The 72089-nt window shown below is 40.4% G+C and overlaps 4 protein-coding genes and 1 pseudogene across 4 annotated transcripts; 4 read left to right on the top strand and 1 right to left on the bottom strand.

The window, feature by feature from the left end:
- The first annotated feature begins 12203 nt into the window (after positions 1-12203).
- On the top strand, positions 12204-17301 carry LOC102419141 (olfactory receptor 7E24-like). The gene is given in 3 exon segments (XM_014467788.2): positions 12204-12314; positions 16342-16427; positions 16430-17301. Coding segments are annotated over 2 exon segments (927 nt in total). The 5' UTR covers positions 12204-12314; positions 16342-16357; the 3' UTR covers positions 17287-17301.
- Positions 17302-25341: 8040 nt separating this feature from the next.
- On the top strand, positions 25342-26355 carry LOC106699476 (olfactory receptor 18-like; the record flags this gene model as incomplete). The annotated part of the gene is made up of 1 exon (XM_023743807.1): positions 25342-26355. A coding segment is annotated over one exon (1014 nt), but the record flags the coding sequence as incomplete, so codon positions are not given.
- An 11484-nt stretch (positions 26356-37839) lies between these two features.
- Positions 37840-45959, top strand: LOC102418506 (olfactory receptor 7E24-like). The gene is made up of 3 exons (XM_023743818.1): positions 37840-37973; positions 41098-41223; positions 45014-45959. Exon 3 carries the CDS (start codon positions 45030-45032, stop codon positions 45957-45959), a length of 930 nt encoding a protein of 309 aa, XP_023599586.1. The 5' UTR covers positions 37840-37973; positions 41098-41223; positions 45014-45029.
- A 9873-nt stretch (positions 45960-55832) lies between these two features.
- Positions 55833-56846, top strand: LOC111822999 (olfactory receptor 18-like; the record flags this gene model as incomplete). The annotated part of the gene is made up of 1 exon (XM_023743806.1): positions 55833-56846. A coding segment is annotated over one exon (1014 nt), but the record flags the coding sequence as incomplete, so codon positions are not given.
- A 9330-nt stretch (positions 56847-66176) lies between these two features.
- On the bottom strand, positions 66177-67138 carry LOC102418192 (annotated as a pseudogene).
- Positions 67139-72089: the final 4951 nt, after the last annotated feature.

The following is a 72089-nucleotide window of genomic DNA, read 5'->3' as shown; positions in this document are numbered from 1 at the left end:
CTGCAAGACTGTTTTGACTTAAGACACCAGCCACAAGTTCCGAAGTCCCCAAGCCACCCTCACTTCATACCAGTAAGCCACAAACTCAGGGTCTCCCTCACATTCAATAATTTGCTCAAGTGACTCAGAATGAGGGCATTTCCTCAGGTTGAAGAATCACCAGCATGAGCCACAGAACTTAGGACAGTGTTGTATGTATGGTTACAGTTTGATTACAATAGAGAAAGATAAATATCACATGAGTTCCCTCATTTGTGGAATATAATGAACAACATAAACTGATGAACAAAAACAGATTAGGAGACAGTGAAGCATTGATCAGACCGTCAAACCTCAGAGGGAAGGTAGGGGAGGGCATGAGTAAGGAGGAGAGATCAACCAAAGGACTTGTATGCATGCATATAAGCCTAACCAATGGACACAGACAGCAGCGGGGTGAGGGCATGAGTGGGGGGCGAGCAATAGGGGGATAAGGACACATATGTAATACTTTAATCAATAAAGAAAAAAATTTATTAAACAAAACAAAAAAAACAAACAAAAATGGAATACAAATTAGGACTAGTGAAAAGAAGATAGACATAGGGAATACTGAAGCATCCCATATGTAAAGCTTCTTGTCCTCTCCCCATGAAGTCTGACACAATGTGACACAATACTCTGAGTCTTGCCAACCAGGTAGCACACCTGAACTCCAGTATCCAGGGTTTAATGAGGCTTTGTTACATAGATGTGATAAATTGAATTAATGCCCATTTGGTTGAACACAGTTTCCAGCTTTCCTCCCCACCGGGCTGACATCATTTGGCCCAAAGCCCCACCTCTTGATTTCCCTGGTTAGTCTTTTTGGCATGACCAATCTCCATCTTGAATCATCTCATTAGTATAAATTATCAGGTATTATTAATGGGGCCCACCACAAATAACAAATCAATCCTATCACTAGAGAAATTTAAAGGGCTTCATCTTTCTTCATTATTTTGTTCTATTTGATATTTTCATTGTGGTTAAACTTATATATCATAAAATATACTGTTACCAGTTTAAAAGTGAATGTGCCCAAGATTTCAAAAGGCCAATATTCAAAATGTCAGTTTGGAGTAAGGAAAGGTTTATTGATCAAATGGTGCCCAATTGGGAAGGTGGGGGCCTTAGAGGTTCCTCAAATCCATCTTCCCCCAGCCCCAAGGTAAGGCTTCTTTTAAATCAGGGAAGGGAAAATGGGAGGGACAAGAGGTGATTAATGGCAGCAGACATCTCCGGGCACCCCCAGGGATCTGAGGAAGAGCAATAAATCTCTAAATCTCTCTGTTGAGTCCTGCTGATGTTTGATAAAAACTCACTATTTTGCACCAACTTCCCCATCTTTTGGGAGAGGCACCTTCTGGCAAGGGGCTATTCTTCCAAAAACTCAAGTCTCAAAGGGAATTCCTTTAATGAGTTAGCATATCAACATCAGGAGCTTGAAGACCATGGAGGTAATGCAGGCTGGAAGGAAGACAGCCTCAGAAACCAAGAACTTTTCCGTTTTCCCAAATGGAAACTCTGAATACATTGTGTTACAGAAGATGGGAGAAAACCCAAGCTCACTTAGAGAAAGGGAGTTACATTTTATTATTAAATTCTGCGCAGGCCCAGAGAAAATTGTGTCTTTCAAATTCTGTGATGTGCCCGCAACCCAGGTACATGCCCTTGACCAGAATCAAACCTGGGACCCTTCAGTCTGCAGACTGACGCTCCATCCACTGAGCCAAAACGGTTTCGGCTCTTACAGTAGCATTTTAACAATTTTTAAGTGTACAGTTTATACCCTTGGCATTAAGTACATTGGCAGTGTTATGTAACCATGACCACCATGTGTGTCAAGAACTTTTCCATCTTCTCAAATGGAAACTTCAAATACATTGTGTTACAGAAGATGGGATGAAAAACCAAGCCTCGCTTAGAGAAAGGGAGTTACATTTTATTATTAAATTCTGCGCAGGCTGAGGGAAAAATTGTGCCTTAAAAATTCGGGCCCCCCCCCCCAACATGGAGGAAACTCTCTCTATTTATACATTTTCCAGTTCTTTGTCTCCCAAATTTGGAATGAGCCTTCCGGGCCTTCTGAGAAAGAAGGCCTGCGTGCTGGGTAGGGGCCATGAGACCATATCTCAAGGCCTGGCCTGGCGCCAGCACTGACAACTCTGTCTGGGGCATAGTTTATGGCCTCTCTGGTATGGGAGTAGTCTTACTTTCCTTATTATTTAAGCAGGCAAGCGTTTACAGAAGCCAAAGTAGCAGGGTTAAAGTTTCAAACAGCAGTTTTTATATAAGATAGATGATTCAATGAACACTAAGTTCCCATTCCTCCACTCTTTCAGAACCCTGGCACACTCCAGTCTTCTTTCTGTGTATGAATTTTACTACTCCTGGTAAAGTATGTAAGTAAAATAATATTGTATTTATCCATTCAGAATGTCTCCATTTGGACATTTCAAAATGTCAACTTCTACTGTTCTCTTTCCTTCCCAATTTGTTCCACTCACAGACCTCCCTGTCTCAGTGGGTGCAATTCCATTCTTCCAGTTGATCAAACCCCACACCCTGGAGACATTCTCGGCTTTTCCCCTCTCTCACACCCTGACTGACAACAAATTCTGGTGGCTCCTCCTTCAAAATGTAGCACAAGTGATCACTTCCAACCCTTACACTACTATCCCTACCCTGGTCCTAACAACCAATATCACACCTGCATAGCATAAGCAGTCTGCCTCACCCTACCATCCATGCTCAACCCTCAGCCATAATGATTTTTTAAAATCCTAAGTCAGACCATGTTACGTGTCTGCTCAAACCCCTGCAGTGACTCCCCAGTCACTCAGAGTAATGAAGGCAAAGCCCTTCAGTGGCAGGGAAAGCCTCACAGGATGACCCCTGATGCCTATCTTCCTGTGAGCTGCTCTGCTCCCCTCACTGGCTCTGCTGCAGCCACATTGCCTCCAGGCAACCTCCCACCTCAGGGTCTTGGTATTAACCTCACCCTCTGCCTGGGGCACTGTTTCCCCAGATGTGCACTCACCTAAGTCACTCACCATCTTCACAAATGTAACTTTCTCAGTGAGGTTTATGAAGACCACTGGTTTGAATATGACAGCCTGCTCCTTCCCATACCCCTGATTCTCTTAATCCTGTGGCAGTTGAGCCTAAAATAATGACTGACACATAGTAAATAGTCAGTAAAAATAGGTTTGATAAGTTGAATAAACAAATGTAGTTCTGAAGGGTCTGCCAGTCACATTGTCTCCTCACCACAGTAGATCACTCAATGTGGAAAGAAGACATGCCTGTGCCAATTAGAATAGTTTTCTAAGTATTTTTTTTTAACACAAAGGAGCTTACATACATCTTGTTTCTACTAAGTAGTGAAGTTACCAGAGGTGAGTAGTGAGAGTGGCTGTTTCCCAGTCTCTTTTTATGTGGAGGTAACCAGTCTGAGAAAATAAAGCTGATAATCTGAAAGGAAACCCTCACGATGGTTGAGCCCCTACGTGCAGTTGTGCCAGTGCACAGCTGAGCCTCTGCTCCGCTAGGTTCAGATGAATCAGGAGGTTCTCTATCTGTCACTTGCCACCAAAGCTCACCTGTCCAGTGCGGCCTCATCTCCATGTGAGCCAGTATCAGGAGATGGTCATGCTCAAAGAGAATCAGCAAGAGAGCTTTTCCACCTTCTCAGCTCAAGACTTATGGGTCAATTGTTGGCAAATTGTAAATCACACAATATCCTGTCATAGGTCGGATAACCTCCTGAAGATTTTCATGTATTAAACTCTAGAACCGCCGTGGGCAAACTCCGGTCCGAGGGCCGGATCCGGCCCGTTTGAAATGAATAAAACTAAAAAAAAAAAAAAGACCGTACCCTTTTATGTAATGATGTTTACTTTGAATTTATATTAGTTCACACAAACACTCCATCCATGCTTTTGTTCTGGCCCTCTGGTCCAGTTTAAGAACCCATTGTGGCCCTCGAGTCAAAAAGTTTGCCCACCCCTGCTCTAGAACCTGTGAGTATGTTACCTTGGATGGCAATAGGCACTTTGAAAATGTGATTTAGTTAAGGATCTTCAGATGGGGAGGGTACCCTGAATTATCTGGGTGATTACAAGGGTCCTTATTAGAGGAAGTCAGGAGGGCTAGAGAGAGATTTGATGATGTTCTATTGTTGAGTTGAAAGATGGAAGAAGGCATCACAAGCTAATGAATGCAGGAGATTTGTAGAATTTGGAAAAGGCAAAGTAAGATTCTTCTCCAGAGTTCCTAGAGGGAAAGCAGCCCTGATGATACATGTCAAACTTCTGCTCTCTAAGGTTGTAAGTCCCTTTAAGCCAGTAGACTAATGGCAATTTGTTATAGCAGCAAGAGGAAACTAATACACCTCCTTAAAAAATGTACGCATCTCATTGCCACTGGCTTTAATCAGGTCCCCATCATCTCTTCCCAGGACTATTTTAATAGCCTCTTAAATGTTTCCTGTACCTCAGATTTCTCCCATGTGGGGAAATTCTAAAGTCCTCACATTATACCTATGATGATGACATGGCCCTGGTGCTAAGTTGCTTATAAAATCCTCAGTAAGTCAAATTATACTATTAAGTAGAGGCCCAGTGCATGAATTCATGCATGGGTGGGGTCCCTTGTGGTGGCCTGCGGGGATCAAGCCAAAACTGGTAGTCCATCGCTGCTTGCCTCTCCTGCCTGCTGTTTCTGCTCATCCAGGCCCCACTGTGCCTTCCAAGGGCTCATGCCCAGTCATTCCTGGTTGGTAGCAGCAGTGCTCGCCAGCTGTGAGCCTGTGAACCCTGCATCTGGCGCCTTTCACAAGGGCGGTGGTGGAGGGGGCGGGGAGCAAAATGGACAAATTCCTAGACACATACAATTTTTCAAAACTCAACCAGGAAGAATCAGAAAACCTGAATAGGCCAATAACAACTAATGAAATAGAAAGTTATTGAAAAAAAAAAAACCCTCCCAGCAAACAAAAGTCCTAGACTGGATGACTTCACAGGAAAATTATAAACATTCAAAGAAGAACTAATACCTATCCTTTCGAAACTATTGCAAAAAATTCAAGAGGAAGGAAGACTTCCAAGCTGTTTCTACAAGGCCAGCATTATCCTAATTGCAAATCCAGATAAAGCCACTACACAGAAAGAAAACTATAGGTCAATATCCCTGGTGAACATAGATGTTAATCCTCAGCAAAATATTAGGAACTAGGATCCAGCAATACATTAAAAAGATCATACACCATGATCAAGTGGAATTTATTACATGGATGCAAGGTTGGTAAAATATTTGCAAATAAATAAATGTGATACATCATTTAAATAAAATGAAGGAAAAAAAGATCTTATCAATAGATGCAGAAAAAGCATTTGACAAAATCCAAAACCCATTTATGATAAAAACTCTCAGCAAAGTGGGAATACAGGGACCATACCTCAAAATAATAAAGACCACATAAGAAAAACCTAGAGCCAACATCATACTCAATGGGCAAAAACGAACAGTGCTTCACTTAAGATCACGAGCAAGACAGGGCTGTGTGCTCTCACCACTCTTATTTAACATAGTACTGGTAGTACTAGCCACAGCAATCACACAAGAAGAAAAAATAAAAGGAAGAAGTAAAATTGTCATTATTCGTAGGTGACATGATACTGTACATAGAAAACACTAAGGACTCCACCAAGAACTACTGTATTAGATTTAAGAAATGAATTTGGCAAAGTAGCAGGATACAATACTAATATGTAGAAATCAATGGCATTTTTATACACAATAATGAACTGTCAGAAACTAAAAAGAAAAATCCCATTTTTCAATGCAACAATAAAAAAATAAAGTACCAAGGAATAAACTTAACCAAGGTGGTAAAAGTCCTGTACTCAGAAAACTATATGATGTTGAAAAAAGAAATAGGGGAAGATACAAACAAGTGGAAGCATATACTGTATTCATGGATTGGAAGAATTAACATTATTAAAATGTCCATACTACCCAAAGCAATCGATAGATTCAATACCTAGTAAAATACCGATGGTATATTTCATGGATATAGAACAAATATTCCAAAAAATGTATATGGAACCACAATACCCCAAATAGCTGCAGGAATCTTGAGAAAGAAGAACAAAGTTGAGATGATCACAATACCAGCTATCAAACTATATTACAAAGCCATTATAATCAAAATAGCTTTGTACTGGTACAAGAACAAACATGTAGATTAATGGAACAGAACAGAGAGCCCAGAAATCAACCCACATCTCTATGGTTAATTTATATTTGACAAGGGAGGCAAGAGCGTACCACAGAGTAAAGACTTGTCTCTTCAATGAAAGGTATTGGGAAATTGGACTGGTACATGCAAAAAAAAAAAAAAAAAAAAAGGGAGAAACCAGACCACCAGTTTATACCATACACAAGATTAAACCCGAATAAAAGATTTAAATGTAAGTCATAAACCCATAAAAATCCCAGATGAAAACAGGCAGTAAAATCTCAGGCATCTCATAGAGTCATATTTTCTTTTATAGATCTCCTAGGCCGAGAGAAGCAAAGGAAAAAAATAAATCAATGGTATTACATCAAACTAAAAAGCTTCTGCACAGCAGAAAGAAAACATCAGCAAATTAAAAGGGAACCCACTGTATGGGAGAACATATTCACCAATGATACATCTAATAAGGGATTCATTTCCAAAATATAGAAAGAATCTATACAACTCAACACCAGGAATACAAATGGGAGCTGGAGCAGGGTGTAGGGGGTCAAATGGGGGTAAGAGGACATCTGTAATACTTTTAACAATAAAGATAAATTAAAAAAATAGATAGAGACCTGAAGAGACACTTCTCCAAAGAGGACATACAGATGGCCAATAGGCCAATGAAAAGATGCTCAATGTCACTAATCCTCAGATTGATGAAAATTAAAACTGCAATGAAGTATCACCTCACACCTTTCAGAATGGCTACCATCAATAAATCAATAAACAGAAGTGCTGATGAAGATGTGGAGGAAAGGGAACCCTAGTACACTCCTGGTGGGACTGCAGACTGGTACAGCCACTGTGGAAAACAGTATGGAGTTTCTTCAAAAAATTAAAAATGAAACTGCTGTTTGATCCAGCAATCACACTGCTGGGAATATATCCTAAGGATTCTGGAACAACAATCAGGAAGAATATATGCACCCTCATGTCCATAGTAGCATTATTTACAACTAGAGGCCTGGTGCATGGATTCGTGCACATCGAAAGGAAATTAATTAGAAGGTGGCTGGTGAGGCAGGACTGGGCAAGACAGGCTGGACACACCCTGGAGCCAACCTCCTGTGGTTCCTCCCCGGCCGGCTGCACCAGGGGTAGTGCCAGGGCTCAAAGTGGGTCTGTGGAGTGAGTGAGGTCCCTCCAGCAGGTTGGTCCCTTGGCCTGGCTTGCAGGGATCAGGCTGAAATCAGAAGTCTGACATTCACCAAAGGGTCCCGGAGTGCAAGAAGGCACTCTGCAAAATTGCTGTTGCTCAGAAGTTTCTACGTGGAGCATCTGCCGCCTGGTGGTCAGTGCGCATCATAGCTACCGGCTGGTCAGGCAATCGCTTAGCCTTTTATATATATAGATAGCTAAGATCTTGAAACAGCCCAAATGCCCATCACTAGATGAGTGGATAAAAAACCTGTGGTACATTTACACAGAGGAATAATATGTGGCTGTATAAAAGAAGGAGCTCTCTTGCAAGAGCATGGATCGGCCTGGAGATTATTATGCTAAGTGAAATAAGCCTGTCCAAAAAAAAAAGAGAGAGACAAATATCACATGATCTCACTTATATATATATAATCTAATTAACCAAATAAACTGATGAACAAAATAGGACTAGAGGCATGGATACATGGAATAGAATGACAGATCTCAGAGGGGAGGCTGGGGAACTGGACTAGATTAACCAAAGAACATATATGTGTATAAGCATAGCCTGTGAACACAGACAAAAATGTGGTGAAGGCCTGGGGTAGGATGGGGCCGGTTGGAGGAAGCAAAGTGGTGGAAAATGGGGGACATCTGTGATACTGTCAACAATAAAACAAAAAGAAGAGTGCTAGATAATGGAAAGATACAATTTAATTGTGTTCTAATATGCCAATATAAATCAGTTAACAATAAATGAAACCAATGATGTTACTTAAATTAGCAACAAAAAATTACCAAGGAATGAACTCCATAAGAAATGAGAACTCATATTAAGAAAAGCATGAAGCTTTGCTTGCTGACATAAACATGTTCAAATATGGAAATATTTTCATATTTCAAAAAATCAAAATTGCAAGTGAGATTAAAAAATATATAAATTTATTTTTAGAGAGGGAGGAAGAGAGAGGGGGCTAGAAAAACATTGATGTGAGAGCCAAACATCAATACATAAACTGCCTCTTGCACGCCCCCTATTGGGGACTGAGCCCACAATCCAGGTATGTGCCCTTGAATCAAGTCAGCAACCTTTCAGTGCATGGCAAGACATACAACCAAGTGAGCCACACCCGCTAGGGCAGCAAGTGAGTTTTTAAGTGGAAATAATAAATCTAATCTTTATAAGGAGAGTCTTCCTTTTGGATGGGTGACTAGAAGCAGGCAAGTGAACTTCCCCGTGGGATGGCATAGGGCTCAGAAGTAATTGAGCTGGACCAAGGACACTGACTTTTTCCTCCTGTGGTTTCCTAAGATTGTGAAGTCTGCAGGGAATAGAGCTCGTGGACCAATTTGGTTAATTAAGAAGACTGTGCATTGAGTGCTCAAGGTCAAACTACCATAAATAATTAGTCTGTGTCTCCAGCCTTTCAGGTTTCCAGTCCCTGTCCCGCTGGCTTTACACCTGTGCCTCTTCCTTTCAGAACAGTAATCTCCATGAGGAGGTCTGGCCCGAGTCTGTCTTTCTGCCAGTCCTGGGGACAGAGCCTCAGCCATCATTGCTCACCAGGCAGAAGAGGACTGGCCCTCCTTGGTCATGCACCAGCAGAATGGCAGCCCAGCCCAGTGAGTGCCATGGGAGTCAGTGGAGGGAGGAGGGCCTGGGGAGCATTGTTTGCTTATGGTCAGGACAAGCAGGACATTTGGGGTAGACAGGTGGTAGGGCACCAAAATGCAGTTTCTATTCCAAGCACTATGAAGTTTATGTGCTTGGTTCTGGTGGGAGTCCAAGAACTTTCATTCAGAGTTCTGCTTTCCTCTTACAATAGTTTTAATTCCCATAGAAATTACCCCCGTGATGGCAGGAAACAGGCCTCTCTAAACTGTCCCCTAAGCCCTAGCCAGTTTGTCTCAGTGGATAAAACGTTGGCCTGCAGACTAAAGGGTCCTGGGTTTGATTCCAGTCAAGGGCATGTATCTTGGTTGCAGGTTCCTTGGCCCTGATTGGGGTGTGTGCAGGAGGCAACCAATCGATGTGTCTCTCTCACATCAATTTGTTTCTCTGTCTCTCTTTCATCTCTCTAAAAATCAATGGAAAAATATCCTTGAGTTAGCATTAACCAAAAATAAATAAACAAAATAATAAATAACAACAATTGTCCCCTAAGTACTCCAAAATCTTGAGGTGTTGATTGATGATGATGAGGAGGAGGAGGAGGATGAAGACAGTAAGCCAGATATCATGGATGGTCACTGAGGACTTCCTAAGAGCCAGGCTCTGAGCTGAGTGTTGTACAGCTTGTTCCATTTCATCTGCATAATCACTCCCCAACAAAGAGGAATGAATATTATCATCATTTTACAAATGAACAAAGAAGCACAGCATTTAAATATAACTTGTACGAGGTTATGTGGTAAAATAGGAGTGAATTCAGGTTTGAATCCAGGCATCAGACTGTAGACACAGAACATATAACCATTATTCTCTCTTCCAACCCAGCCTTTCATTTAACTTGTCAGGTCACTCCAGGCAGAGACCCCCCTGTTCACTGTTCTCTTTCCTTTGGGGGTTCCTAGTGGACCCCAGCAGAGAGTAATGGATGCCCCTTGCTGCACTGATGAAAAGGAGGATAGCTGAGCTCAAAGTGGGCATCATAGAAAAATTAGCAGATTATAATTTAGGGCAGATCTTGCTCCTGCCCCCACTCCTTAAACTGTCTTCTTCCTCCTTCATTTCTGTACCTTAGCCCTCTCAATTTCCAGAAGAGACATAAATTGAGGGTCTTGAGTTTTATTTAGGAAACTAAAACCAGTGAAAAGATGTATCTTAGCTCTACTTTTGGTAAAGACCCCTGAACTTCTGTGTTCATCTTTCTGAAGTGTCAGAAAACAGAGTAAAGAAATTTATCACATGGACAATTGGAGACCAGCAATTTAGTTTAATTTTGTCTGCTCTGTTTATTATCTTGTGCAATATGGGGCAAGTTCTGAGTATCTCTGAACCTCAACATTGTCATCTGAGTTGATCCCTAGTTGTCACAACTGCACTGCTGCAGGATAAAACAATATAGTGAAAGTACATATGCGATTATGTATATGATAAATGTATAGAGAAAGGAAAAATACATTTCAAATATCATTAATATCAACAGTGCTTTATGCACTTTGATTAAAATATCCTGTGATTTGAAGGCATGAGCTTAACTGGACCTCTGAGAGGACAATTAAAAAATATTTTTATTGATTTCAGAGAGGAAAGAAGAGGGAGAGAGAGTTAGAAACATCAATGATGAGAGAGATTCATTTGGCTGCCTCCTGTACATTCCCTACTGGGGATCGAGCCCACAACCCTGGCATGTGCCCTTGACTGGAATCAAACCCGGGATCCTTCAGTCCACAGGCTGACAATCTATCTACTGAGCCAAACCAGCTAGAGCTCTGACAGGATATTTTATTTAATCCTTGTACAAGTAGATACTGAGTGAATGAAGGGAAGTGACTGAATCTCATTAATTTGTGATTCCTCAGAGCCTATCCTGTCTTTGGCACAGAGTAACCAAAAAAAACAAAAAAGATCCCTGTTAAACATTAACTAGATCCTTAGTTTACACCAGCACAGAGTAGGCTAAAAGGCTTCCACCCACTGGGTGCTGTTCTGCCTGTCCTTTCATTCCGTTTAGCAATATTCCATAGGACTAGAGACACGATGCAATAGGGATTATGTACATCTATGACATGAACTTCCTATGAACCTAATATTTTCCTTTTATAAGACATACATCGTTCAACTGCCAAAAATTTCTGGCGATTTTAAATACTGAATGATTTTAAAGGATGGGAAAGGGGAGGATCAATCTTACTCGTGGACTGAGACACTTTTAGGATTTCACATTTAGGATACCGTGTTCAGGTTCCTTGGGATAAAAAAGGCTTTGGCCTCTCTGCCATGTAATTAAATAAATGTCATTAAATATTTCTTGAGATTAAATTTAACAATAACCTGCTACTGCAAGAATAATTGAATTCTGATTAAAATGCAATAGCTGAATATATTAATTGCCAAACTTCTGGGGGTATTAGTCTCCCCATTTGTAGGTAAAAAATGCCATCAGAGAGAGGTTGAGATATCTGCACACACTCTAACTTTACTGTGTGAGAGATGTGGGACTCAAACTTTCATCTCCTGACTCTTGTCCCAGGACTCTCCCATCCACTAGACCTGAACAAATATATTTTTTCTCATGTTTGTTTTGTCTAAGACAGTGGTTCTCAACCTTCCTAATGCCACGACCCTTTAATACAGTTCCTCATATTGTGGTGACCCCCAACCATAAAATTATTTTCATTGCTACTTCATAACTGTAATTTTGCTACTGTTATGAATCATAATGTAAATATCTGATATGCAGGATGTATTTTCATTGTTACAAATTGAACATAATTAAAGCATAGTGATTAATCACAAAAACAATATGTAATTACATATATGTTTTCTGATGGTCTTAGGCGACCCCTGTGAAAGGGTCGTTCGACCCCCCAAGGGGTATCGACCCACCGGTTGAGAACCGCTGGTCTAAGATGAGGAAACCGAGGCAAAATAATTGATTTCTCCTATTGGGACTCAGTGAGGTCATCTACGAATCAGGGGATGGACAAAATGATTCATAGGGGTCCTTCTGGAATATATATTGTGGCCTATAGGATATTTTATAAATAGTAATGTTTTTTCCATCTCACTTAGGAAGTTTAAGATATGCAAGCATTATTTCCTCTACAAGTTGAGAATTTCATGGGATCTATCATGAGATGACTATTACTAGACAGACTTTGGGGACATCCTGGATCTATATCTCGACAATAAGAGCAGGTAATTGATTGTATTCGATTTTTTTTAATTGGAGAAAAAATTAGGCAACTAATAGTAAAATTCAATGTGCACTGATTTTTACAAAGCAGACAATTATACTTCACACATATCTATCTTATAGATATTCTCACTTGTGTGATTTGGACAGGTAAAACAATTTGCATAGGATTGTCATTATAATGAATTAAAAATAAAATGGAGTCTATTCCTCTGGCAATAATATTCATTAGCTAAAAGGTTTAAACTAGATGCATGTACTTCACAGAAAGATTTAAAATATGAAGTTGTTTTTTTTTTTTTTTTAAAAAAAAACACCATGAAGTTTTAATGAGAACATTTCAGGGATAACATGTGTAGTATGATACTTTACAACTAAATTTTCAGGAAGACTGTTTATGAGTACAAAATCAATCCTAATGCTATGGAAGCATTGGCAAGAAAATATACCCACCAAATTCACTGACAATGGTTGACTAGTGGGACAGGTATGCAGGGGAATGGGATAGAAACAAAACTGAAATGTTACTGGTAATATTTCAAATCTCTATAAAATATAAGTTCTGAAGCAAATATTACTCAGTGGTCACTTTTTAAATATGGTGAGTGGGTACAATGATAATAATAGATAACATGAATGAAACATTTGTTAAGTGCCTGGTAATATTCTATCGCAATGATTCTCAATTTTGGCTGTACATTCGAATCATATTGCTACCTGCCAAAGGAAAGGGAGTTACAAGTTGTCTTCAGGGAGCTGGTTTAAAGAGAACTGTAATTCCTGTTAGTAGGAAGGATTGACATAAACAATTCTCAACTAGACTTAAAAAGACTCGCCGAAACCGGTTTGGCTCAGTGGATAGAGCATCGGCCTGTGGACTGAAAGGTCCCGGGTTCGATTCCAGTCAAGGGCATGTACCTGGGTTGCGGGCACATCCCCAGTAGGGAGTGTGCAGGAGGCAGCTGATCGATGTTTCTCTCTCATCGATGTTTCTAACTCTCTATCTCTCTCCCTTCCTCTCTGTAAAAAATCAATAAAATATATTTTAAAAAAAAAAGACTGAGTTTTAGACATAGCTTTGGGACTCCCTTTGGGTGTGAAACCCCAACTGTAAATAAGATGGTTGATTTGATGAGAAAAGAATGCTTCAAAAATTTTAAAATTAGAAGCATGTTTAAACACTTTAACCTAGCCACTACATTATGAAGATAAGCAAAGCAAAGAGCAGTTTCAAACACAAAGATTCCCTGAGATTATATAATGTGATATAAATAACCTGCCTGAAAAGCCTAGGGGTAGAATTAATATTTGAAAATACTTTGTTGCATCTTTTAAAAAAATATTTATTTATTAAAATCATTGGGGTGACATTGGTCAACATGAACATATAGGTTTCAGGTGTGGGTTTCTATGTTATAAGATCTGTATATTGCATTGTGTGCCCACCACCCAAAGTAAAACCTTCTCCTGTTACCACATATTAGAACTCCCTTCTTCCCCTAACCCCTTCTCTCTGGCAATCACCATACTGCTGTTTGTGTTCACAAGTTTCATTTTTATATCTTACATATGAGTGAAATCATATAGCTCTTAGCTTTTTCTTACTTATTTTACTTAGCATGATGTTCTCAAGGTCCTTCCATGTTGTTGCAGATGGCATTCTTTCATTCTCTCTTATGGCTGAGTAGTGTTGTATTGTGTATATATACCACATCTTCTATTTATCCAGTCCTCTATCATAGATACTGGTTGTTTCCATGTTTTGGCCATGGTGAATAATGCTGCAAGGAACATAGAGGTGCATATATCTTTGCGAATACATGATTTTGAGTTTTTAGTTATATACTCAGGAGAGGGATTGCTGGTCGTATGGTAGCTCTATTCTTAATTTTTTGAGGACTGGCCATACTGGATTCCATAGTGGATATATCAGTATATATATGGACAGATAATTTTTTAAAAAAATATATTTTATTGATTTTTCACAGAGAGGAAGGGAGAGGGATAGAGAGTTAGAAACATCGATGAGAGAGAAGCACCAATCAGCTGCCTCCTGCACCCCCCCTACCAGGGATGTGCCTGCAACCAAGGTACGTGCCCTTGACCGGAATCGAACCTGGGACTCTTCAGTCCCCAGGCTGACGCTCTATCCAGTGAGCCAAACCGGCCAGGGCTGGACAGATAATTTTTGACAAAGGAGCTGGAAACACATGATGCAATAAAGATAGTTTCTTCAATAAATATTGCTGGGAAAACTGAAAAGCCACATGAAAATGAATGAAACTGGATTACAGTTTGTCCCCATGTACAAAAATGAATTTAAAATGGAGCAAAGACTTAATATAAGACCCTAAACAATAATCACATAGAAGATAAAATAGGTACCAAACCTATGGGCCTTGGCCATAGAGGACATTTTATAAACTTGACCCCAAAGGCAGGGAAGTAAAGGCAAAAATAAATGAATGGGACTATATCAAACTAAAAAGCTTCTGCACAGCAAAAGAAACTGACAACAAAACAAATAGCCAGCCAGATGGGAGATGATATTTGCAAAAAGTAGCTCCAACAAAGGTTTAATTTCCAAAATGTATAAAAAATTCATGAAGCTCAACGCCAAATAAACAACCCAATCAAAAAGTGGGCAGAGGGCCTGAAAATTCGCCTCTCCCAAGAAGGCATACAAACAGCCAATAGATATATGAAAAGATGTTCAACCCCACTAGCAGTTAAGGAAATACACATTAAAACTACAGTGGGGCCTTGACTTACGAGTGTCCTGACTAAGAGTTTTTTGAGATACCAGCTGTCTCTGGGCCGATTTTTTGCATTGAGTTGACAGAGTAATTTTAGTTAACGAGCTCCTTAACGAGTTCGGTCTCGGGAACGAATTAAACTCATAAGTCAAGCTACCACTGTACAATGAGATACCACCTTACACCTGTTAGAGTGCCCATTGTCAGCAGGACAAGTAATCACAAGTCTTGGAGAGGTTGTGGAAAAAAGGAAACCCTCATGCACTGCTGGTGGGAATGTAGACTGGTATAATAACTATGAAAAGACTTTTAAAAGAAAACACAGCCCTAGCCGGTATGGCTCAGTGGATAGAGCATCAGCCTGCGGACTAAAGGGTCCCAGGTTTGATTCTGACCAAGGGCACATGCCTGGGTTGTGCGCTCAATCCACCTCCATCCCCAGTATGGGGTGTGCAGGAGGCAGCCAATCAATGATTCTCTGTCATCATTGATGTTTCTATCTCTCTCTCTCTCCCTTCCTCTCTTGCAGTCAATAAAAATATATTGAAAAGAAAACACATATTTGAGACAGCACTTATTTCCATTGAGGATGGATATTGGGGAAAACCAAATGATAATCAAAATCCAGGATGATAACTGTCATATAAAAATTCTAACTGATTAATTACATTTGACTTTAATTTAGAATACCGGTAATGATATAAACATGTATAAATATTCCAAATTAAAGACTTTTTTGGCATAGTATTTGGGTAAATTAAAGTATATTTGCTTCCCAGTGTCTTTGAACTAGAGTGATTTAAATAAAATGTTATTGATTGATTTTAGAGAGAGAAGAAGGGAGAGAGCAAAACATCAATTTGTTGTTCTAGTTATTTATGCATTCATTGGTTGACTCTTGTATATGTCCTGACTAGGGATTGAACCTACAACCATGGTGTATCATAACTGAACTACCGCCCAGGGCTGGAGTGATTTCTTTTAAGGGAGAAAGATATTTCTTATTCCATATATTTCCTTCAGGAGGAAATTAATATTTACTGTGTTCATGACTTTATTAACTCTATTAACATTAGTGTCTCTAAAGTAGGTATATATAGAAACAGGTAAATACCCAAGAAATCAATGAGGAAAAATTCCTCTGAGGTACTGATTTTGCCACCTCTCCTTAAGTTTAAATGCTTTACTTTGATTTGACTGAATTGAAAATATAGACTCAGCCCTGGTTGCCTGTGTAGTTGTTTCATTACTCTAAGCATCTTTCCTTTTTCAGGAGGTGTCTCAGCCCCATGGAACTAAAGAATCTAACACGTGTCTCAGAATTCTTCCTCCTGGGTCTCTCAGATGACCTGGAACTGCAGCTCTGGTCTTGGGGCTCTTCCTGTCCATGTACCTGGTTGCCGTGTTGGGGAACATGCTCCTCATCCTGACTGTCAGCTCTGACTCCCACCTCCACACCCCCATGTACTTCTTCCTCTGCAACCTGTCCTTGGCGGACATCGGGTTCATTTCTACCACTGTTCCAAAGATGGCTGTGGGCATCCTGACTCACAGCAGAGTCATCTCCTATGGGGGCTGCCTGATACAACTGTCTTTTTTTATCCTTTTTGCATGTATGGATGACATGCTTCTGACTGTGATGGCCTATGACCGGTTTGTGGCCATCTGTCACCCTCTGCACTACTCAGCCACCATGAACCCACGCCTCTGCTGCTTCTTAGTTTTGATGTCATTTTTCATCAGCCTTTTGGACTCCCAGCTGCACAATTTGGTTGTATTACAGTTTACCTGCTTCAAGGATGTAAACATTTCTAATTTCTTCTGTGATCCTTCTCAGCTCCTTCATCTTGCCTGTTCTGACACCATCACCAATAACATAGTCATGTATTTTGTTGGCGCCATCTTTGGTGGTGTTCCACTCGCAGGGATCGTTGGCTCTTACTATAAGATTGTTTCCTCCATTCTGAGAGTTCCATCGATAGGTGGGAAGTATAAAGCCTTATCCACCTGTGTTTCTCACCTGTCAGTTGTTTGCTTATTTTATGGAACAGCTATTGGAGGTTACCTGGGATCAGCACTGTTGCCTTCCCCCAGGAAGGACGTGGTGGCCTCAGTCATGTACACTGTAGTTACCCCCATGCTGAACCCTTTCATTTACAGTCTGAGGAACAGGGACATTAAGAGTGCCCTATGGAGGCTCTACAGCAGAACAATCTAATGTGAATATCTCTGCAATCCCTTTTGGAATATGATTGGTAAAACCAACAAAACCAAACAGGTAGACCATGTACTCTTTCCTTGGTCACATTCTTTATTTGTCTCATAGTTTTCATTCCTCTCCATGCATCACATATGAACTTTACATCTTTTGATTTGTCTTTAATTGAATTGGCAGAGTATCCTGGGATCCTTTATACATCATAATAATTGAATGAGAGGGTCTCCTCATTGATTCTGATATCCAGGTGAAATGGACAATTTTCTTAGTATATACTTAAACTTTACTTCTTTCCCCATAGTTTTAGAGTATTTTCCATACAAAATTTGCATCTGTCAAATATATTTACTGAGGTAATTTCTGATGATGAAGTTCACTGGTTTTCAGGTGTGGATTTTATTGGAATCCCCTTGGCGATATATGAACACTGGTGACCGGGTCTGTTGGAGGAGTTCGTCAAGACGATGTAACTGCCAGTGGACCCAAGAGCTGGATTGTGGAATCAGAAACCCTAACCCTCTCCCTTGTCCTTGGATTGTTCATATCACTTGCCTACCCTGAGCTAGCAGCTAGCCTTAGGAGACTATCTGGATGTATACATGACTGAGTGCAGTTGGATTGTCAAGCCTCAGAGAGAAGGCAGGGGAGAGTGAATGGGGGTGGCATGGAAAAGCAGGGGAAGATGTCAACGAATGAACTCATACGCATCTATGCATAACCCATAGACACAGACAATAGGGTGGTGAAGGCTTGGGGGCGCGGGAGTGTGCAATGAGGGAAAAAGGGACATATGCAATACTTTCAACAATAAAGATTTATTTTTTATATAGGCCTTTACTGCATATAAATGTTTAAAAATTTTTTAAATGTCTTTATTGATTAAGGTATTACATATATGTACTTATCCTCCCATTACTCCCTAACCCCCCAACTCAAGCTGTCACCCCCCTGTTGTCTGTGTCCATTGGTTAGGCTTATATGCATGCATACAAGTCCTTTGGTTGATCTATCCCCTATACCTCCACCCTCCCCTACCTTCCCTTTGAGGTTTGATGGTCTGATCAGTGCTTCTCTGTCTCTGGATCTGGTTTTGTTCATCAGTTTATGTTGTTCATTATATTCAATAAATGAGTGAGATCATGTGATATTTATCTTTCTCTGACTGGCTTATTTAACCTAGCATAATGCTCTCCAGTTCCATCCTTGCTGTTGCAAATGGTAAGAAAAAATTTGGTGCATTCCTAGAAACGTACAATCTTCCAAATGAAATCAGGAAAAGAAATCTGAATAGACAGAATACAACTAATGAAATGGAAGCAGTAACAAAAAAACTCCAAACAAACAAAAGATGTCTCAATAAATTTAAGAAGTTTGATATCATATCAAGCATCTTCTCTGACCATAATGGTATAAAACTAGAAATTAATCACAAGGGAAAAAAACACACCAAAGAAAGACATGGATGCTAAATAGTATGTTACTAAGCAATGAATGGTTTAATGGGGAGATCAGGGAGGAAATAAAAAGACACCTGGAAACAAACAGCAAAAGCAGTCTCAAGACATAATTCATAGCATTACAGACCTATCTTAAGAAACAAAATATCTGAAATAAACAATCTAAATGTACACTTACTGGAACTAGAAAAAGAACAAAAAGCAAAGCCCAAAGTGAGTAAAAGAAAGGAAACAATATAGATTAGAGCAGAAATACATACAATAGAGTCTAAAAAAATACAAAAGATCAATGACACCAAGAGCTGTTTTCTTTTTGTAAAGATAAACAAGGTTGACAAACTTTTAATCAGACTTATCAAGAAATAAAGAGAGGACCCAAATACAGAAAATCAGAAATTAAAGAGGAGCCATAACAACTTACTCCACATAAATACAAGGGATACTAAGAAAACAGTAGGGACTACTATATCCCAACAAATAAAACAATCTGGATGACATGAACACATTCCTAGAAATGTACAATTTTCCAAAACTGAATCAGGAAAAAATTTGAATAGATAGATTGCAACTAATAATATTGAAGCAGTAACCAAAAACTCCCAACAAACAAAGTCCTGGACCGGATTATGTCACAGGTGAATTTTACCAACTATTTAAAGAAGAACTAAAACCTATTCTCAAACGATTCCAAAAAATTCAAGAAAAGAGAAGACTCCCTAGCTCTTTTAAAGAGGCCAGCAGTATCCTGACTGCAAATCCAGATAAAGACTGTAAAATGAATGAAAATTATAGCCAATATCCCTGATGAACATGGATGTTAAATTACTCACCAAAATATTAGCAAATGGAACCCAGAGACGCATTAAAAGGTTATGTACTCTAATTAAGTGGAATTTATTCCAGGGATGCAAGGTTAGTACAACAGTCACAAGTCAATAAACCTGGGACATCACATTAACAAAATGAAGGATAAAAACCACATGATCATGTCAATAGGTGCAGAAAAAAGCATTTGATATAATGCAGCACCCTTTTATGATAAAAACTCAGTAAAGTGGGAATAGAGGGAACACAACTCAGCATAATAAAGGCCATAAAAACAGAAGGAAATTTGCTGTAGCTGTGTGATTGAGTTAGTTGGAGCATTGTCCTATACACCAAAAGGTTGCAAGTTCGATTCCCAGCCAGGGTACATACCTAGGGTATGGGTTCAATCCCTGGTCAGGGTGCGTGCAGGAGGCAACCAATTGATGTGTCTCACATCAAGGTCTCTCTTACTCTTTCCTGTCCTCTCTCTCTCAAGTTAATAAAAACATACCGTTGGTGAGAATTTAAGAAAAAAAGTAAGTTTTTCCTCTTATGACAGAATGGATGAACCTGGAGAGTATTTTTTTTTAAGTTTTTTTCTCTTATCTTGTTTTATTATATATTTTTTAGCCTGGAGAGTATTATGCTATGTGAAATAGGCCAGTCAGAGAAAGAAAACTACCATATTATTACACTTATATGTGGAATCTAATGAACAAAATTAAGTAACAAAATGGAAATAGACTCATAGATTCAGACGACAGACTGACAACTGTCAGAGGGAAGGGTTTGGGGGGCTGGATGAAAAAGGTGAAGGGATTAAGCATAAAACCCCCCTCATAGACACAGACAATAGAATGGTGATTACCAGAAGGAAAAGGGTTTGGGGTGCAGTAGATGAGGGCAAAGGGTTTCAGGATAAAAGTTGATGGAAGGAGACTTGACTTGGGGTTGTGAGAACACAATAAAATATACATATAATGTATTATAGAATAGTACACTGAGCTCTAGCTGCTTTGGCTCAGTGGATAGAGCGTCAGCCTGCGGACTGAAAGGTCCCAGGTTGGATTCTGGTCAAGGTCACATGCCTGGGTTGTGAGCTCAATCCCCAGAAGAAGGCGTGCAGGAGGCAGCCGACCAATAATTCTCATCATTGATGTTTCTTTCTCTCCCTCTCCCTTCCTCTCTGAAGCAATAAAAATATATTTTAGAAAAGAATTGTACACTGAAACCTATATAGTTTTTGTTAATCAATATCACCCCAATAAATTAAATTTAAAAAATAGAGAAAGAAAAGATGAGATGACTGTAGCCCTACATGCAGAACACAGACATCTGTGAAAACCCCCATAGGATTTAAGAAAATTGTCAATGTGGTATATCAAAATAGATGGTTGTCTAATGTAACAATATGCATAATTCCACAGAAAAAGTTGAACTTTGATTGTCTTTCTAAATATCAAAAGAAAAACCACATCTCAACACATAAAATCCAAAACCCCACAGCTGGACTATAGAAAAAAAGAGGAAGTTTCTCTTTAAGGCATAAATGTTAAATGAGAAAATAGAAATGATATCATATTCTTGGTATAGAAAACATAATTATCCCTCCATAGAATGTTCAATTCAATGAATGTGCAGACATACAAGTCACACATTGCTGCTTTTCAATTGAAAAAAATTATTTAAATTTATAAAATTCCTGGAACTTGGAAGTGAGAAGTACAGGGGAGCTTTCTCCTGAGAAGAGGAAGGCGCCAAACCTTAAAAAATACATTCCCTTTTCATCTTCTATTAACAACAGCAAGTCCTCAGAGATTGGGATAATGCCGAACCATTTGACTAATTATGAGCTCTGTGCATTGAGCTCCCAGGGCCATGCAGCAATAGATAACCAGCTGTGCCTCCAGCCCTTCAGGTTCCCGTCTCAGTCCAGGGGCTTCACATCTGAGTCTTCTCCTCTCGCATCCACTGCATCAGGAGCCCATGACTAACTCTGACGTCCTGCCAGTCTTGATGGAACCTGAACCTTCATTGCTTGCCAGGCTGGACAGGGGCAGTGGATTCCCTCTCCTTAGTCAGACTCCAGCAGGGACAGAACTGCCCAGTGAGTACTGTGGAGGCGATGGATGGAGAAGGGACTGTCAGGAGCATTTTTTTTTCATCATTAGGACAGACAGGAGAGTTGGGACAAACAGCTGGAGGGCACCAGTATGGAACGTTTCAGGTATTTTTGTCCTTAAAAGGGTAGAATCTGAATAGCTGGAGGGAAACATCTGAGTGACATTCATTTCTGATCCCCCAGGGCCTATACTCCGCTTGGCAGAGACAACAACAGTCTCTGCTAAATACTGAAGAGACTCTTCCTTGGGTCTCAGAGACAGAGTGTGGGTGACACGGTTCCACAGGCCCAGTGCTTTCTTTTCAGTAATTTCCCTCCTTTTAGCAATGACTCCTGGGGTCCGCAGAAATAAAACAGTATTTGTATGTATTTATGTCATGGATTTTCTAAGAAACCTATCCATTTCCATATAATAGTATTTACTATATATATTTTTATTCATTTCAGAGAGGAAGGGACAGGAAGAGTGAGATAGAAACCTCAATGATTAGAGAGAATCATTGATCAGCTGCCTCCTGCATGCCCCCTACTTGGGATCGAACCCGCAGCCTGGGCATGTACCCTTGACTGCAGGCTGAAGCTCTATATACTACAACAAACCAGTTAGGCATTTTGTTTTTGTTTTTGTTTTGTTAATCCTCATCTGGGGACATTTTTCCATTGACCTTTTAGAGAGAGTGGAAGAGAGTGGGAAAGACAGAGGGAAACATTTGTGTGAGAGAAACACATTGATTGGCTGCCTCCTGCAAGCACCCTGACCAGGCCTCAGGCCTGGGGAGGAGCCTGCAACCACAATACATGCCCCTGACCAGAATCGAATCTGAAACCCTTTGGTCAGCAGGCCAATGCTCTATCAACTGAGCCAAATGGGATAGGGCTACAACATTTAAATATAAAGAGAAATTGTGAGATTTTTTAAAAAGTACAAAATATTTAAAAGAGAAGAAAAGAGAAGTAAATGTTTTTGTGTGGACTGAGACACATTTCAGGATTTCCACTCATTCCATGAACAAATTACCTGGGACATGAAAGGCTTCTACCTTTCTCTGCCGGATAATAGAATAAAATGTCCTTCAGCCGTTCCTGGGATTGACTTTCATCAATAAGCTCACTATTCCAATCTGATTTAAAGACAATTGGGGGTCACACATTTGCCAGAGATGGGTGTTATTCTCCCATCTAGTGGGTGACAGCTGTGGGACTCAGACACAGGCCTCCTGATTCCCAGTCCAGGGCGCTGTCCCCTCCACTCAGCACAATGATTGTTTCTTTGCAAACAAGGGCACCACCACCAATTCCTTTTGTTGGGATTTGGTGAGTTCATCTGTGTTTTGCAGGGCTCTTTACTGCATGGATGTTGTGGATCATAGGGTTTCCCAAGGATAGCAATGCATTTCTCAGCATATTTGTAAAACCGAGATATGAAAACATAATTTCCCTGTACAAGATGTGCATTTTCCTGGGGCTCTATCATGAAGACTATTGCTAGTCAGACTGCAAGGAACTTTGTAATTTTATACCTTGGCAATCAGAGCATGTAGTTGATTTTGTCTGATTTTTCTATTGGGAAAGCAAGTGTCTCGGTTAGTAATAGTAAAACTGCACACATATTAATTTTACAACTCAATCAATTATCTTTTTTGAATATATCTTTAGAAAATTCTCACTTGTATGATATAGAGAGGGGCATAAGAATTTTTTTAGCCCAGTCTTAATTAAAAATTGAAAAATAAAATGAAGTTTACCCCACAGATAATACTGAGCATCATTCAAAGTGCTGAAATTGATGCATGTATTTCACAGGGTACTTGAAACGCAATGCTGTGGTTAAATGAGAACTCAGGGAACAATATGTGTAACATGAGAACATTTAGATAAGTTTTCAGGAAAACTGCTTATGAGTACAAAGCTCAATGCTAACATTATAAAAATATTGAAAGGAAAATGAATTCATCAAATTCATGACAATCTGGTTTAAATAGTGTTTGCCTTTGGACAACTGAAGTGCAGAGAAAGATTAGGCAGGGATCACAAAATACCCTTAAGTTTTATCAATAATAAATATGAGTTCTATAGCACATATGATGAAATATTCATATTTTAATATGGGTAGTGGGAAAAACTATTGATAATAATTGATAACATTAATACAACATTTATTAATAGCCTGGCAATGATGCCCTACCCTAGCTACGTGTTAATATGCCCAAAGCATTTATGTGTAGAAATTCTAATTTAACTGGCTCTAGGTTATGGCCAGCCAATCATCAAGTTTTAAAAGATGGATAAGTAAGTATAATGATCAACTAGCATTGATAACAAATGTTTAAGTATTTTATATTTATAATTTAATGTTATTTCTTACAGCAATCCTATTAGATCAGTTTAATTAATATACCCCTGTTACAGATGAGCAAGCTAACCAGGTGTTTGTAATAGCTACCTTTATTCTTTTCCCATTTGATTTTCCCCAAAGCACATAACTTTTTTTGATGCAAAAATGATTTTTTATGATATAGTGAATCTAAAGTTTAGGTAGTATTACAAAATGGAAATGATTAGCTATATACATAAGAATCTAGCATGTCACACAAAGGAATAACCATTTTGACAAAGTAATACTTCTGTTTTGACTTGATTTGCCTTCAGGGACTGATTTAGGAGAAATGCAGTCCGCCTATCAGGAAGAACTGACTTGGAAAGCTCTTAAGCTGCATAAGAAAGCCAACCTAAGGTTTTAGGCCTGGTTTGGTCCTAAATTTTTCAACTGTTCATTGGAGGGTTGGTTCTGATGAGAAATCAACCCTTTACAAATGTTTCTGATTAGAGACATATTTAAGAAGTACCATCCACCACAAACCAAAACAGTAAAGTGCAAAGTCAATCTCAGATGTTTCTCTCGGATCATGTATCACTGATAGAAAATAACCTCTCAAAAAGTAAAGTAAGTACAGAGTATTCGTGAAAGTTAGTTATTACTTAATCATTGGTGCATTGTAAAATACTATCATCTTCAGGATCAGTGATGCTGTATGATTTTGTTGCATTTAACAAAAACTTATTTTTCAAAATGTGTAGTCTACCAAGACCAAATATTTATAAATGAGTTTTATTTGAGGGGATTTTGATCAGAAAATCCACACATTTGAGTGAGCACTTATCTTCAAGGAAGACAGATGACATAAAACAAACAAACAAAGAAACAAAAAATGAAAACCCTTAAAGATATTTGCCATGTAAAAATGCTATCTGATTATCAACATTTTATGGTAGGTTAGAATAGAGTTAATTTGGTTTTAGCTCTTCTAGACGATATTCCAAATTAAGGAAATTTCTTACACTGCATTTGGATGAGATAAAGTATTTTCAACTGCTTCTTAGTGTCTTTCAAATATAATAATGTTTGTCGTATAAAAGAATATTTTTCATTCCATATTTTTCCTTCAAAAGTAGAAGGCTGACATTTTGTTCTGTTCATGGATTTGTTATTTCCAAATGTCCATTCTTCTCTAATATTCTTGACCCAGTGATTCTAAAGTGTATATAGAAACAGATGAGTAGCCCAGACATCAATAAGCAAAGACTTCTAAAAAGAGTCAATAACTCAGACATGTTGCTGAAGGTAATGAGTGAGGTAGTTATATGGTCCTCAAATGCAACTATTTGTGAATTGCTGAATCCAAAATATGGACGCCTCTACACTTTTTTCATTTATTTAGCGCTCTCTTCTTTTTCAAAATGTGTCCTATATGCATAGAACCACAGAATCAAACAGGTGGCTCAGAATTCCTCCTCCTGGGACTCTCAGATGATCCAGAAGTGCAGCCTCTTCTGTTTGGGCTCTTCCTGTCCATGTACCTGGTGACCATGCTCGGGAACCTACTCATGATCCTGGCTGTCATCTCTGACTCCCACCTCCACACACCGATGTACTTCTTCCTTTCCAATTTGTCCTTGGCTGACATCAGTTTCAGCACCACCACAGTTCCCAAGATGCTGCTGAACCTCCAGACACACAGCAAATCCATCACCTATGCAGGCTGCCTAACTCAGGTTACCTTTTTTTCTCTTCTTGCATGTTTGGAAAGTCTGCTCCTGGCTGTGCTGGCCTATGACCGGTTGGTGGCCATTATTCAACCCCTACACTACCTGGTCATCATGAGCCCCCACCTCTGTGGCTTGTTGGTCCTGTTGTCATATTTCTTCAGCCTTTTGGACTCCCAATTGCACTACTTGATGGTGTCACAACTTAGCTTCTGTGCAGATGTGGAAATCCCTCATTTCTTTTGTGACCCTTCTCAACTCTTCAACCTTGCCTGTTCTGAGACCTTCACCAATGACATATTGATCTACTTTACTGGAGCCATCTTTGGTGGTGTCCCACTCTCAGGGATCCTTTTCTCTTACTATAGAATTGTGTCTTCCATTCTGAGAATCCCATCAGCAGGTTCAAAATATAAAGCTTTCTCCACCTGCAGCTCTCACTTGTCAGTTGTTTGCTTATTTTATGGAACAGGCCTTGGTGTGTACCTCAGTTCAGCTGTGTCATCTTCCCCAAGGAAGGATGCGGTGGCCTCAGTTATGTACGCTGTGGTCACCCCCATGCTGAACCCCTTCATCTACAGCCTGAGGAACAGAGACATCAAGAGGGCCCTATGGAAGATGATCAGAAGAATAGTCTGATCTATATACCTGTGCTATCATTTTTGGTTCATAAGACTGGAAAAAGCAGCAAAATCAAACATGTGCAACCAGATATTCTGCATCTGCAGTCACACAATTCATAGGTATCTATATGGCTTTCTGCTTTCTACTCACACAATTTTCCCTCTTAGAACAGCTATAATGGAATTGGGAGATTATTTTGGACTCCCAAATTATGTCATAACCCCTTCAGGATTATACATCATATTTCAGTTTACCCCTCTTACTTTTCTTATGCATTACCCAGGATTCTTGGTCATGAGCAGTCTTGTTTCTATTCTTAAAAAACAATGATAGCTCTCTCTTTATTGTTATTTATTATTTTTGTACTTTCCCCATGATTCTTCTCTATTTATCCATATATTTCCTGATTCCTGACCTTGGCCATATTTTTGAGAAAATAGGTTACCATTCAATGTTGAATGCATGCAAGGGTATTTTGAAATTTTAATGGGATGGTATTGATACTGAGTTTGAATAAGTAGTTACCAACTGGGACTCTCTTAGGATAACTGGATGTATGATTCCCAATTATCCAGATAATTTTTTTCATTCTATGTAACATCTCCTCCATCAATTACATAGTCCAAGATGAAAGGACAAATACTGTATAATTCCACTTATATGAGGCACCTAAAGTAGTCATATTCATAGACACATAAAGTAGAATTTTGATTGCCAAAGGCTGGGGGAAGAGGGAATAGAGAGTTAGTGTTTAATTGGGAAATAAAAGTGTTTTATTTTACACAGTGAAAAAAAAAAGTTCTGGAATTGCATGTTGATGATGGTTTCTCAGCACTGTGAATGTACTTAACTATTGAACTCAACACTTAAAATGGTTAAAATGGGCAGTAGCTGGGTTGGCTCAGTGGATAGAACATTGGCCTGCAGACCAAAGGTTCTAGTTCGATTCTGGTCACCAAATTGTAGCTTGGTTGCAGGCCCCTCCCTGGCCTGGGGCCCTGGTCAGGGCTCATGCAGTAGGCAACTGTGGACGAAAGGGGCCACATGCTGACCTGACAAGCTCAGGAGAGGCCTGCATGGCAGTTTTGCAGACTCGGAGACCTAAAGTAACCACAAAGGATGGTCTGAAATTAAACCTTAACTAAAAGCAGTTATGGTGGGCAGTTACGTCCTAAGCTGATATCTTCACTGATAAGGTCCACCTTTACAGTAACTGAGCCTTTCTGTCTTTTTGCATCTATGATAACATACCCTAATGTCTGGGTAACGTGATTTCCTGTATCTGGAGCCCCTAGGGCACAGCCAGGTGTGCTGGGCCCAGGACAGATGCAGCAGATTCTTTCATTTATCATGTTAATTGTTCCTGCACCCACCTAAGTATGTGTCCATCATTTTACTTTCTATCCTATCACAGAGGTTTCCCCGATTCGCTTAATCCCACCTCCTTAAATCTGTCACCAATGAATTTCATGTATAAATATGGATGTAACCCTGACATTCTCCGGAACACTATCTCAATTCGCTGAGGTTCTGCTTCCCGGCATATGTCGACAGTTTGGCTCAAATAAACTCACTAAAATTCTTTACAGGTTTCAATGTTTTTTTTACGTTAACACAACTAATTGATGTGTTTCTCTCACATCGATGTTTCTCTCTGTCTTTCCCTCTCTCTTCCATTAAAAGATCAATGGAAAAATATCCTCTGGTGAGGATTAACAACAACAAAAATGCTTAAGATGGTAAATTTATGTTATGTTATTTTACCACAATAAAAAGAAAAGTTATCCTTTTAGTTATGAAGGACATGTTGTTTCAAGTGTTTGGGGTACCACTTAGCCCTCAGATCAGCCCCCATAAGGCTCTGCCTCAGCTGCAGAGAGCCAAGGTAACCAAGGTCATGCCTCCTTCTGAAGCATCTCACATGCAATGACATTTGACATCTGGTCACCAATAACAGCCAACTCTAAAGGATCATCCTCAACCCAGACCTTCCTGGTGATTTTAGGAGGCCTTCGATGGGCTTCAACTTGGCTTGACTTCATCCACTGCCCTTCCTTGTTACAAAGAGTTTGCATAACCACAGAGTGTGAGGGAACAGTCCCTGCAAGACTGTTTTGACTTAAGACACCAGCCACAAGTTCCAAAGTCCCCGAGGCCACCCTCACTTCAGACCAGTAAACCACAAACTCAGGGTCTCCCTCATATTCAATAATTTGCTCAAGTGACTCAGAATGAGAGCATTTCCTCAGGTTGAAGAATCACCAGCATGAGTCACAGAACTTAGGACAGTGTTGTATGTGTGGTTACACTTTGATTACAGTAGAGAAAGATAAATATCACATGAGTTCCCTCATTTGTGGAATATAATGAACAACATAAACTGATGAACAAAAACAGATCCAGAGACAGTGAAGCATTGATCAGAATGTCAAACCTCAGAGGGAAGGTGGGGAGGGCACGAGTAAGGAGGAGAGATCAACCAAAGGACTTGTATGTATGCATATAAGCCTAACCAATGGACACAGACACCAGGGGGGTGAGGGCATGAGTGGCGGGGGGCAATAGGGGGATAAGGACACATATATAATACCTTAATCAATAAAGAAAAAAAATTATAAAACAAAACAAAACAAAAATGAATACAAATTGGGACTAGAGTAAATACGATAGATACAGGGAATACTGATGTATCCCATAAGTAAAGCTTCCTGTCCTTTCCTCATGAAGTTCGACACAATACTCAGAGTCTTGCCAACCAGGTAGCACACCTGATCTCCGGTATCCAGGGTTTAATGAGGCTTTGTTACCTAGATGTGATCAATTGAATTATTGCCCATTTGGTTGAACACAGTTTCCAGCTTTCCTCTCCACTGGGCTGACATCATTTGGCCTAAAGCCCCACCTCTTGATTTCCCTGGTTAGTCTTTTTGGCATGACCAATCTCCATCTTGAATCATCTCATTAGTATAAATTAACAGGTATCGTTGATCGGACCCACCACAAATAACAAATCAATTCTATCACTAGAGAAATTTAAAGGGTTTCATCTTTCTTCATTATTATGTTCTATTTGATATTTTTATTGTGTTTAAACTTATATATCATAAAATGTACTGTTACTGTTATGCCCAGATTTCAAGATTCCCAAGAGCCCACCAGGGAGCCAGCCAGTACGATGCAAAAGCAAAGAGTCCTTTATTTCAAGCTAGCTTGAGCTCCCCTACCCTCCTTACTGACGCAGTAGCAAGTGGCAGAGAGAGAGAACTCTGTGTGGAGAGGGGTTTTATAGGGGGTTGGAGTAAGGGGAGGAGAAAGGGCTGTGGGCCTTGCCAATTGGCCAGGCGCAAGTCGGTGTCTTGTTCCTGGGTGTGGCTAGCAGAGGCTTAGACTTCCGGGAAGAAGCTCCTTGCCAAGCACATGGCCAAGGTAAGATGGAGGGCATAGCACTTACCCTGGGGCAAGATGGAGGGCGTAGCCCTTACCATGGGGCAAGATGGAGGGCCTAGCCCTTACCCTGGGGCAAGATGGAGGGCCTAGCCCTAGCCCTTTCAGTTACCAGTTTAAAAGTGAATGTGCCCAACATTTCAAAAGGCCAATATTCAAAATGTCAGTTTGGAGGAAGGAAAGGTTTATTGATCAAGATGGTGCCTAATTGGGAAGGTGGGGGCCTTAGAGGTGCCTCAAGTCCATCTTCCCCCAGCCCCAAGGTAAGGCTTCTTTTAAATCAGGGAAGGGAAAATGGGAGGGACAAGAGGTGATTAATGGCAGCAGACATCTCCGGGCACCCCCAGGGATCTGAGGAAGAGCAATAAATCTCTAAATCTCTCTGTTGAGTCCTGCTGATGTTTGATAAAAACTCACTATTTTGCACCAACTTCCCCATCTTTTGGGAGAGGCACCTTCTGGCAAGGGGCTATTCTTCCAAAAACTCAAGTCTCAAAGGGAATTCCTTTAATGAGTTAGCATATCAACATCAGGAGCTTGAAGACCATGGAGGTAATGCAGGCTGAAAGGAAGACAGTCTCAGAAACCAAGTATTTTACTTTCTTACAGTAGCATTTTTTTAAAAAATATATTTTATTGATTTTTTACAGAGAGGAAGGGAGAGAGATAGATTGTTAGAAACATCGATGAGAGAGAAACATCGATCAGCTGCCTCCTGCACATCTCCCACTGGGGATGTGCCCGCAACCCAGGTACATGCCCTTGACCAGAATCAAACCTGGGACCCTTCAGTCTGCAGGCTGACGCTCCATCCACTGAGCCAAAACGGTTTCGGCTCTTACAGTAGCATTTTAACAATTTTTAAGTGTACAGTTTATACCCTTGGCATTAAGTACATTGGCAGTGTTATGTAACCATGACCACCATGTGTGTCAAGAACTTTTCCATCTTCTCAAATGGAAACTTCAAATACATTGTGTTACAGAAGATGGGATGAAAAACCAAGCCTCGCTTAGAGAAAGGGAGTTACATTTTATTATTAAATTCTGCGCAGGCTGAGGGAAAAATTGTGCCTTAAAAATTCGGGGGCCCCCCCCCCCCAACATGGAGGAAACTCTCTCTATTTATACATTTTCCAGTTCTTTGTCTCCCAAATTTGGAATGAGACTTCCGGGCCTTCTGAGAAAGAAGGCCTGCATGCTGGGTAGGGGCCATGAGACCATATCTCAAGGCCTGGCCTGGCGCCAGCACTGACAACTCTGTCTGGGGCATAGTTTATGGCCTCTCTGGTATGGGAGTAGTCTTACTTTCCTTATTATTTAAGCAGGCAAGCGTTTACAGAAGCCAAAGTAGCAGGGTTAAAGTTTCAAACAGCAGTTTTTATATAAGATAGATGATTCAATGAACACTAAGTTCCCATTCCTCCACTCTTTCAGAACCCTGGCACACTCCAGTCTTCTTTCTGTGTATGAATTTTACTACTCCTGGTAAAGTATGTAAGTAAAATAATATTGTATTTATCCATTCAGAATGTCTCCATTTGGACATTTCAAAATGTCAACTTCTAATGTTCTCTTTCCTTCCCAATTTGCTCCACTCACAGACCTCCCTGTCTCAGTGGGTGCAATTCCATTCTTCCAGTTGATCAAACCCCACTCCCTGGAGACATTCTCTGCTTTTCCCCTCTCTCACACCCTGACTGACAACAAATTCTGGTGGCTCCTCCTTCAAAATGTAGCACAAGTGATCACTTCCAACCCTTACACTACTATCCCTACCCTGGTCCTAACAACCAATATCACACCTGCATAGCATAAGCTGGCCCAAGCAGTCTGCCTCACCCTACCATCCATGCTCAACCCTCAGCCATAATGATTTTTTAAAATCCTAAGTCAGACCATGTTATGTGTCTGCTCAAACCCCTGCAGTGACTCCCCAGTCACTCAGAGTAATGAAGGCAAAGCCCTTCAGTGGCAGGGAAAGCCTCACAGGATGACCCCTGATGCCTATCTTCCTGTGAGCTGCTCTGCTCCCCTCACTGGCTCTGCTGCAGCCACATTGCCTCCAGGCAACCTCCCACCTCAGGGTCTTGGTATTAACCTCACCCTCTGCCTGGGGCACTGTTTCCCCAGATGTGCACTCACCTAAGTCACTCACCATCTTCACAAATGTAACTTTCTCAGTGAGGTTTATGAAGACCACTGGTTTGAATATGACAGCCTGCTCCTTCCCATACCCCTGATTCTCTTAATCCTGTGGCAGTTGAGCCTAAAATAATGACTGACACATAGTAAATAGTCAGTAAAAATAGGTTTGATAAGTTGAATAAACAAATGTAGTTCTGAAGGGTCTGCCAGTAACATTGTCTCCTGACTGCAGTAGATTGGCCAACGTGGAAAGAAGAAATGCCTGTGCCAAATAGAATCTTTTTCTAAGTATTTTTTTTAACACAAAGGAGCTTAAATACATCTAGTTTCTATTAAGTAGTGAAGTTACCAGAGGTGAGTAGTGAGAGCACCTGTTTCTCATGTCTCTTTTTATGTAGCGGTAACCAGTCTGAGAAAATAAAGCTGATAATCTGAAAGGAAACCCTCACGATGGTTGAGCCCCTACGTGCAGTTGTGCCAGTGCACAGCCAAGCCTCTGCTCTGCTAATTTCAGATGAATCAGGAGATTCTCTACCTGTCACTTGCCACCAAAGCTCACCTGTCCAGTGCGGCTTCATCGCTATGTGAGCCAGGATCAGGAGATGGTCATGCTCAAAGAATCAGCAAGAGAAGTTTTCCACCTTCTCAGCTCAAGACTGATGGGTCAATTATTGGCAAATTGTAAATCACACAATATCCTGTCATAGGCCGGATAACCTCCTGAAGATTTTCATGTACTAAGCTCTAGAACCTGTGAGTATGTTACCTTGGATGGCAATAGGCACTTTGAAAATGTGATTTAGTTAAGGATCTTCAGATGGAGAGGGTACCCTGAATTATATGGGTGATTATAAGGATCCTAATTAGAGGAAGTCAGGAGGGCTAGAGAGAGATTTGATGATGTTCTACTGTTGAGTTGAAAGATGGAAGAAGGCATCACAAGATAATGAATGCAGGAGATTTGTAGAATTTGGAAAAGGCAAAGTAAGATTCTCCTCCAGAGTTCCTAGGTGGAAAGCAGCCCTGATGATACATGTCAAACTTCTGCTCTCTAAGGTTGTAAGTCCCTTTAAGCCAGTAGACTTATGGCAATTTGTTATAGCAGCAAGAGGAAACTAATACACCTCCTTAAAAAATGTACCCATCTCCTTGCCACTGGCTTAAATCAGGTCCCCATCATCTCTCCCCAGGACTATTTTAATAGCCTCTTAAATGTTTCCTGTACCTCAGATTTCCCCCATGTGGGAAAATTCTGAAGTCCTCACATTATACCTATGAAGATGACATGGCCCTGGTACTAAGTTGCTTATAAAATCCTCAGTAAGTCAAATTATACTAATAAGTAGAGGCCCAGTGCATGAATTCGTGCACAGGTGGGGTCCCTTGGGGTGGCCTGCGGGGATCAGGAAAAAACTGGTAGTCCATCGCTGCCTGCCTCTCTTGCCTGCTGTTTCTGCTCATCCAGGCCCCGCTGTGCCTTCCAAGGACTCATGCCCAGTCATTCCTGGTTGGTAGCAGCAGTGCTCGCCAGCTGTGAGCCTGTGACCCTGCATCTCGTGCCTTTCACAAGGGCGGTGGTGGAGGGGGCGGAGAGCAAAATCGACAAATTCCTAGACACATACAATTTTTCAAAACTCAACCAGGAAGAATCAGAAAACCTGAATAGGCCAATAACAACTCATGAAATTGAAACAGTTATTTAAAAAAAAAAAACTACCAGCAAACAAAAGTCCTAGACCCGATGACTTCACAGGCAAATTATAAACATTCCGAGAACTAATACCTATTCTTTTGAACCTATTGCAAAAAATTCAATAGGAAGGAAGACTTCCACGCTGTTTCTACAAGGCCAGCATTATCCTAATTGCAAATCCAGACAAAGCCACTACACAGAAAGAAAACTATAGGTCAATATCCCTGGTGAACATAGATGTTAGTCCTCAGCAAAATATTAGGAACTAGGATCCAGCAATACATTAAAAAGATCATACACCATGATCAAGTGGAATTTATTACATGGATGCAAGGTTGGTAAAATATTTGCAAATAAATAAATGTGATACATCATTTAAATAAAATGAAGGAAAAAAAGATCTTATCAATAGATGCAGAAAAAGCATTTGACAAAATCCAAAACCCATTTATGATAAAAACTCTCAGCAAAGTGGGAATACAGGGACCATACCTCAAAATAATAAAGACCACATAAGAAAAACCTAGAGCCAACATCATACTCAATGGGCAAAAACGAACAGTGCTTCACTTAAGATCACGAGCAAGACAGGGCTGTGTGCTCTCACCACTCTTATTTAACATAGTACTGGTAGTACTAGCCACAGCAATCACACAAGAAGAAAAAATAAAAGGAAGAAGTAAAATTGTCATTATTCGTAGGTGACATGATACTGTACATAGAAAACACTAAGGACTCCACCAAGAACTACTGTATTAGATTTAAGAAATGAATTTGGCAAAGTAGCAGGATACAATACTAATATGTAGAAATCAATGGCATTTTTATACACAATAATGAACTGTCAGAAACTAAAAAGAAAAATCCCATTTTTCAATGCAACAATAAAAAAATAAAGTACCAAGGAATAAACTTAACCAAGGTGGTAAAAGTCCTGTACTCAGAAAACTATATGATGTTGAAAAAAGAAATAGGGGAAGATACAAACAAGTGGAAGCATATACTGTATTCATGGATTGGAAGAATTAACATTATTAAAATGTCCATACTACCCAAAGCAATCGATAGATTCAATACCTAGTAAAATACCGATGGTATATTTCATGGATATAGAACAAATATTCCAAAAAATGTATATGGAACCACAATACCCCAAATAGCTGCAGGAATCTTGAGAAAGAAGAACAAAGTTGAGATGATCACAATACCAGCTATCAAACTATATTACAAAGCCATTATAATCAAAATAGCTTTGTACTGGTACAAGAACAAACATGTAGATTAATGGAACAGAACAGAGAGCCCAGAAATCAACCCACATCTCTATGGTTAATTTATATTTGACAAGGGAGGCAAGAGCGTACCACAGAGTAAAGACTTGTCTCTTCAATGAAAGGTATTGGGAAATTGGACTGGTACATGCAAAAAAAAAAAAAAAAAAAAGGGAGAAACCAGACCACCAGTTTATACCATACACAAGATTAAACCCGAATAAAAGATTTAAATGTAAGTCATAAACCCATAAAAATCCCAGATGAAAACAGGCAGTAAAATCTCAGGCATCTCATAGAGTCATATTTTCTTTTATAGATCTCCTAGGCCGAGAGAAGCAAAGGAAAAAAATAAATCAATGGTATTACATCAAACTAAAAAGCTTCCGCACAGCAGAAAGAAAACATCAGCAAATTAAAAGGGAACCCACTGTATGGGAGAACATATTCACCAATGATACATCTAATAAGGGATTCATTTCCAAAATATAGAAAGAATCTATACAACTCAACACCAGGAATACAAATGGGAGCTGGAGCAGGGTGTAGGGGGTCAAATGGGGGTAAGAGGACATCTGTAATACTTTTAACAATAAAGATAAATTAAAAAAATAGATAGAGACCTGAAGAGACACTTCTCCAAAGAGGACATACAGATGGCCAATAGGCCAATGAAAAGATGCTCAATGTCACTAATCCTCAGATTGATGAAAATTAAAACTGCAATGAAGTATCACCTCACACCTTTCAGAATGGCTACCATCAATAAATCAATAAACAGAAGTGCTGATGAAGATGTGGAGGAAAGGGAACCCTAGTACACTCCTGGTGGGACTGCAGACTGGTACAGCCACTGTGGAAAACAGTATGGAGTTTCTTCAAAAAATTAAAAATGAAACTGCTGTTTGATCCAGCAATCACACTGCTGGGAATATATCCTAAGGATTCTGGAACAACAATCAGGAAGAATATATGCACCCTCATGTCCATAGTAGCATTATTTACAACTAGAGGCCTGGTGCATGGATTCGTGCACATCGAAAGGAAATTAATTAGAAGGTGGCTGGTGAGGCAGGACTGGGCAAGACAGGCTGGACACACCCTGGAGCCAACCTCCTGTGGTTCCTCCCCGGCCGGCTGCACCAGGGGTAGTGCCAGGGCTCAAAGTGGGTCTGTGGAGTGAGTGAGGTCCCTCCAGCAGGTTGGTCCCTTGGCCTGGCTTGCAGGGATCAGGCTGAAATCAGAAGTCTGACATTCACCAAAGGGTCCCGGAGTGCAAGAAGGCACTCTGCAAAATTGCTGTTGCTCAGAAGTTTCTACGTGGAGCATCTGCCGCCTGGTGGTCAGTGCGCATCATAGCTACCGGCTGGTCAGGCAATCGCTTAGCCTTTTATATATATAGATAGCTAAGATCTTGAAACAGCCCAAATGCCCATCACTAGATGAGTGGATAAAAAACCTGTGGTACATTTACACAGAGGAATAATATGTGGCTGTATAAAAGAAGGAGCTCTCTTGCAAGAGCATGGATCCGCCTGGAGATTATTATGCTAAGTGAAATAAGCCTGTCCAAAAAAAAAAGAGAGAGACAAATATCACATGATCTCACTTATATATATAATCTAATTAACCAAATAAACTGATGAACAAAATAGGACTAGAGGCATGGATACATGGAATAGAATGACAGATCTCAGAGGGGAGGCTGGGGAACTGGACTAGATTAACCAAAGAACATATATGTGTATAAGCATAGCCTGTGAACACAGACAAAAATGTGGTGAAGGCCTGGGGTAGGATGGGGCGGGTTGGAGGAAGGCAAAGTGGTGGAAAATGGGGGACATCTTTGATACTGTCAACAATAAAACAAAAAGAAGAATGCTAGATAATGGGAATATACAATTTAATTGGGCTCTAATATGCCAATATAAATCAATTAACAATAAATGAAACCAATGATGTTACTTAAATTAGCAATAAAAAAATTACCAAGTAATGAACTCCATAAGAAATAAGAATTCATATTAAGAAAAGCATGAAGCTTTCTTGCAGACATAAACATGTTCAAATATGGAAATATTTTCATATTCTAGCATAGAAAATGCATTTCAGAACATCAAAATTGCAAGTGAGATTAAAAAAATTTTTAATTGATTTTTAAAGAGGAAGGAAGAGAGAGGGGGCAAGAAAAACATTGATGTGAGCCGAAACCGGTTTGGCTCAGTGAATAGAGTGTTGGCCTGCGGACTGAAAGGTCCAGGGTTCAATTCCGGTTAAGGGCATGTACCTTGGTTGGGGGCACATCCCCAGTAGGAGATGTGCAGGAGGCAGCTGATCGATGTTTCTCTCTCATCAATGTTTCTGACTCTCTATCTCTCTCCTTTCCTCTCTGTAAAAAATCAATAATATATATATTAAAAAAACAACAACAACAACAAAAAACATTGATGTGAGAGCCAAACATCAATATGTAAACTGCCTCTTGCACGCCCCCTACTGGGAACTGAGCCCACAATGCAGGTATGTGCCCTTGACCAGGGATCAAACCAGCAACCTTTCAGTGAATGGGAAGACATGAAAACAACTGAGCTACAACAGCCAGGGCAGAAAGTGACTTTTAAAGTGGAAATAATAATTCTAAGGAGAGTCTTCCTTTTGGATAGGTGACTAGAGGCAGGCAAGTGAACTTCCCCTGGGATGGGATAGGGCTCAGAAGTAATTGAGCTGGACCAAGGACACTGACTTTTTCCTCCCGTGGTTCTCTAAGATTGTGAAGTCTGCAGGGAATAGAGTTCATGGACCAATTTGGTTAATTAAGAAGACTGTGCATTGAGTGCTCAAGGTCATACTACCATAAATAATTAGTCTGTGTCTCCAGCCTTTCAGGATTCCAGTCCCTATCCCTCTGGCTTCACACCTGTTCCTCTTCCTTTCAGAACAGTAATCTCCATGAGGAGGTCTGGCCCGAGTCTGTCTTTCTGCCAGTCCTGGGGACAGAGCCTCAGCCATCATTGCTCACCAGGCAGAAGAGGACTGGCCCTCCTTGGTCATGCACCAGCAGAATGGCAGCCCAGCCCAGTGAGTGCCATGGGAGTCAGTGGAGGGAGGAGGGCCTGGGGAGCACTGTTTGCTTATGGTCAGGACAAGCAGGACATTTGGGGTAGGCAGGTGGTAGGGCACCACCATGCAGTTTCTATTCCAAGCACTATGAAGTTTATGTGCTTGGTTCTGGTGGGAGTCCAAGAACTTTCATTCAGAATTCTGCTTTCCTCTTACAATAGTTTTAATTCCCATAGAAATTACCCCCGTGATGGCAGGAAACAGGCCTCTCTAAACTGTTCCCTAAGCCCTAGCCGGTATGGCTCAGTGGCTAGAGCGTTGGCCTGCAGACTGAAGGGTTCTGGGTTCAATTCCGCTCAAGGGCATGTACCTTGGTTGCAGGTTCCTTGGCCCTGATTGGGGTGTGTGCAGTAGGCAACCAATCAATGTGTCTCTCTGTCTCCTCCTTCCCTTTCATCTCTCTAAAAATCAATGGAAAAATATCCTTGAGTTAGCATTAACCAAAAACAAATAAATAAACAAATAAATAAATAACAACAACTGTCCCCTAAGTATTCCAAAATCATGAGGCATTGATGATGATGATGAGGAGGAGGAGGATGAAGACAGTAAGCCAGATATCATGGATGGTCACTGAGGACTTCCTAAGAGCCAGGCTCTGAGCTGAGTGTTGTACAGCTTGTTTCATTTCCTCTGCATAATCACTTCCCAACAAAGAGGAATGCACATTATCATCATTTTACAAATGAACAAAGGAGCACAGCTTTTAAATATAACTTGTACGAGGTTATGTGGTAAAATAGGAGTGAATTTAGGTTTGGATCCAGGCATCCAGACTGTAGACACAGCACACATAACCATTATTCTCTCCTTCCAACCCAGCCATTCATTTAACTTGTCAGGTCACTCCAGGCAGAGGCCCGCCCCCCCCCCGCCCGTTCACTGTTCTCTTTCCTTTGGGGGTTCCTAGTGGACCCCAGCAGAGAGTAATGGATGCCCTTGCTGCACTGATGAAAAGGAGGATAGCTGAGCTCAAAGTGGGGATCATAGAAAAATTAGCAGATTATAATTTAGGGCAGATCTTGCTCCTGCCCCCACTCCTTAAACTGTCTTCTTCCTCCTTCATTTCTGTACCTTAGCCCTCTCAATCTCCAGAAGAGACATAAATTGAGGGTCTTGAGTTCTATTATTAGGAAACTTAAACCAGTTAAAAGATGTATCTTAGCTGTACTTTTGGTAAAGACCCCTGAACTTCTGTGTTCATCTTTCTGAAGTGTCAGGAAACAGAGTGAAGAAATTTATCACATTGGCAATTGGAGACTGGCAATTTAGTTTAATTTTGTCTGCTCTGTTTATTATCTTGTGCACTATGGGGCAAGTTCTGGGTATCTCTGAACCTCAACATTGTCATCTGAGTTGATCCCTAGTTGTCACAACTGCACTGCTGCAGGATGAAACAATATAGTGAAAGTACATATGCGATTATGTACGTGATGAATGTATAGAGAAAGGAAAAATACATTTAAAATATCATTATTAATAACAACAGGCTAGCTTGATGCACTTTGATTAAAATATCCTGTGATTTGAAGGTATGAGCTTACCTGGATCTCTGACAGGACATTAAAAAAAATATTTTTACTGATTCCAGAGAAGAAAGAAGAGGGAGAGAGCCTTAGAAACATCAATGATGAGAGAGATTCATTTGGCTGCCTCCTGTACATTCCCTACTGGGGATCGAGCCCACAACCCTGGCATGTGCCCTTGACTGGAATCAAACCCGGGATCCTTCAGTCCACAGGCTGACAATCTATCTACTGAGCCAAACCAGCTAGAGCTCTGACAGGATATTTTATTTAATCCTTGTACAAGTAGATACTGAGTGAATGAAGGGAAGTGACTGAATCTCATTAATTTGTGATTCCTCAGAGCCTATCCTGTCTTTGGCACAGAGTAACCAAAAAAAACAAAAAAGATCCCTGTTAAACATTAACTAGATCCTTAGTTTACACCAGCACAGAGTAGGCTAAAAGGCTTCCACCCACTGGGTGCTGTTCTGCCTGTCCTTTCATTCCGTTTAGCAATATTCCATAGGACTAGAGACACGATGCAATAGGGATTATGTACATCTATGACATGAACTTCCTATGAACCTAATATTTTCCTTTTATAAGACATACATCGTTCAACTGCCAAAAATTTCTGGCGATTTTAAATACTGAATGATTTTAAAGGATGGGAAAGGGGAGGATCAATCTTACTCGTGGACTGAGACACTTTTAGGATTTCACATTTAGGATACCGTGTTCAGGTTCCTTGGGATAAAAAAGGCTTTGGCCTCTCTGCCATGTAATTAAATAAATGTCATTAAATATTTCTTGAGATTAAATTTAACAATAACCTGCTACTGCAAGAATAATTGAATTCTGATTAAAATGCAATAGCTGAATATATTAATTGCCAAACTTCTGGGGGTATTAGTCTCCCCATTTGTAGGTAAAAAATGCCATCAGAGAGAGGTTGAGATATCTGCACACACTCTAACTTTACTGTGTGAGAGATGTGGGACTCAAACTTTCATCTCCTGACTCTTGTCCCAGGACTCTCCCATCCACTAGACCTGAACAAATATATTTTTTCTCATGTTTGTTTTGTCTAAGACAGTGGTTCTCAACCTTCCTAATGCCACGACCCTTTAATACAGTTCCTCATATTGTGGTGACCCCCAACCATAAAATTATTTTCGTTGCTACTTCATAACTGTAATTTTGCTACTGTTATGAATCATAATGTAAATATCTGATATGCAGGATGTATTTTCATTGTTACAAATTGAACATAATTAAAGCATAGTGATTAATCACAAAAACAATATGTAATTACATATATGTTTTCTGATGGTCTTAGGCGACCCCTGTGAAAGGGTCGTTCGACCCCCCAAGGGGTATCGACCCACCGGTTGAGAACCGCTGGTCTAAGATGAGGAAACCGAGGCAAAATAATTGATTTCTCCTATTGGGACTCAGTGAGGTCATCTACGAATCAGGGGATGGACAAAGTGATTCATAGGGGTCCTTCTGGAATATATATTGTGGCCTATAGGATATTTTATTAATAGTAATGTTTTTTCCATCTCACTTAGGAAGTCTAAGATATGCAAGCATTATTTCCTCTACAAGTTGAGAATTTCATGGGATCTATCATGAGATGACTATTACTAGACAGACTTTGGGGACATCCTGGATCTATATCTCGACAATAAGAGCAGGTAATTGATTGTATTTGATTTTTTTTATTGGAGAAAAATTTAGGCAACTAATAGTAAAATTCAATGTGCACTGATTTTTACAAAGCAGACAATTATACTTCACACATATCTATCTTATAGACATTCTCACTTGTGTGATTTGGACAGGTAAAACAATTTGCATAGGATTGTCATTATAATGAATTAAAAATAAAATGGAGTCTATTCCTCTGGCAATAATATTCATTAGCTTACAGGTTTAAACTAGATGCATGTACTTCACAGAAAGATTTAAAATATGAAGTGTTGTTTTTTTTTAAAAAAAAAAACATGAAGTTTTAATGAGAACATTTCAGGGATAACATGTGTAGTATGATACTTTACAACTAAATTTTCAGGAAGACTGTTTATGAGTACAAAATCAATCCTAATGCCATGGAAGCATTGGCAAGAAAATATACCCACCAAATTCACTGACAATGGTTGACTAGTGGGACAGGTATGCAGGGGAATGGGATAGAAACAAAACTGAAATGTTATTGGTAATATTTCAAATCTCTATAAAATATAAGCTCTGAAGCAAATATTACTCAATGGTCACTTTTTAAATATGGTGAGTGGGTACAATGATAAAAATAGATAACATGAATGAAACATTTGTTAAGTGCCTGGTAATATTCTATCGCAATGATTCTCAATTTTGGCTATACATTCGAATCATATTGCTACCTGCCAAGAGAAAGGGAGTTACAAGTTGTCTTCAGGGAGCTGGTTTAAAGAGAACTGTAATTCCTGTTAGTAGGAAGGATTGACATAAACAATTCTCAACTAGACTTAAAAAGACTGAGTTTTAGACATAGCTTTGGGACTCCCCTTGGGTGTGAAATCCCAACTCTAAATAAGATGGTTGATTTGATGAGAAAAGAATGCTTCAAAAATTTTAAAATTAGAAGCATGTTTAAACACTTTAACCTAGCCACTACATTATGAAGATAAGCAAAGCAAAGAGCAGTTTCAAACACAAAGTTTCCCTGAGATTATATAATGTGATATAAATAACCTGCCTGAAAAGCCTAGGGGTAGAATTAATATTTGAAAATACTTTTTTGCATCTTTTAAAAAATATTTATTTATTAAAATCGTTTGGGTGACATTGGTCAACATAAACATATAGGTTTCAGGTGTGGGTTTCTATATTATAAGATCTGTATATTGCATTGTGTGCCCACCACCCAAAGTAAAACCTTCTCCTGTCACCACATATTAGAACTCCCTTCTTCCCCTATCCCCTTCTCTCTGGCAATCACCATACTGCTGTTTGTGTTCACAAGTTTCATTTCTATATCTTACATATGAGTGAAATATTATAGCTCTTAGCTTTTCTTACTTATTTTATATAGCATGATGTTCTCAAGGTCCTTCCGTGTTGTTGCAAATGGCATTCTTTCATTCTTTCTTATGGCTGAGTAGTGTTGTATTGTGTATATGTACCACATCTTCTTTATCCAGTCCTCTATCATGGACACTGGTTGTTTCCATGTTTTGGCCATGGTGAATAATGCTGCAAGGAACATAGGGGTGCATATATCTTTGCGAATACATGATTTTGAGTTTTTAGTTATAAACTCAGGAGAGGGATTGCTGGTCGTATGGTAGCTCTATTCTTAATTTTTTGAGGACTGGCGAAACTGGATTCCATAGTGGATGTATCAGTATATATATGGACAGATAATTTAAAATATATATAAATTTTATTGATTTTTTACAGAGAGGAGGGGAGAGGGATAGAGAGTTAGAAACATCGATGAGAGAGAAGCATCAATCAGCTGCCTCCTGCACACCCCCTACTGGGAATGTGCCTGCAACCAACGTGCATGCCCTTGACCGGAATCGAACCTGGGACTCTTCAGTCCCCAGGCTGACGCTCTATCCAGTGAGCCAAACCGGCCAGGGCTGGACAGATAATTTTTGACAAAGGAGCTAGAAACACATGATGCAATAAAGATCGTTTCTTCAATAAATATTGCTGGGAAAACTGAAAAGCCACATGAAAATGAATGAAACTGGATTACAGTTTGTCCCCATGTACATAAAGGAATTTAAAATGGATCAAAGACCTAAATATAAGACCCCAAACAATAATTACATAGAAGAAAATATAGGTACCAAACCTATGGGCGTTGGCCATAGAGGACATTTTATAAACTTGACCCCAAAGGCAGGGAAGTAAAGGCAAAAATAAATGAATGGGACTATATCAAACTAAAAAGCTTCTGCACAGCAAAAGAAACTGACAACAAAACAAATAGCCAGCCAGATGGGAGATGATATTTGCAAAAAGTAGCTCCAACAAAGGTTTAATTTCCAAAATGTCTAAAAAATTCATAAAGCTCAACACCAAACAAACAACCCAAACGAAAAGTGGGCAGAGGGCCTGAAAATTCACCTCTCCCAAGAAGGCATACAAATAGCCAATAGATACATGAAAAGATGTTCAACCCCACTAGCAGTTAGGGAAATACAAATTCAAACTACAGTGGGGCCTTGACTTACGAGTGTCCTGACTAACGAGTTTTTTGAGATACCAGCTGTCTCTCGGCTGATTTTTTGCATTGAGTTGACAGAGTAATTTGAGTTAACGAGCTCCTTTACGAGCTCGGTCTCGGATCAAATTAAACTCATAAGTCAAGGCCCCACTGTACAATGAGATACCACCTTACACCTGTTAGAGTGCCCATTATCAGCAGGACAAGTAATAACAAGTGTTAGAGAGGTTGTGGAAAAAAGGAAACCCTCATGCACTGCTGGTGGGAATGTAGACTGGTATAATAACTATGAAAAGACTTTTAAAAGAAAACACAGCCCTAGCCGGTTTGGCTCAGGGGATAGAGCATCAGCCTGCGGACTAAAGGGTCCCAGGTTTGATTCTGACCAAGGGCACATGCCTGGGTTGTGCGCTCAATCCACCTCCATCCCCACTATGGGGTGTGCAAGAGGCAGTCAATCAATGATTCTCTGTCATCATTGATGTTTCTATCTCTCTCTCTCTCCCTTCCTCTCTTGCAGTCAATAAAAAATATATTGAAAAGAAAACACATATTTGAGACAGCACTTATTTCCATTGAGGATGGATATTGGGGAAAACCAAATGATAATCAAAATCCAGGATGATAACTGTCATATAAAAATTCTAACTGATTAATTACATTTGACTTTAATTTAGAATACCAGTAATGATATAAACATGTATAAATATTCCAAATTAAAGACTTTTTTGGCATAGTATTTGGGTAAATTAAAGTATATTTGCTTCCCAGTGTCTTTGAACTAGAGTGATTTAAATAAAATGTTATTGATTGATTTTAGAGAGAGAAGAAGGGAGAGAGCAAAACATCAATTTGTTGTTCTAGTTATTTATGCATTCATTGGTTGACTCTTGTATATGTCCTGACTAGGGATTGAACCTACAACCATGGTGTATCATAACTGAACTACCGCCCAGGGCTGGAGTGATTTCTTTTAAGGGAGAAAGATATTTCTTAGTCCATATATTTCCTTCAGGAGGAATCTAATATTTTCTGTGTTCATGACTTTATTAACTCTGTTGACTTTAGTGTCTCTAAAGTAGGTATGTATAGAAACAGGTAAATACCCAAGAAATCAATGAGGAAAAATTCCTCTGAGGTACTGAGTTTGCCACCTCTCCTTAAGTATAAATGGTTCACTTTGATTTGACTGAATCCAAAATATAGACTCAGCACTGGTTGCCTGTGTAGTTGTTTCATTACTCTGAGCATCTTTTCTTTTTCAGGAGGTGTCTCAGCCCCATGGAACTAAAGAATCTAACACATGTCTCAGAATTCTTCCTCCTGGGTCTCTCAGATGACCTGGAACTGCAGCCTCTGCTCTTGGGGCTCTTCCTGTCCATGTACCTGGTTGCCGTGTGGGGGAACATGCTCATCATCCTGACTGTCAGCTCTGACTCCCACCTCCACACCCCCATGTACTTCTTCCTCTGCAACCTGTCCTTGGCGGACATCGGTTTCATTTCTACCACTGTTCCAAAGATGGCTGTGGGCATCCTGACTCACAGCAGAGTCATCTCCTATGGGGGCTGCCTGATACAACTGTCTTTTTTTATCTTTTTTGGATGTATGGATGACATGCTTCTGACTGTGATGGCCTATGACCGGTTTGTGGCCATCTGTCACCCTCTGCACTACTCAGCCATCATGAACCTACGCCTCTGCTGCTTCTTAGTTTTGGTGTCATTTTTCAGCAGCCTTTTGGACTCCCAGCTGCACAATTTGATTGTATTACAGTTTACCTGCTTCAAGGATGTAAACATTTCTAATTTCTTCTGTGATCCTTCTCAACTCCTTCATCTTGCCTGCTCTGGCACTATGACCAATGACATAGTCATGTATTTTCTGGGCGCCATCTTTGCTGGTGTTCCACTCACAGGGATCTTTTGCTCTTACTATAAAATAGTTTCCTCCATTCTGAGGGTTCCATCGATAGGTGGGAAGTATAAAGCCTTCTCCACCTGTGGTTCTCACCTGTTAATTGTTTGCTTATTTTATGGAACAGCTATTGGAGATTACTTTGGTTCAGCACTGTTGCCTTCCCCCAGGAAGGACGTGGTGGCCTCAGTGATGTACAGTGTAGTTACCCCCATGCTGAACCCTTTCATTTACAGTCTGAGGAACAGGGACATTAAGAGTGCCCTATGGAGGCTCTACAGCAGAACAATCTAATGTGAATATCTCTGCAATCGCTTTTGGAGTACGATTGGTAAAACCAACAAAACCAAACAGGTAGACCAGTGAATACTGTTTCCTTGGTCACATTCTTTTTTTGTCTCATAGGTTTCATTCCTCTCTGTTCCTCACATATGAACTTTACATCCTTCGATTTGTCTTTAATTGAATTGGCAGAGTATCCTGAGATCCTTTGTACATCATAATAATTGAATGAGAGGTTCTCCTCATTGATTCTGATATCCAGGTGAAATGCACAATTTTCTTAGTATATAGTTAAACTTTACTTCTTTCCCCATAGTTTTAGAGTATTTTCCATACAAAATTTGCATCTGTCAAATATATTTATTCAGGTAATTTCTGAGGAATGAAGTTCACTGGTTTTCAATTGTGGATTTTATTGTAATGCCCTGGGCGTTCTATAAACACTGGTGACCGGGTCTGTTGGAGGAGTTCGTCAGGAAGATGCAACTGCCAGTGGACCCAAGAGCTGGATTGTGGACCCTCTCCCCTCTCCCTGTGCTTGGATTGTTCATATCACTTGCCTACCCTGAGCTAGCAGCTAGCCTTAGGAGACTATCTGGATGTATACATGACTGACTGCAGTTGGATTGTCAAGCCTCAGAGGGAAGGCAGGGGAGAGTGAATGGGGGTGGCGCGGAAAGTGGGGGAAGAGATCAACGAATGAACTCATACGCATCTATGCATAACCCATAGACACAGACAATAGGGTGGTGAAGACTTGGGGGTGCGGGAGTGTGCAATGAGGGAAAAAAGGGACATATGCAATACTTCCAACAATAAAGATTTATTTTTTAAAAAGGCCTTTACTGTATATAAATGTTTAAAATGTCTTTATTGATTAAGGTATTACATATGTGTACTTATCCACCCAGTACTCCCACCCCCAACCCCTCAACTCAAGTCGTCACCCCCCCCCCTGTTGTTTGTGTCCATTGGTTAGACTTATATGCATGCATACAAGTCCTTTGGTTGATCTATCCCCTATACCCCCACCCTCCCCTACCTTCCCTTTGAGGTTTGATGGTCTGATCAATGCTTCTCTGTCTCTGGATCTGGTTTTGTTCATCAGTTTATGTTGTTCATTATATCCCATAAATAAGTGAGATCATGTGATATTTATCTTTCTCTGACTGGCTTTTTGCACTTAGCATAATGCTCTCGAGTTCTATCCATGCTGTTACAAATGGTAAGATAAATTTGGTGCATTCCTAGATTTGTACAATCTTCCAAATGGAATCAGGAAAAAAAATTTGAATAGACAGATTACAACTAATGAAATGGAAGCAGTAACAAAAAAAAAAAAAAAACTCCAAACAAACAAAAGATGTCTCAATAAATTTAAGAAGTTTGATATCATATCAAGCATCTTCTCTGGCCATAATGGTATAAAACTAGAAATTAACCACAAGGTAAAAAAAAAAAAAAAGAAAAACAAAGAAAGACATGGATGCTATATAGTATGTTACTAAACAATGAATGGTTTAACAGTGAGATCAGGGAGGAAATAAAAAGATACCTGGAAACAAATTGCAAAAGCAGTCCCAAGATATAATTCATAGCAATACAGACCCATCTCAAGAAAAAAGAAAAATATGAAATAAACAATCTAAATTTACACTAACTGGAACTAGAAAAAGAATAAAAAGCAAAGCCCAAAGTGAGTAAAAGAAAGGAAACAATATAGATTAGAGCAGAAATACATAAAATAGAGTCTAAAAAAATACAAAAGATCAATGACACCGAGAGCTGTTTTCTTTTTGTAGAGATAAACAAGGTTGACCAACTTTTAATCAGACTTATCAAGAAATAAAGAGAGGACCCAAATACAGAAAATCAGAAATTAAAGAGGAGCCATAACAACTTACTCCACATAAATACAAGGGATACTAAGAAAATAGTAGGAACAATTGTATCCCAACAAATAAAACAACCTGGATGACATGAACACATTCCTAGAAATGTACAATTTTCCAAAACTGAATCAGGAAAAAATTTGAATAGATAGATTGCAACTAATGAAATTGAAGCAGTAACCAAAAACTCCCAACAAAGAAAGTCCTGGACCAGATTATGTCACAGGTGAACTTTACCAACTATTTAAAGAAGAACTAAAACCTATTCTTCTCAAAGGATTTCAAAAAGTTCAAGAAAAGAGAAGACTCCCTAGCTCTTTTAAAGAGGGCAGCATTATCCTGATTCCAAATCCAGATAAAGACTGTACAACGAATGAAAATTATAGCCAATATCCCTGATGAACATAGATGTTAAATTCCTCAACAAAATATTAGCAAATGGAATCCAGAGACGCATTAAAAAGATTATGCACTCTAATTAAGTGGAATTTATTCCAGGGATGCAAGGTTGGTACAACAGTCACAAGTCAATAAACCTGGGACATCACATAAACAAAATGAAGGATAAAAACCGAATGATCATGTCAATAGGTGCAGAAAAAGCATTTGATATAATGCAGCACCCTTTTATGATAAAAACTCAGTAAAGTGGGAATAGAGGGAACACACCTCAGCATAATAAAGGCCATAAGGACAACAGGAAATTTGCCATAGCTGTGTGATTGAGTTGGTTGGAGCATTGTCCCATACACCAAAAGGTTGCAAGTTCGATTCCCAGCCAGGGTACATACCTAGGGTATGGGTTCAATCCCTGGTCAGGGTGCGTGCAGGAGGCAACCAATTGATGTGTCTCACATCAATGTCTCTCTTACTCTTTCCTGTCCTCTCTCGCTAAAATTAATAAAAAAATACCATTGGTGAGGATTTAAGAAAAAAAGTAAGTTTTACCTCTTATGACAGAATGGATGAACCTGGAGAGTATTTTTTTTAAGTTTTTTTTCTCTTATTTTGTTTTATTATATATTTTTTAGCCTGGAGAGTTTTATGCTATGTGAAATAGGCCAGTCAGAGAAAGAAAACTGCCATATTATTACACTTATATGTGGAATCTAATGAACAAAATAAAGTAACAAAATGGAAATAGCCTCATAGATTCAGACGACTGACAACTGTCAGAGGGAAGGGTTTGGGGGGCTGGGTGAAAAAGGTGAAGGGATTAAGCATAAAACCCCCCTCATAGACACAGACAACAGAATGGTGATTACCAGAAGGAAAAAGTTTTGGGGTGCAGTAGATGAGGCTAAAGGGTTTCAGGATAAAAGTTGATGGAAGGAGACTTGATTTGGGGTTGTGAGAACACAATACAATCCTATCTAATAAAAGAGAAACATGGTAATCAGCCATACATCCGCTACCCTTCCCATTGGCTAATCTGGGCGATATGCAAATTAACTGCCAGCCAAGATGGTGGCCGGCAGCCAGGCAGCTTGAAGCGAACAGGGAGGCTTGCTTGCTCCAGTGACGGCGGACTCCAATGTTCCCTGCCTGACTTGCCGGCCTCTCAGCTGCAACTCTAAACAACTATGTTGCAAATATAGAAGCTAAACAAAACCCCAGAAATCTGCGTTAGTCAGCCGGGCTTTGCTGTGGTCCAACCTCAGCAGGTCCAGGGGTCCCCAAAGGTGTGGACGGAGTCGGCAAAGAAGGAATGACACGGAGACAGCCTTCAGTTGATCAGCAGCCTAGTCAGGACCTCTAGCCAGGATCTCCAGCCAAGTTCTGGTTAGGATCTGATGTTTATTGTCTTGTTACATCTGTATTTATACCAGTCGATTTTAATCCTGTCTATTTCTATTGCAAAGGTTAGGGAGTTTCTTATCTCCATTCCAGGGAGTAAAGATTATGTAGCTTAAGCGTGATTGTTTGTAGTTAAAGTGATTAACTACCCGCCTGGCACTTAAATAAGGGGTTGTATCCCCTCCCTAACCTCAGGGAAAAATCCCCACCTGGGGAAACAACCTTTCTCGGAGAGGTGACCTTGGTTAAAACACATGGCTCTAAGGAGAGCAAACATATTAAGAACAATATGCTATATATGCCAGGTCCCTTGAAACATATGCTGTGCAGATGTTTCTTTCCTGCAACGACTGTGTTAAGCAGCAAGGATGGACTGGCTTCCGGCAGGGCTTCAGCCAGCCGCAACATTGTATCAAATACAGAAGGTAAACAAAGGCCAGAAACTGCTTGCAGCAGACAGCAGCCGAGGCCTCAGAGCTAAAGCTGGCCCAGAATACAAAAAGAAAAAGAAAAATAGGAGCAGTTGTGAGCTTTAGTCACCTGCCAGACTGAAAATGGCCCTCAGCCCCTCACATAGACTGGCCAGGCACCCCAGTGGGGACCCCCACCCTGATCCTGAACACCCTTCAGGGCAAACCAGCTGGCCTCCACCTGTGCACCAGGCCTCTATTCTCTATAGTAAAAAGGTAATATGCCTCCGGGCACCGGGATCAGCGTGACAGGGGGCAGCGCCCACACCCCCTGATCGGCCCTGCTCTGTGTGTGACAGGGTGCAGCACCCTAACCCCCTGATCGGCCCTGCTCTGTGTGTGACAGGGGAAGGTGCCCCAACCCCCTGATCAGCCCTGATCTGTGTGTGACGGGGTAGAGCCATAACATCCCCATCAGCCCTCCCCTGTGACAGTGGCAGCGGCCCAACCCCTTGATCGGCCCTGCTCTGTGGGTGATAGAGGGTGGCACCCCAACCCCCTGATCCGCCCTGCTCTGTGTGTGACAGGGGGCAGTGCCCCAACTCCCCTAACGGCCCTATTCTGTGATGGGGTTAGCTCCTCAACCTTCTGATGGGCCCTGCTCTGTGCGTGACGGGGGGGCTCCCAACCCCCTGATGGGCCCTGCTCTGTGCGTGACAGGGTATGGAGTCCCAACCCCACTGATGGGCCCTGCTCTGTGCATGACAGGGGGCAGTGCCCCAATCCCCTGATCCACCCTGCTCTGTGTGTGCCAGGGGGGAGTTCCTCAACCCCCTGATCGGCTCTGCTTTGTGTGTGACAGGGTACAGAGCCCCAACCCCCCTGATGGGCCCTGCTCTGTGCATGACAGGGGGTGGTGCCGCAACTTCCCTATCAACCCTGCCTTGAGAGTGACAGGGGGCGGTGCCCCAACCCCCCAATCGGCCGTACCCTGAGATGACTAGGTGTGGCATCGCAACCTCCCGATCCGCCCTGCTCTGTGCAGGACAGGGGGCAGCACCCCAACTTCTCAATCGGCCCTGCTCTGAGCCCGACCAGGGGCTGCACCTAGGGATTGGGCCTGCCCTCTGGCACCTGGGAGCAGGCCTAAGCCAGGAGGTCGTTATCTCCTGAGGGGTCCAAGACTGTGAGAGGGCACAGGCCGGGCTGAGGGACACCCTCTCCCCCCTGAGTGCACAAATTTTTGTGCACCGGGCCTCTAGTATACATATAATGTATTATAGAACTGTACACTGAGCTCTAGCCAGTTTGGCTCAGTAGATAGAGCATCAGCTTGCGGACTGAAAGGTCCTGGGTTGGATTCTGGTCAAGGTCACATGCCTGAGTTGTGAGCTCAATCCCCAGAAAAGGCTGTGCAGGAGGCAGCTGACCAATAATTCTCATCATTGATGTTTCTTTCTCTCCCTCTCCCTTCCTCTCTGAATCAATAAAAATATATTTTAGAAAAGAATTGTACACTGAAACCTATATAGTTTTTGTTAATCAATATCACCCCAATAAATTAAATTTAAAAAATAGAGAAAGAAAAGATGAGATGACTGTAGCCCTACATGCAGAACACAGACATCTGTGAAAACCCCCATAGGATTTAAGAAAATTATCAATGTGGTATATCAAAATAGATGGTTGTTTAATGTAACAATATGCATAATTCCACAGAAAAAAATTGAACTTTGATTGTCTTTCTAAATATCAAAAGAAAAACCACATCTCAATACATAAAATCCAAAACCCCAAAGCTGGACTATAGAAAAAAAGAGGAAGTTTCTCTTTAAGGCATAAATATTAAATGAGAAAATAGAAATAATATCATATTCTTGGTATAGAAAACATAATTATCCCTCCATGGAATGGTCAATTCAATGAATGTGCAGACATACAAGTCACACATTGCTGCTTTTCAATTGAAAACAATTGTTTAAATTTTTAAAATTCCTGGAACTTGGAAGTGAGAAGTACAGGGGAGCTTTCTTCTGAGAAGAGGAAGGCCCCAAACCTTAAAAACTACATTCCCTTTTCATCTTCTATTAACAACAGCAAGTCCTCAGAGATTGGGATAACACGGACCCATTTGACCAATTATGAGCTCTGTGCATTGAGCTCCCAGGGCCATGCAGCAATAGATAACCAGCTGTGCCTCCAGCCCTTCAGGTTCCCGTCTCAGTCCAGGGGCTTCACATCTGAGTCTACTCCTCTCGCATCCACTGCATCAGGAGCCCATGACTAACTCTGACGTCTTTCCAGTCTTGATGGAACCTGAACCTTCATTGCTTGCCAGGCTGGACAGGGGCAGTGGATTCCCACTCCTTGGTCAGACTCCAGCAGGGACAGAACTGCCCAGTGAGTACTGTGGAGGCGATGGATGGAGAAGGGACTGTCAGGGGCATTTTTTTTCTCATCATTAGGACAGACAGGAGAGTTGGGACAGACAGCTAGGGGGGCACCAGTATGGAACATTTCAGATATTTTTGTCCTTAAAAGGGTAGAATCTGAATAGTTGGAGGGAAATATCTGAGTCTCATTCTTTCTGATCCCCCAGGGCCTATACTCTGCTTGGCAGAGACAACAACAGTCTCTGCTAAATACTGAAGAGACACTTCCTTGGGTCTCAGAGACAGAGTGTGGGTGACACGGTTCCACAGCCCAGTGCTTTCTTTCCAGTAATTTCCCTCCTTTTAGCAATGACTCCTGGGGTCAGCAGAAATAAAACAGTATTTGTATGTATTTATGTCATGGATTTTCTAAGAAACCTATCCATTTCCATATAATAGTATTTACTATATATATTTTTATATTTTTATTCATTTCAGAGAGGAAGGGACAGGAAGAGTCAGATAGAAACCTCAATGATTAGAGAGAATCATTGATCAGCTGACTCCTGCACACCCCCTACTTGGGATAGAACCCGCAGCCTGGGCATGTACCCTTGACTGAAGCTCTATACACTAGGACAAACCGGTTAGGCATTTTTCTCTTTAAATATAAAGAGAAATTGTGAGATTTTTTTAAAAGTACAAAATATTTAAAAGAGACGAAAAGAGAAGTAAATGTTTTTGTGTGGACTGAGACACATTTCAGGATTTCCACTCATTCCATGAACAAATTACCTGGGTCATGATGGGCTTCTACCTTTCTCTGCCGGATAATAGAATAAAATGTCTTTCAGCTGTTCCTGGGATTGATTTTCATCAATAAGCCCACTATTCCAATCTGATTTAAAGACAATTGGGGGTCACACATTTGCCAGAGATGGGTGTTATTCTCCCATTTAGTGCGTGACAGCTGTGGGACTCAGACACAGGCCTCCTGATTCCCAGTCCAGGGCGCTGTCCCCTCCACTCAGCACAATGATTGTTTCTTTGCAAACAAGGGCACCACCACCTATTTCTTCTGTTGGGATTTGGTGAGTTCATCTGTGGTTTGCAGGGCTCTTTAATGCATGGATGTTGTGGATCATAGGGTTTCCCAAGGATAGCAATGCATTTCTCAGCATATTTGTAAAACCAAGATATGAAAACATAATTCCCTGTACAAGGTGTGCCTTTTCCTGGGGCTCTATCATGAAGACTATTGCTAGTCAGACTGCAAGGAACTTTCTAATTTTATACCTTGGCAATCAGAGCATGTAGTTGATTTTGTCTGATTTTTCTATTGGGAAAGTAAGTGTCTCGGTTCTTAATAGTAAAACTGCACACATATTAATTTTACAACTCAATCAATTATCTTTTTTGAATATATCTTTAGAAAATTCTCACTTGTGTGATATGGATAAGGGCATAAGGATTTTCTTAGCCCAGTCTTAATTAAAAATTGAAAAATAAAATGAAGTTTACCCCACAGATAATACTGAGCATCATTCAAAGTGCTGAAATTGATGTATGTATTTCACAGGGAGACTTGAAACGCAATGCTGTGGTTAAATGAGAACTCAGGGAACAATATGTGTAACATGAGAGCATTTAGATAAGTTTTCAGGAAAACTGCTTATGAGTACAAAGCTCAATGCTAACATTATAAAAATATTGAAAGGAAAATGCATTCATCAAATTGATTACAGTGTTTGCCTTTGGACAACTCAAGTGCAGAGAAAGATTAGGCAGGGATCACAAAATACCCTTAAGTTTTATCAATAATAAACATGAGTTCTATAGCACATATGATGAAATATTCATATTTTAATATGGGTAGTCAGAAAAACTATTGATAATAATTGATAACATTAATACAACATTTATTAATAGCCTGGCAATGATTCGCTACCCTAGCTATGCCCAAAGCACTTATGTGTAGGAATTCTAATTTAACTGGCTCCAGGTTATGACCAGCCAATCATCAAGTTTTAAAAGATGGATAAGTAATTATAATGATCAACTAGCATTGATAACAAATGTTTAAGTATTTTATATTTATAATTTAATGTTATTTCTTACAGCAATCCTATTAGATCAGTTTAATTAATATACCCCTGTTACAGATCAGCAAGCTAACCAGGTGTTTGTAATAGGTATCTTTGTTCTTTTCCTATTTGATTTTCCCCAAAGTACATAACTTTTTTTGATGCAAAAATTATTTTTTATGATATAGTGAATCTAAAGTTTAGGTAGTATTACAAAATGGAAATGATTAGCTATATACATAAGAATCTAGCATGTCACACAAAGGAACAACCATTTTGACAAAGTAATACTTCTGTTTTGACCTGAGTTGCCTTCAGGGACTGATTTAGGAGAAATGCAGTCCGCCTATCAGGAAGAACTGACTTGGAAAGCTCTTAAGCTGCATAAGAAAGCCAACCTAAGGTTTTAGGCCTGGTTTGGTCCTAAATTTTTCAACTGTTCATTGGAGGGTTGGTTCTGATGAGAAATCAACCCTTCACAAATGTTTCTGATTAGAGACATATTTTAGAAGTACCATCCACTACAAACCAAAACAGTAAAGTGCAAAGTCAATCTCAGATGTTTCTCTCGGATCGTGCATCACTGATAGAAAATAACCTCTCAAAAAGAAGAGTAAGTACAGAGTATTCGTGAAAGTTAGTTATTACTTAATCATTGGTGCATTGTAAAATACTATCATCTTCAGGATCAGTGATGCTGTATGATTTTGTTGCATTTAACAAAAACATATTTTTCAAAATGTGTAGTCTACCAAGACCAAATATTTATAAATGAGTTTTATTTGAGGGGACTTTGATCAGAAAATCCACACATTTGAGTGAGCACTTATCTTCAAGGAAGACAGATGTCATAAAACAAAAAAAGAAAAAATGAAAACCCTTAAAGATATTTGCCATGTAAAAATGCTATCTGATTATCAACATTTTATGGTAGGTTAGAATAGAGTTAATTTGGTTTTTGCTCTTCTAGACTATATTCCAAAATTAGAAAATTTCTTACACTACATTTGGATGAGATAAAGTACTTTCAACTGTTTCTTAGTGTCTTTCAAATATAATAATGTTTGTCGTATAGAAGAATATTTTTCATTCCATATTTTTCCTTCAAAAGTAGAAAGCTGACATTTTGTTCTGTTCATGGATTTGTTATTTCCAAATGTCCATTCTTCTCTAATATTCTTGACCCAGTGACTCTAAAGTGTATATAGAAACAGATGAGTAGCCCAGACATCAATAAGCAAAGAGTTCTAAAAAGAGTTAATAACTCAGACATGTTGCTGAAGGTAATGAGTGAGGAGGTTATATGGTCCTCAAGTGCAACTATTTGTGAATTGCTGAATCCAAAATATGGACGCCTCTACACTTTTTTCATTTATTTAGCACTCTCTTCTTTTTCAAAATGTGTCCTATATGCATAGAACCACAGAATCAAACAGGTGGCTCAGAATTCTTCCTCCTGGGACTCTCAGATGATCCAGAAGTGCAGCCTCTTCTGTTTAGGCTGTTCCTGTCCATGTACCTGGTGACCATGCTTGGGAACCTACTCATGATCCTGGCTGTCATCTCTGACTCCCACCTCCACACACCGATGTACTTCTTCCTTTCCAATTTGTCCTTGGCTGACATCAGTTTCAGTACCACTACAGTTCCCAAGATGCTGGTGAACCTCCAGACACACAGCAAATCCATCACCTATGCAGGCTGCCTAACTCAGGTTACCTTTTTTTCTCTTCTTGCATGTTTGGAAAGTCTACTCCTGGCTGTGCTGGCCTATGACCGGTTGGTGGCCATTATTCAACCCCTACACTACCTGGTCATCATGAGCCCCCGCCTCTGTGGCATGTTGGTCCTCCTGTCATTTTCCATCAGCCTTTTGGACTCCCAGCTGCACTACTTGATGGTGTCACAACTTAGCTTCTGTGCAGATGTGGAAATCCCTCATTTCTTTTGTGACCCTTCTCAACTCTTCAACCTTGCCTGTTCTGAGACCTCCACCAATGACATATTGATGTACTTTATTGGAGCCATCTTTGGTGGTGTCCCACTGTCAGGGATCCTTTTCTCTTACTATAGAATTGTGTCCTCCATTCTGAGAATCCCATCAGCAGGTTCAAAATATAAAGCCTTCTCCACCTGCGGCTCTCACTTGTCAGTTGTTTGCTTATTTTATGGAACAGGCCTTGGTGTGTACCTCAGTTCAGCTGTGTCGTCTTCCCCAAGGAAGGATGCGGTGGCCTCAGTGATGTACACTGTGGTCACCCCCATGCTGAACCCCTTCATCTATAGCCTGAGGAACAGAGACATCAAGAGGGCCATATGGAGGATGATCAGAAGAATAGTCTGATCTCTATTCTTGTGCCCAATGTCATGGCATGTGAGTTGCTTCAGAAGGAGGCATGACCTGGGTTACAGTGGCTCTCTGTAGCTGAGGCAGATCCCTATGGGGGCTGATGCTGAGGGCTAAGTGTCACACCCAACAGTTGGAACAACATGTCCCTTATAACTAAAAGGATATCTTTTGTTTTCATTGTGGTGAAATCACCTAACATAAAATTTACCATCTTAAACATTTTAAGTGTTGAGTTCAATAGTATTAAGTACATTCACATTGCTGTGAAACCATAACGAACATTCATCTCTGGAAATCTTTTTATCTTGCAAAATAAAACTCTTTATTTCCCAAATAAATACTAACTCCCTATTCCCTTTCTGCTTTCTGCTCACACAATTTTCCCTCTTAGAACAGCTGTAATGCAATTTGGAGATTATTTTGGACTCCCAGTTTATGTCATAACCCCTTCAGGATTATGCATCGTACTTCAGTCTACCCCTCTTACTTTCCTTATGCAATACCCAGGATTCTTGGTCGTGAGCAGTCTTGTTTTTCTTCTTAAAAAAAAATCATAGCTCACTCTTTGTTGTTATTTATTCTTTTTATACTTCCCCCATGATTCTTCTCTGATTATCCATAATTTTTCTTATTCATGACGTTGGCCATATTTTTGAGAAAATAGGTTACCATTCAATGTCTTATCCATACAAGGGTATTTTGAAATTTTAATGAGATGGTATTAATACTGAGTTTGAATAAGTCGTTTTCAACTGAGACTTTCTTAGGATAACTGAATGTATGATTCCCAATTATTCTGATAATTTTTTTCCAGACTATGTAACATCTCCTCCGTTAATTACATAGCCCAACATGAAAGGACAAATACTGTATAATTTCACTTATATGAGGCACCTAAAGTAGTCAAATTCATAGAGACATAAAGTAGAATTTTGGATGCCAAAGGCTGGGGGAAGAGGGAATAGAGAGTTAGTGTTTAATTGGAAAATAAAGAGTTTCATTTCGCAAGATGAAAAAAGAGTTCTGGAGATGCATGTTGGTGTTGGTTTCTCAGCACTGTGAATGTACTTAACTAATGCACTTAACACTTAAAATGGCTAAGATGGGCACTAGCTGGGTTGGCTCAGTGGATAGAACATCGGCCTGCAGACCAAAGGGTCCCAGTTTGGTTCTGATCACCAGCTTGTACCTTGGTTGCAGGCTCCTCCCTGGCCCTGGGCCCTGGTCAGGGCTCATGCAGTAGGCAACCAATTGATGTGTTTCTATCACATTGATGTTTCTCTCTGTCTTTCCCTCTCTCTTCCACTAAAAGATCAATGGAAAAATATCCTCTGGTGAGGATTAACAACAACAACAACAAAAATGCTTAAGATGGTAAATTTATGTTATGTTATTTTACCACAATAAAAAGAAAAGATATCCTTTTAGTTATGAGGGACGTGTTGTTCCAAGTGTTTGGTGTACCATTTAGCCCTCAGCATTAGCCCCCATAGGGATCTGCCTCAGCTGCAGAGAGCCACGGTAACCAAGGTCTTGCCTCCTTCTGAAGCATCTCACATGCCATGACATTTGGCATCTGGTCATCAATACCAGCCAACTCTAAGGAATCATCCTCAACCCAGACGTTCCTGGTGATTTTAGGAGGCCTCTGATGGGCTTCAACTTGGCTTGACTTCTTCTACTGCCCTTCTTTGTTACAAAGAGTTTGCATAACCACAGAGTGTGAGGGAACAGTCCCTGCAAGACTGTTTTTACTTAAGACACCAGCCACAAGTTCAGAAGTCCCCAAGGCCACCCTCACTTCATACCAGTAAGCCACAAAATCAATAATTTGCTCGAGTGACTCAGAATGAGGAAATTTCCTCAGGTTGAAGAATCACCAGCATGAGCCACAGAACTTAACACAGTGTTGTGTGTGTGGTTACAGCTTGATTACAGTAGAGAAAGATAAACATCACGTGATTTTCCTCATTTGTGGAATATGATGAACAACAGAAACTGATGAACAAAAACACATCTAGAGACAGAGAAGCATTGATCAGAATGTCAAACCTCAGAGGGAAGGTAGGGGAGGGCGAAGTTAAAGAAGAGAGTTCAACCAAAGGACTTGTATGCATGTATATAAACCTAACCAATGGATACAGACACGGGGAAGGGGGGGGGGTTGAGGGCATGAGTGGAGGGGTGGGGGGGCAATGGGGGAATAAGTACACATATGTAATACCTGAATTAATAAAGAAAAAAATTCAATTCATAAAACAAAACAAAATAAAAATGAATACAAATTAGGACTAGTGAAAAGAAGATAGACATAGGGAATAATGAAGCATCCCATATGAAAGCTTCTTGTCCTCTCCCCATGAAGTCTGACACAATGTGACACAATATTCAGAGTCTTGCCAACCAGGTAGCACACCTGAGCTTCAGTATCCAGAGTTTTTAATGAGGCTTTGTTACCTAGATGTGATCAATTGAATTATTGCCCATTTGGTTGAACACAGTTTCCAGCTTTCCTCCCCAGTGGGCTGACATAATTTGACCTAAAGCCCCACCTCTTGATTTACCTGGTTAGTCTTTTTGGCATGATCAATCTCCATCTTTGATTACCTCATTAGCATAAATTATCCAGTATGATTGATCAGCCCCACCACAAATATCCAATCAATGCTATCACTAGAGAAATTTAAAGGGCTTCATCATTTTGTTCTACTTATTATGTTTATTGTGGCTAAACTTCTCTCTCTATATAAAAGCCTAAGCAATCGTTATGACTGAGCTGCCAGAACAACTGGAACAACCAGTTGACCGGTAGCTATGATGCACACTGACTACCAGGGGACAGATGCTCAATGCAGAAGCTGTCCCCTGGTGGTCAGTGTGCTCCCACAGCCAACCTCCCATGGCCGGCTGGTGGCATCAATGTCTGGCATCTGTTCCTGCCTCACCTGGCCCAGTGACTTTTGCCTTCTCTTCTGACCCCACTCAGGGTTGGGACTAGGAACTAGGGGTGGGTGGCAGCAGACACAACCCTTTTCCCAAGGGAGCCAAGGGCTAGCTCCCCACATCAGCCCTGCCCTGATCACTGGCCTGGCCTAGGGACCCCCCCACCCCTGCTGTGCACGAATTCATGCACTGGTCCTCTAGCATATCATAAAATGTACTGTTACCAGTTTAAAAGTTAATGTGACCAACACTTCAAAAGGCCAATATTCAAAATGTCTGAGTTTGGAGTTAGGGAAGGTTTATTGATCAAGATGGTGCCCAATTGAGAAGATGGGGGCTTTAGAGGTTCCTCAAATCCATCCTCCCTCAGCCCCAAGTTCAGGCTTCTTTTAAATCAGGGAAGGGAAAATGAGGATAGGAGGTGATTGATGGCAGCAGACATCTCTGGGTGCCTGCAGGGATCTGACTGAGAAAGAATAGAATCTCTAAATCTCTCTGTTGAGTCCTGCTGATGTTTGATAAACATTCACTATTTTGCACAAATTTCCCCATCTCCTTGGGAGAGGCAATTTCTGGCAAGGGACTATTCTTCCAAAAACTCAAGTCTCAAGCAGAATTCCTCTAATGAATTAGCATATCTATAGCAGGAGCTATTAGCCTGAAGACCTTGGGGGAAATGCAGGCTGAAAGGAAGACAGCCTCAGAAACCAAGTATTTTACTTTCTTACAGTAGCATTTTAACAATTTTTAAGTGTACAATTTAGACCCTTGGCATTAAGAACATTGGCAGTGTTATGTAACCATCACCACCATGTGTCTCAAGAACTTTTTTCATCTTCCCAAACGGAAACTCTGTACACAGTGAACATGAAGTTCCCATTCTTTCACTCTTTCAGAACCTGGCAAACTTCAGTCTACTTTTGTCTATGAATTTTACTGCTCTTGGTACCTTATGTAAGTAAAATAATATAGTATTTATCCATTCAGAATGTCTCCATTTGGACATTTCAAAATGTCAACTCCTAATGTTCTCTTTCCTTCCCAATTTGCTCCACTCACAGACCTCCCTGTCTCAGTGGGTGCAATTCCATTCTTCCAGTTGATCAAACCCCACACCCTGGAGACATTCTCGGCTTTTCCCCTCTCTCACACCCTGACTGACAACAAATTCTGGTGGCTCCTCCTACAAAATGTAGCACAACTGACCACTTCCAAGCTTACACTACTATCCCTACCCTGGTCCTAGCAACCAATATCACACCTGCATAGCATAAGCCAGTCCAAGCAGTCTGCCTCAACCTACCATTCATGCTCAACCCAGCATCCATATGATTTTTTAAAATCCTAAGTCAGACCATGTTATGTGTCTGCTCAAACCCCTGCAGTGACTCCCCAGTCACTCAGAGTAATGAAGGCAAAGCCCTTCAGTGGCAGGGAAAGCCTCACAGGATGACCCCTGATGCCTATCTTCCTGTGAGCTGCTCTGCTCCCCTCACTGGCTCTGCTGCAGCCACATTGCCTCCAGGCAACCTCCCACCTCAGGGTCTTGGTATTAACCTCACCCTCTGCCTGGGGCACTGTTTCCCCAGATGTGCACTCACCTAAACCATTCACCATCTTCACAAATGTAACTTTCTCAGTGAGGTTTATGAAGACCACTGGTTTTAATATGACAGCCTGCTCCTAATGTTGTAATGTACCCCGCGAATCACAGAAGGACGCCTCAAGAAGTCGAATTAAAGAGTCACATTTATTGCAACCCGGGACTATGAGGGGACATTCCCAAATCTCATAGTAATAAGATGGTGGCAAAACCATACTTATATAGGCAAAAATCACAAAGGTATTGATTACATCCCAGGGTTTGGAATGAGGACCCTGGTTTGCACAAAGCAGTTACAGAAGCGAGATTGAGCTGATTAGTTATCTACAAAGAATATTTATAGTTTTGGGTCTTTGGACCTCTGAGTTGACAGAAACACATTATTTAGAGCCCTCGGGTCTTGGGGCCACTGAGTTGACAGGGAAACGTTATCTGGAACCCTCAGGTCTTGGGATAATTGTGCTGTCCTGGTTCCCAGGTACAGAGGAATTTGCTTTCTAAAACCAGTAAGATCACAATCAATGGGATAGTCACATTACAATCAATGAGGCATTCAATCAAATGGGATGATTTATACAATTCAGAAAATCAAAATAACCTGTCCATTGTTAAACAAAGCAAATAGGTACCATACTTCACTACCCATACCCCTGATTCTCTTAATCCTGTGGCAGTTGAGCCTAAAATAATGACTGACACATAGTAAATAATCAGTAAATATAGGTTTGGTAAGTTGAGTAAACAAATGTGGTTCTGAAGGGTCTGCCAGTAACATTGTCTCCTGACCGCAGTAGATTACTCAACGTGCAAAGAAGACATGCCTGTGTCAATTAGAATCGTTTTCTAAGGTGTTTTTTTTTTTAACACAAATGAGCTTAAATATATCTAGTTTCTATTAAGTAGTGAAGTTACCAGATGTGAGTAGTGAGAGCAGCTGTTTCCCAGTCTCTTTTTATGTAGAGGTATCCAGTCTGAGAAAATAAAGCTGATAATCTGAAAGGAAACCCTCAGGATGGTTGAGCCCCTACGTGCAGTTGTGCCAGTGCACAGCCGAGCCTCTGCTCCGCTAGGTTCAGATAAATCTGGAGATTCTCTATCTGTCACTTGCCACCAAAGCTCACCTGTCCAGTGCAGCCTCATCTCCATGTGAGCCAGGATCAGGAGATGGTCGTGCTCAAAGAAAATCAGCAAGAGAGCTTTTCCACCTTCTCAGCTCAATACTTATGGGTCAATTGTTGGGAAATTTTATTTTACACACATGTCCTGTTATAGGTTGAATAACCTCCCAAAGATTTTCATGCATTAAGCTCTGGAACCTGTGAATATATTAGCTTGGATGGCAATAGGCACTTCGCAAATGTGATTTAGTTAAGGATTTTCTGATGGGGAAAGTATCATGAATTATCTGGATGGGCTCAATGTAATTACAAGGGCCCGTATCAGAGGAAGTTAGAGGGACTAGGGCGAGATTTGATGATGTTCTACTGTTGAGTTTAAAGATGGATGAAGGCATAACAAGCTAATGAATGCAAGAGATTTCTAGAATTTGGAAAAGGCAAAGAAAGAGATTCTTCTCCAGAGTTCCCAGGAGGAAAGCAGCCCTGCTGATACATGTTAGACTTCTGATCTCTAGGGTTGTAAGTCCTTTTAAGCCACTAGACTTATGGCAATTTGTTATAGCAGCAATAGGAAACCAATACACCTCTTTAAAAAATGTATGCATCTCATTGCCACTGGCTTAGATCAGTTCCCCATCATCTCTCCCCAGGACTATTTGAGTAGCCTCCTTATTGTTTCCTATACCTCAAATTTCTCCCAGTCAGGGAAATGATAAAGTCCTCAGATTATACTAAAGATGATGTGGACAAAAGGGGCCACATGCTAACCTGACAAGTTCAGGGAAGACCTGCATGGTGGTCTTGCAAACTTAGAGACCTAAAGTAACCACAAAAGATAGTCTGAAATTAAACGAACTAAAAGCAGTTATGGTGGGTAGTTACATTCTAGGCTGGTATCTACACTGACAAGGTCAACCTTTACCTGAACAGTCTATCTGTCTTTTTGCATCTATAATAACATACCCTTGAAATGTCTGGGTAACTTGTAACTTCCCTTTTTCTGGACCCCTTTGCACAACCTAATGTGCCTGGGCGCCAGGACAAATAACACAAATTATCATGCTAATTGTTTCTGCACTCACCTAAGTATGTGTCTATCATTTTGCTTTTTATCCAATCCCAGGGGTTTCCCTACTTTACTTTCTCCCACTTCTCTATCACCAATGGATTTCATGTAACCCACCTACATTCCTTCCTTTGATTGCAATGTATAAATACAGATGTAACCCACCATTCTTTGGAGCATTATCTTAATCTGTTGAGGTCCTGTTTCCCAGCAATTTTCAACAGTTTGGCTCAAATAAACTCACAAAAATTCTTTACAGGTTTGAATGTTTTTATGTTAACAATGACAACATAGCCCTGGTGCTAAATCTATATCATAAAAGTGTAGTATGCAAATTGTCCCCTCAACAGGGAGTTCTTCTGGGAGTTCTACCAGGGGGCAGGGCCGGCCAAGGGAAGGGAGGAGGCCCTGGCTGGCAGCAGGAGGCCAGGGGAAGGGAGGGAGTACCTGGCCAGCAGCTGGCAGCCACTAGGGACCCTACCAGTGCACGAATTTAGTGCACTGGACCTCTAGTTTGCTTATAAAATCCTTAGTAGGTCAAATTATACTATTAACAGTCTGTCTCCCATCTATGTATCCAACCTTTTTTTAAAAAAATATATTTTATTGATTTTTTTACAGAGAGGAAGGGAGAGGGATAGAGAGTTAGAAACATCGATGTGAGAGAAACATCGATCAGCCGCCTCCTGCACACTCCCTACTGGGGATGTGCCTGCAACCAAGGTACATGCCCTTGACCGGAATCGAACCTGGGACCCTTGAGTCTGCAGGCTGATGCTCTATCCACTGAGCCAAACCGGTTAGGGCTCCAACCTTATTTTTAATAACTGACCTATAAGTTCCATATATTTTCTGATATGCCTCACTCTTGAATGTCTCTTGAATATGACCCAAATCTATTCTTCATTAAATTTCTACTCATACTCTATTATTCAACATTCCAAGCATACTCTCTTAGTAGAATGTTTTCCTTAATACCAAGTGTTGGCTAAGATGTGGAAAAACTGAAATCTTCACACATTCCTGGTGGGAATGTACATTGGTGTAGCCACTTTGGAAAATAATTTGGCAGTTTATTTTTTTTAATATATTTTTATTGATTTCAGAGAGGACGGGAGATGGAGAGAGAGAGAGATAGAAATATCAATGAGGAGAGAGAATCATTGATTGTCTGCTTCCTGCAGGCACCCTACCGGGTATCAAGCCCGCAACCCAGGCATGTGCCCCAATAGGGAATGGACTTGTGACCTCCTGGTTCATTGGTCAATGCTCAACCACTGAGCCATGCCAGCTGGGGCAGTTTGGTAGTTTTTAAAAGTTACATGAAACTCCAGAGCACATGTCTGATTTTCCTGCTTGATCCCTGGCAGGGGGCCTGCAGGAGACAGCCAATCAATGATTCTCTCCCATCATTGATGTTTCTATCCCTCTCTTCCCATCCCTTCCTCTCTGAAATCAATTTAAAAAAATGTATGCTATTAAAAAAGAGCTGTCTCTGACAGGACATATTTCCCTGTCACTTCTGCTACCATATATTGAAAAGTAAATTCCAGCTGGCTGGTGCTGGATGTTGGACGTCATGCAATAGAGATGGTGAGAGAATCCCAGGGAATGTGGGGGGACTGTTGGCAGCACGTACCCCTCCATGCTTCCTTGCCGATTCAATTCTATCAACATTTTCCCCCAAAAGTGAATTAGGTTCTAAGCATGTTCCACATATCTGTAAGTAATATTCCTGAGGCACCACAACAATTTCCAGAAATAAATTAAATCACTTGAGAAAACAACTCTTATTTTACTGTGTTCATTATTACTTGATTTTGGATCTTATAGCGTGTACCTCAAAATTGTAATAAAGGAAAATATAAGTCAAATAAAAAAGGAAAGGAAGGATGATGAATGGAAAGAAGAATCACAAAGTATGACACATCTCAGTTATTGAGGCAGGAAATACCTATATGTCATCTGAAGACAACATCTTTCAAATCTAGATTCCTACTCTGAACTTGAAAATCACATCACAGTTCCTGTGTAAGGTAGGATAGTGAAGTCAGCTTTCTAGGTTGTAGTCCAACTCAATCTCAGCCTCGTTGTTTTTTGAAAAGTGAAGTGAGAAAATAATCTCAAAGAAATGTTTTCAAGATGAAATTAAGTCATTCATGTAAAGAAACAAGTAGAGTCCCGATATCATAAGCAGGTTGTTCTGATTACCGTATGATTTTAATATATTTCCTTTTGGAAAAAAACAAGCAAACAACCCAATTAAGGTGAATATCAGTAACATATGAAGACAACTTTTTGGGAAACTAAGTCAGCGCTTGATATGATAAGTGCTTTAAGTTTAAGAATTGCTGCAGGAATGCTGACTAAACATGGACATTGTGCACACCACATAGGGAAGAAAAGTAAAAAGGAATTCACAAGGGAGTTGTTGAAAAGAAACTAATACAGAAACAAACAAATGTAAAATCACACATGCTTTGATAATAGAAGAAATCAAGCTTATTGTTGAGGAGTGAAAAAGAGCTAGGTATTTACATTTGCAACATTTACCTTTGGGCACACAATGTACACTTAGTTCTAAGGCCAGAGCTCTATCTCAGACAAGATGCTGCTAGGTGGAGGAGCCTTCTCAGGGCCCCTTTAACATCCTTATTCCTCAGGCTGTAGATGAAGGGGTTCAGCATGGGGGTGACCAGGGTGTACATGACTGAGGCAACTGAGTTGTGTAGGGAAGAATGGGTCACAGCAGAACTGAGGTAGACCCCCAGGCCTGTGCCATAGAACAAGGAGACCACAGAGAGGTGAGACCCACAGGTGGAAAATGCTTTATATTTCCCTCCTGCAGAGGATATTCTCATTAAAGAGGAGACAATCTTAGAGTAAGGAAACAGAATTCCAGTAAAAGGAAACACAACCAATAAGACAGTAGCTACATACATGGAAATGTTATTGATGAGGGAGTCAGAGCAGGCCACCTTGAGGATCTGAGCCAGTTCACAAAAAAATGTGGAATTTTAGTGCCCACACAGAATGTCAGCTGCCTCATCAATAGAATATGAAGGATGGTGTCCCAGAACATGATGAGCCAAGACACAAGAACCAGAAAACCACAGAAGCGTGGGTTCATGATGACCGTATAGAACAGAGGTTGGCAGATGGCCACATACCGGTCATAGGCCATCACAGTCAGGAGGAAGTTGTCCATTCCAGCAAAAATCATAAAAAAATACACCTGAATGAGGCACCCAATGTAGGAGATGTCTTTGCTCTGTGCCTGGATGTTCACCAGCATCTTTGGGACCGTGGTGGAGGTGAAACAGATGTCAACAAAGGACAGGTTGGCGAGAAAGAAATACATGGGGGAGTGGAGGTGGGAGTCAGAGCTGATGGCCACAATGATGAGCAAGTTTCCAAGCACAGTGAACAGGTACATGCACAGGAACACTCCATAGAGGAGGGGCTGCAGTTTAGGATCATCTGAGAGACCCAGGAGCAGGAATTGTGACACTTCTGTGTGGTTTTCTGCTTCCATGCAGCTGGTGTGTCTTATAAAGAAAAAAGCCAAGGCAACATTCAATAAGCAGCCAAGTGGCATCTCCGTTATTCATCACATTTTGGTTTCACCTTTGCATGAACATCTTACATGATCTAGTAATCATTCCTATGCCAGTGATTCACTCATTTAAGTGGTAACCCATTTTTATTTAAAATTGTGTAATTACTCAAACTTTCTTAAATTTAGCAAAAATCTTTCTCTCTCTCTTTATTTTCTCCTCACTAATTCTATTTATGGACGTATACCCATTTCTTCTTTCATATGAGCCTTACAAAATAACTGAAGGCATTTAAGGTCTTTTCTTTGATAATATCTATATTTCTTTCATTTTGTAATAGTGATTAAAACATGTGTTTTCAACTCATGTAACCTTAATTCTGTAACTTGATGCTTTATATTGATGTCACAATTAACTCTGTATTTATTTACCTTCCTGTGTTTCTTTTTAAAATGTGGTCACTGCTATTACCATCTTTCTGAGGTATGAAAATGCCTTTAATCACAGTAACAACTTGATAAAGTATAGCTGTTATTATCATTACTAGAGGCCCAATGCACGAAGATTCGTGCAAGAATAAGCCTTACTTCCCCTGGCTGCTGGCACCTGCTTCCGTCCGGCACCCGGGACCCAGGCCTTCACTCTGGCCGCCACCTTCCACCTTTCCTCCAGGCTGGAGTCGCCTCCCGCCCGCTTAGCCCGACTCCATGGACACCACCCAGAAGCTGGCCCTCGGCAGCTGGCCAGGGCTTGCGGGAGGCTTGGCTTCCTTCATCGCTGGGGTGACGAAGGAAGCCAAGCATCCTACCCAAAAGAAGCCAAGCCTCCCCCCAGCTCCAGCCGGCTCCGTGGCTCCGGCCGGCACCGCCATCTTTGTGGCTATGAGCTCCGCCATCTTTGTTGTGGAGTGATGGTTAATTTGCATATTACCCTTTTATTAGTATAGATGGTCAGTGTGCTTCACGACAGCTCCTACATTGAGCATCTTCCCCCTGGTGGTCATTGAACATCATAGCTACTGGTTGGCCAGATGGACACTTAGCCTTTTATATGTATAGATTAATCCATTCCTTCATCTCAATTATTATTTTTTTGTTAAGCCTCATCTGAGGATATTTTTTCCCATTGATTTTTAGAAAGAGTAAAAAAGAAGGAGAGAGACAGAGCGAGAGAAAAACAACAATGTGAGAGAGACACATTATTTGGTTGCCTCCTGCATGTTCCCCTGCAACTGAGGTACATGGCCTGGACCAGAATTGCACCCGTGACCCTTTGGTCCATTGGTCAACAATGTAATCACAGCCAAACTGGTGAGGGCTCAATTATGTTTGGTATATAACTCTTCCAAAGTACAGTATAGAGCTGTGATTTAGAAAGTAGGATCTTGAATCAGAATTCGTGGAATAGAATTTTGTCTACCATGTTATATTTCTGTGACCTTGACAAATTTATTTAATGTCTTTTAGCTACTGATACCTCACCTACACAATGACATTAGTAAATATTTTCCATATTGTAAGACAGATGAGTGATTAAATGAGGTGGTACGTGTGTATAATTTTTCTAGTGTAGTCTCTGTGGCATACTGTGGACACTTGATAAAAGTGATTTCTGTTGTTAACATCACCATAAATCTGTCTTGCATGGTCACCATTTTTAGTATTTCTCTTAAACTGGGCAGTCATCATTATAAAACAACAGGTCTGCTATCTTTTTTTTTTTTTATCACCACACAACACTTCTAATTATTGAAGATCTTTATGGCTTCTTATTTCAGAGACTGCCTGCCAAGTGGATTCTTCCAAGAAGCGGAAGATGCATATGGACTACATAGATATTAGGGAAAAACAATAACACACTACCTTAAAAAAATAAAAAGCATGTGTGAGGTCATGTGTGCATGTGTACATGCTCTCAAGTGGAGATGTGTTTATTAAAATCAGTGGATTAATTGAAAAAATAATGTAGTTCATGTAAAAGTATTCAAAGTGCCTATACATGAAATCACCCTAAAAATTGAAAGGCAAATTTAAGATTTGAAAACAAAAGGCAACCAGTCAAATGGGAGAAAATATTTTCAAACAATGCCTCCACTAAAGGGGCTAATATCTAACACATATAAAGAACTCATTCAATTCAAATACAACAAACAAACCCCAAGCAGTTCAATTAAAAAATGGGCAGACAATTTTCCCAAGAAGACATGCAAATAGCCAACAGACACATGAAAAAATGCTCAACTTCACTAGCTATTGGGGAAATGCAAATAAAATCCACATTGAAATATCACTCATACCTGTTAGAATGGTCATGATCAATAAGAAAAGAAATACATTTTTAAGACCATGTGGAACTTGGTATCAGAAAGGGTTTGAGAGAACCATGAGATAGAGAACAGGTCCTTAGGGTCAGGAGGTACAGAATGTGTGAGTCCCACAGTTTGAGCATTCTATAATATTCTTTAAAGTGCCTCTCAGGTTGGTAATTTTAAGTTCATTTGTGGGTTATAAGTTGTAACTGTTTTTGCTCACCATTGTCCTTTTAGGGATCTATCTGGTGCCTGGCACATAGTAGGTGCTCAATGTATGTTAGATGTATAATAAAGTTTGAGACCAAAGTGTCAACTATAACACAAAAGGGAAATCTTCCAGTTCATCGTGTAATTAATTGGTTTCCTCCTGCTAAATGAGGAAAACAGTGGCAATTTCTTAACTCAATAACAGCTGTTTTAAAACTTCAGACAATAGAAATCAACAAATAAAGAAACAAAACAAACTTATAAACATGGAAATAGTATGGTGGTTATCAGAATATTCTACATTAACTCACTAGAATAGTTGTGCTAAATTCATGAACAGACTAATGCAGTAAACTTCATCTTCAATTAGTTGATATTCTGCTGTACATCTAAAAAGATTGGTAAAATGAGAGGGAAAATTTGCCCGAGTACTGAACATCAGAAATAATTATATTAATTGTAGCTAATATTGTGGACACTAAGGTGAACCAACAATAACATCAATAGAGAGCTACTAAGTGATGTCAGTGAGTCAGATCTGCTGCACAATAGATAAGTAATACATTAAAGAGACTCACTCACATTGGGAACAGCATAGATAACACCTCATGCATAGATCTCCAGTCAGCATTTAATGAATAAATGGTTGAACACGGAAAACAAGAAGAGCCTACAATTATGGGAAAGATTAGAATAAAGCTGGAGATACTCGGGAAAACAATTCTCATTGTGGAGATCTCGATTCTGAAGAGAGAGAAGGAAACAGGCCAAAAGCTGGAAAAGACAGGGTTCAGTGGAAACTAAAATACCTTCAAAGTACAGGGACTTCATTGTAGTAAGCTAAATAATACAGGACTGTCCCCGTCTAATTATTCCAGAGGTAAAGCCCAGTACCCACTTGTCTCATTTCCTTTTCATTCCAACAGCCCTCACTGGAATACAAGGACCTTCTCTGCAGGATACTACTGAAGCCTTCTGTTCTCCAAGGTCTGTCCCTGGGAAGCCCAGTTGAGTTTTTATTTGCCTGGGTTCAGAGAATTAAGGAAAGCAGCAAAAGGTACAAGTTTAAAGTTTCCAGCACCTCAAGGGTTGAATTCTCAGAGCTCCTCATTAAGTAAATTGTTCTATTGTTGTTTTATCCTCCAAACAATTCAGATCCCAGGGGGGAGCAAAGATGAAAGAATGGAAAAATTTTCTCTGATGCTGTGTCTGTACAAGCATCAAAGGGGGGAGATAACATTTATTTTCTCTGAGGAGAAACACTTCTTTCTTTGATTTGACTTAAAAGTGGCAAGGTGTCTCCTAAGGAATGTTTAATGGTCTCACACACCAATTTTCTCTGATGTTCTTCCTTTGAAGAACATTTGGAGATTTCATGGATTACTTGGTGTCCACAATGTCAACAAAGCAAAGAGGTCCTTTCAAAGGAGAAGCAGAGCTGTAACTAGTTTGGTTCTGTGGAAAGGACCAGCCAAACAAGAGCTGAAAAATGTTCTTGGCATTTCCCAGTGAGATGGACCTTCTGTGGACATTAATGAGGGCTCCACGTACTACCTCTAAATAGAGGACCAGAAACAGAAACAATCCAGGTAGAGGGGTTTGAAGAGTGAGAATTGGGGGGAAATAGGTGACAAATATAAACCACTTATCATGTTTGTGGGAATGGGAGGAGAGAGTATAAAGCACAGTGTAAAGGCAGTGTGGAACATGAGAGGGTTTAAGAAAAATTTAACAGAACAGCTTCAGCTTAAAAGACAATGACCAAATTTAGTGCAGGCATTTGAATACACAGGAAGTGCTGACTACATAATCCACAGGATGCAGTCAATAGAAGTCACTGACAATCATAGTGTGCGTCACTTTGATTTACTTGGATCAACTTCTTGCATAAGTTTTTGAGAAGCTCTTCCATGGTTACAGTAGGTCTCTTTTAGGGGAGAGGTTGAGTGAGATGCATTAAAATACAGGATGATCAGTGGAAAGAATTATAGCTTCTGCTATTGTAGGGGGTATTAAAGCCACACTGATACTCAGCGTCTCTCTCCTCTGCTACCCATTCTCAACTCTCCTCAGCCTTGAGTATTATCTGTGTTATGAATGACTTACCTGGTGGGGTGATCCTAACTCTCGCCCCCTAGGGTTAACGAGTGTCACCCTAATAAATTAAATTTAGAAAATTATTCCTATGCTTTTTTTTTTTTTTTTGAAATGACAAAAGGAATTGCTGTTTTTCATTTCTTTCTCTATTTTTTTGGTATGATCCCATTTATATGAAATGCCCAGAACAGAATAGACACAACTATAGGCAGGGCACAGATTAGTAATTGCCGGGGCTCGGCTCCGAGGAGGGCGCTGGGAGTGACTGCTTCACTCCTGGAGTTTCCATGTGGGGTGATGTGGGTGATGACAATGTTTTGGAACCAGATAGAGGT

This window comes from Myotis lucifugus, unplaced genomic scaffold (genome assembly GCF_000147115.1).
Source record: "Myotis lucifugus unplaced genomic scaffold, Myoluc2.0 scaffold_414, whole genome shotgun sequence".
Taxonomy (NCBI): domain Eukaryota; kingdom Metazoa; phylum Chordata; class Mammalia; order Chiroptera; family Vespertilionidae; genus Myotis; species Myotis lucifugus.
The sequence above is the reverse complement of the archived record's forward strand: the minus strand, read 5'-3'. Positions and strand labels throughout refer to the sequence as shown.

Bases quoted from the DNA above. Each gene is read 5' to 3' on its own strand.
- LOC102418506 (XM_023743818.1), top strand. From the start codon at position 45,030: ATGGAACTAAAGAATCTAACACATGTCTCAGAATTCTTCCTCCTGGGT.